A 72089-nucleotide genomic window follows, 5' to 3' on the forward strand; every position below is an offset into this window, starting at 1 on the left:
CAGTAGTGAAGTCGTGTTTGTTAATGGAGGTTGATTATTGAACTTTAGTTTATTTGGTGGTATATTCTTTCTTTTGTCCAATTCATGGGGAAGTTATATACCAGTACGAATTTTGAATTTTGAATCGCGAGGCTACACAAGGTAGCTCGCAAACCAATGAGAGGATGAAACTTTACATTGCCAAGCTCTGTTGACTTAATTTATCGAGATTTGTTTTTTGGTTGAGATCCAATCCAATGATCTGGTACTTAAATTTGTTGCTTGATATTCGCATTTCCTCATTCCATATTGCAGCAATAATTTTAGTAGGTTCACAACTAAACATATCAGTAAGGTGGTATAATACTGATGACATAAGTACGTTTGCCTGTAGCTTCCACTACGGGAAAAACAGGCGCTGCCGTGCGGCCTATCATTGCCGTGAGGCACCGCACGGCAAAGACATCTTTGCCGTGCGCCGAAAGAGGCACTCACGGCAAACAATATACGCACGGTAAAGTTAGAGCGGGGCGCACGGCAAAGTTCATGTGCACGGCAAACTCACCAGTGCCACACGGCAAAGTTAATGTGCACGGCAAAGTCCATCAAATGCGCACGGCAAAGAATCCAGGACGGCAAAGCCAATAAACGACGCACGGCAAAGAAAATATGGTCGGCAAAGGGCCGGGACGTTGCCGTGGGCCACCCTTTGTCGTGCGGCCAGAGAAAGTGCACGGCAAAGCCGCCTTTGCCGTGCGACTTCTTCTTTGTGGTGCGCCATACTTCATTTTATTTGTTTTTCTTTCTATTTTATTTCATCTAATACTTGTTTTTTTTTAGTTCTACTTTTTGATGAATATTTATTAGTGTTAATTAAGACAATGTGCAATACAAAATTACTCTCCATGTTCATCCCCCACATATATCAGGGTTTCAGAGCAATTAATACGTACGCGCTTCGGAAAATCTGCTAAGTGTTATCGCCCAAATGTGAGGAAGGTCACACACCGGGGAGCTACTTTTGCACCATTAGACCTTGCATCACACTTTGACACATAGCATAGGTCCACATGCAAGATTTGGTGGGGTTACGGTGCTCCGGCGGTCGTTCTCCCCCTCCTCCCCCCAAAACAGCGGAACGCGTGCCCCGGCGGGTCTACCCCCCTAGATTTCTCCGCGCAAGGGTGCACCAATGTAAATTTCATTCTTTTAGGTTTGTTTAGTACATATACAAATGGAGAACCAAGATTGGGACCCTTTGGCACATATACCCGCAGCTAGAGCCATTATCACACGATCGACGGTGTGCCTGATCTACTGGTTAGGGTTAGGTGTAGGGTTAGGGCTAGGGTTTAGGGGCTAGGGCTAGGGTTTAGGTTAAAGGTAAGTATTTATGGTTAGGTATAGGTTTAGGGTTTAGGGTTAGGGTTAGGGTTTATGATGCATGGTTCTGCAGCTCCGGCGTCGTGGTTTAGGGATTTAGAGGGGTTTAGGGCTCGAAGCCTCCCCAGTTTAGGGTTTAGGGTTTAGGGGAGCTACTTTTGCACCATTAGACCTTGCATCACACTTTGACACATAGCATAGGTCCACATGCAAGGTTTGGTGGGGTTCCGGTGCTCCGGCGGTCGTTATCCCCCTCCTCCCCCCAAAACAGAGGAACGTGTGCCCCGGTGGGTCTACCCCCCTAGATTTCTCCGCGCGAGGGTGCACCAATGTAACTTTTCATTCTTTTAGGTTTGTTTAGTACATATACACATGGAGAACCAAAGATTGGGACCCTTTGGCACATATACCCGCAGCTAGAGCCAATATCACACGATCGACGGTGTGCCTGATCTACTGGTTAGGGTTAGGTGTAGGGTTAGGGCTAGGGTTTAGGGGCTAGGGCTAGGGTTTAGGTTAAAGGGTAAGTATTTATGGTTAGGTATAGGTTTAGGGTTTAGGGTTAGGGTTAGGGTTTATGATGCATGGTTCTGCAGCTCCGGCGTCGTGGTTTAGGGATTTAGAGGGGTTTAGGGCTCGAAGCCTCCCCAGTTTAGGGTTTAGGGTTTAGGGGAGCTACTTTTGCACCATTAGACCTTGCATCACACTTTGACACATATCATAGGTCCACATGCAAGGTTTGGTGGGGTTTCGGTGCTCCGGCGGTCGTTATCCCCCTCCTCCCCCCAAAACAGCGGAACGTGTGCCCCGGCGGGTCTACCCCCCTAGATTTCTCCGCGCGAGGGTGCACCAATGTAACTTTTCATTCTTTTAGGTTTGTTTAGTACATATACACATGGAGAACCAAAGATTGGGACCCTTTGGCACATATACCCGCAGCTAGAGCCATTATCACACGATCGACGGTGTGCACGATCTACTCGGTTAGGGTTAGGTGTAGGGTTAGGGCTAGGGTTTAGGGGCTAGGGCTAGGGTTTAGGTTAAAGGGTAAGTATTTATGGTTAGGTATAGGTTTAGGGTTTAGGGTTAGGGTTAGGGTTTATGATGCATGGTTCTGCAGCTCCGGCGTCGTGGTTTAGGGATTTAGAGGGGTTTAGGGCTCGAAGCCTCCCCGCTTAGGGTTTAGGGTTTTGGGGAGCTACTTTTGCACCATTAGACCTTGCATCACACTTTGACACATATCATAGGTCCACATGCAAGGTTTGGTGGGGTTCCGGTGCTCGGCGGTCGTTATCCCCCTCCTCCCCCCAAAACAATGAACGTGTGCCCAGCGGGTCTACCCCCTAGATTTCTCCGCGCGAGGGTGCACCAATGTAACTTTTCATTCTTTTAGGTTTGTTTAGTACATATACACATGGAGAACCAAAGATTGGGACCCTTTGGCACATATACCCGCAGCTAGAGCCATTATCACACGATCGACGGTGTGCCTCGATCTCTCGGTTAGGGTTAGGTGTAGGGTTAGGGCTAGGGTTTAGGGGCTAGGGCTAGGGTTTAGGTTAAAGGGTAAGTATTTATGGTTAGGTATAGGTTTTGGTTTTAGGGTTTGGTGTATGGTTTATGGTGGAGTGGTCTTCAGCTCCGGCGTCGTGGTTTAGGGATTTAGAGGGGTTTAGGGCTCGAAGCCTCCCCAGTTTAGGGTTTAGGGTTTAGGGGAGCTACTTTTGCACCATTAGACCTTGCATCACACTTTGACACATATCATAGGTCCACATGCAAGGTTTGGTGGGGTTCCGGTGCTCCGGCGGTCGTTATCCCCCTCCTCCCCCCAAAACAGCGGAACGTGTGCCCCGGCGGGTCTACCCCCCTAGATTTCTCCGCGCGAGGGTGCACCAATGTAACTTTTCATTCTTTTAGGTTTGTTTAGTACATATACACATGGCGAACCAAAGATTGGGACCCTTTGGCACATATACCCGCAGCTAGAGCCATTATCACACGATCGACGGTGTGCCTGATCTACTGGTTAGGGTTAGGTGTAGGGTTAGGGCTAGGGTTTAGGGGCTATGGCTAGGGTTTAGGTTAAAGGGTAAATATTTATGGTTAGGTATAGGTTTAGGGTTTAGGGTTAGGGTTAGGGTTTATGATGCATGGTTCTGCAGCTCCGGCGTCGTGGTTTAGGGATTTAGAGGGGTTTAGGGCTCGAAGCCTCCCCAGTTTAGGGTTTAGGGTTTAGGGGAGCTACTTTTGCACCATTAGACCTTGCACCACACTTTGACACATATAGTAGGTCCACATGCAAGGTTTGGTGGGGTTCCGGTGCTCCGGCGGTCGTTATCCCCCTCCTCCCCCCAAAACAGCGGAACGTGTGCCCCGGCGGGTCTACCCCCCTAGATTTCTCCGCGCGAGGGTGCACCAATGTACCTTTTCATTCTTTTAGGTTTTTTTAGTACATATACACATGGAGAACCAAAGATTGGGACCCTTTATCACATATACCCGCAGCTAGAGCCATTATCACACGATCGACGGTGTGCCTGGTCTACTGGTTAGGGTTAGGTGTAGGGTTAGGGCTAGGGTTTAGGGGCTAGGGCTAGGGTTTAGGTTAAAGGGTAAGTATTTATGGTTAGGTATAGGTTTAGGGTTTAGGGTTAGGGTTAGGGTTTATGATGCCTGGTTATGCAGCTCAGGCGTCGTGGTTTAGGGATTTAGAGGGGTTTAGGGCTCGAAGCCTCCCTGGGCTTAGGGTTTAGGGTTTAGGGGAGCTACTTTTGCACCATTCCACCTTGCATCACACTTTGACACATATCATAGGTCCACATGCAAGGTTTGGTGGGGTTCCGGTGCTCCGGCGGTCGTTATCCCCCTCCTCCCCCAAAACAGCGGAACGTGAGCCCCGGCGGGTCTACCCCCCTAGATTTCTCCGCGCGAGGGTGCACCAATGTAACTTTTCATTCTTTTAGGTTTGTTTAGTACATATACACATGGAGAACCAAAGATTGGGACCCTTTGGCACATATACCCGCCGCTAGAGCCATTATCACACGATCGACGGTGTGCCTGGTCTACTGGTTAGGGTTAGGTGTAGGGTTAGGGCTAGGGTTTAGGGGCTAGGGCTAGGGTTTAGGTTAAAGGGTAAGTATTTATGGTTAGGTATAGGTTTAGGGTTTAGGGTTAGGGTTAGGGTTTATGATGCATGGTTCTGCAGCTCCGGCGTCGTGGTTTAGGGATTTAGAGGGGTTTAGGGCTCGAAGCCTCCCCAGTTTAGGGTTTAGGGTTTAGGGGAGCTACTTTTGCACCATTACACCTTGCATCACACTTTGACACATATCATAGGTCCACATGCAAGGTTTGGTGGGGTTCCGGTGCTCCGGCGGTCGTTATCCCCTCCTCCCCCCAAAACAATGGAACGTGTGCCCGGCGGGTCTACCCCCTAGATTTCTCCGCGCGAGGGTGCACCAATGTAACTTTTCATTCTTTTAGGTTTGTTTAGTACATATACACATGGAGAACCAAATATTGGGACCCTTTGGCACATATACCCGCAGCTAGAGCCATTATCACACGATCGACGGTGTGCCTGGTCTACTGGTTAGGGTTAGGTGTAGGGTTAGGGCTAGGGTTTAGGGGCTAGGGCTAGGGTTTAGGTTAAAGGGTAAGTATTTATGGTTAGGTATAGGTTTAGGGTTTAGGGTTAGGGTTTATGATGCATGGTTCTGCAGCTCCGGCGTCGTGGTTTAGGGATTTAGAGGGGTTTAGGGCTCGAAGCCTCCCCAGTTTAGGGTTTAGGGTTTAGGGGAGCTACTTTTGCACCATTACACCTTGCATCACACTTTGACACATATCATAGGTCCACATGCAAGGTTTGGTGGGGTTCCGGTGCTCCGGCGGTCGTTATCCCCCTCCTCCCCCCAAAACATCGGAACATGTGCCCCGGCGGGTCTACCCCCCTAGATTTCTCCGCGCGAGGGTGCACCAATGTAACTTTTCATTCTTTTAGGTTTGTTTAGTACATATACACATGGAGAACCAATATTGGGACCCTTTGGCACATATACCCGCAGCTAGAGCCATTATCACACGATCGACGGTGTGCCTGATCTACTGGTTAGGGTTAGGTGTAGGGTTAGGGCTAGGGTTTAGGGGCTAGGGCTAGGGTTTAGGTTAAAGGGTAAGTATTTATGGTTAGGTATAGGTTTAGGGTTTAGGGTTAGGGTTAGGGTTTATGATGCATGGTTCTGCAGCTCCGGCGTCGTGGTTTAGGGATTTAGAGGGTTTAGGGCTCGAAGCCTCCCGGTTTAGGGTTTAGGGTTTAGGGGAGCTACTTTTGCACCATTACACCTTGCATCACACTTTGACACATATCATAGGTCCACATGCAAGGTTTGGTGGGGTTCCGGTGCTCCGGCGGTCGTTATCCCCCTCCTCCCCCCAAAACAGCGGAACGCGTGCCCCGGCGGGTCTACCCCCCTAGATTTCTCCGCGCGAGGGTGCACCAATGTAACTTTTCATTCTTTTAGGTTTGTTTAGTACATATACACATGGAGAACCAAGATTGGGACCCTTTGGCACATATACCCGCAGCTAGAGCCATTATCACACGATCGACGGTGTGCCTGATCTACTGGTTAGGGTTAGGTGTAGGGTTAGGGCTAGGGTTTAGGGGCTAGGGCTAGGGTTTAGGTTAAAGGGTAAGTATTTATGGTTAGGTATAGGTTTAGGGTTTAGGGTTAGGGTTAGGGTTTATGATGCATGGTTCTGCAGCTCCGGCGTCGTGGTTTAGGGATTTAGAGGGGTTTAGGGCTCGAAGCCTCCCCAGTTTAGGGTTTAGGGTTTAGGGGAGCTACTTTTGCACCATTAGACCTTGCACCACACTTTGACACATATAGTAGGTCCACATGCAAGGTTTGGTGGGGTTTCGGTGCTCCGGCGGTCGTTCTCCCCCTCCTCCCCCCAAAACAGCGGAACGCGTGCCCCGGCGGGTCTAGCCCCCTAGATTTCTCCGCGCGAGGGTGTGCCTGATCTACTGGTTAGGGTTAGCTGTAGGGTTAGGGCTATGGTTTAGTTTAAAGGTAAGTATTTATGGTTAGGTATAGGTTTAGGGTTTAGGGTTAGAGTTAGGGTTTATGATGCATGGTTAAGTATTAATGTGTTAGGGTTTCTGGTTAAGTATTAATGTGTTAGGATTTAGGGTTAGGGTTTAGGGTTAGGGTTATGATTTAGGGTTATATGATTTAGGGTTAGGGTTATGATTAATGTGGCTAGATCAATGGGTTAGGATTTAGGGTTAGGGTTAGGGTTATGGTTAATCACACATTTCTTGAAAAACATGAAACATATAGTATTAAATAATACACATTTTGAAAAACAAGTTTAATATAATTTACAAATAAAACTTAATGTTATTGATAATTTACAAATAAAACTCTTAGTGTTATAGAAGTGGTAAAAATAAAATAAAAATTCTGCGCACGGCAAAGAAGCCTGCCGCACGGCAAAGGCAGTCCTGCGCACGGCAAAGATGCCCCGCACGGCAAAGGTGCTTTGCCGCACGGCAAAGAAGGCCGCACGGCAAAGAGTGTGGATAAGGCCATGGTCGGGACGGCCTGAGCCAGAAAACGCTGTCCTCCCCATCCTCCACGCACGAATTCCTCCCCATCGACCTCCCCACACACGACGCCGCCGCCGCCACCTCGACCACGCCGCCGCTGCCCGGCCCCACGACCACGCCACCGCCACCTCCTGCTCCTCCCAGGCGCTGCCGTTGGCCCCCACGACCACGCCGCCGCCACCTCCTGCTCCTCCCAGCCACCGCTGCCCGGCCCCACGACCACGCCGCCGCAGCCCCTTCCCCCGGCCACCTCCTGCAGTCCTCCCCACGCCGTCGCCGCCTTGCGCGCACGCAGTGCAGTCCTCCACCACGCCATCGCCGTCCCGCGCGCCGTGCAGTCCCCCCCCCACACGCTGTCGCCGCCCTTGCTCCTCCCCTGCCGACCCCCGGCCAGCAGCGCTGGTCAGCTCCGGTAGCCACCACGCCCAGCCTCCCGCGCCCAGCCTCCACCGCTGCTGCGCCCTGTGCCTCCCGAGCCCCTGCATATGTAAGGTAATTTTAGCTAGTGTTAGATATAAATGATTTTAGTGTGTAGGATTTTAGTAGCTAGTGTTAGATTTTAGGCGTTGTTTGGATACCGAGTTTATAGAGAACCAAATTTTAGGCATCGACAGGTTCGCTGGGCCATGAATCCACATGCTCTTGGCCTCTTGCTCAACAACCACGGCGGGCGACAAGAAGCTCTCCGGCTCGCCGGACGTGCTCACCGGATTTTAGTGTAGATGATTTTATTGTATAGATGATTTTATTTAGGGGATTTCATGTTCACTTGCATGACAATTTTATTTTCTCGCTATGCAGGTGAAGCTTTGAAGTGGACACGGGGGGCGGCATCGTGGGGGTGTTTGACGGGGGGCGGCGTCCCGAATCTTCTTCGACGATTCTCTCACGCGTCTAGGGTATAAATCTCCGGCCCTCCCAGCTTTACATGTACCTAGGTTTTTTTTTGTGTCTAGATCACCAAGTCTGTCGCGATACCTAGGCGTCTCTTCCCGACCGTAAGGGTTACGCGGATAAATATGCATTAGTGGTCTCGCATATTATGAACCGTAACTCTTACGGCATTTATCGGGACAGCCGGCGGATGCGTAGTTGGGTACGTTCTCCGTGCTCTACCCCGATCCGAGACAGGATTTCGGTAGCGCCTCCCCGTTGTTCTCCGGATGCACACCCCTCTCGGCTTTTTGCCGAGACGTGTATCGGGAGAGCAGCGGGGAGGTGCTGCCAAAATTCTGTCTCGGATTGGGGTAGAGCTGGGAGAACGTACTCAATCTACGGATCCGGCGGCTGCTAAGAGCCCACCTAGTAGAGTTTTAGGTTGATGCACGCGTAAAATAAATAAATATATGATGCATTTATTTCGTATTTGATATATAAATGCTATGTTTGTCTGTTTTGTTGCTGATTAGAGGATGGATAATCGTGGCTGGATGTACGATGGCAGAATCAGTCAGTGGGACTATACTGATGAATGGGGAGAAAAGACCGAGCAGTTTGTGGATAGGGCGTTTGCCATCCCTAGCAGACCTATAAGTGTTTGGTGCCCTTGTAGTAAGTGCGCTAACCGAAAGGCACAGGACAAGGAAACTATGAGTATGCACCTGATCAAGTTTGGGTTCACACCGTCCTACAGGATTTGGACTTACCATGGAGAAAAGGCAAAGAAACGTGCTAGGAAGGAGGTGCGGCAGATTCAACCTAGGGGGGAATATGACACTGGTTTTGATAGGTGCTTAGAAAACTTGGCTAATGGTAATGTGCCTGAAAGCTCTCATGTAGAGGTGGAGACACCTCAGGATGCGGAGACAAGTGAGGACCCGGAGGAAAACACAAAGGAGTATTATGAGGCTCTGTTTGCTTCGTAAACCCCTACATGAAAATACAGAGGTTACCCAACTAGATGCCATCGCTCGCCTTATGGCCTTGAAGTGCCATAGGAACTTGTGCAGAGATGGGTTCGATGAACTTCTGGTCATCGTAGGCAGCCTTCTGCCGAAAGGGCACCTCTTGCCGCAAAACTTCTACTATTCGACCAAATTGCTCAGTGACCTTAAGATGTCATCTCAGCAGATACACGCTTGTCCAAAGGGATGCATGCTATTCAGAGAGGAGCACGTACACAAATTATTGCATCAAATGCAATTCCTCTAGGTACTTTGAGGTAGACCGCAATGGTGATGGTCAGAAGAGGCAGACCACGGTTGCCAAGAATATCCTCCGCTATCTTCCAGTTCTACCGAGGATCCAGCGGCTCTTCATGACCGAGGATAATGCCCAGCAGATGAGGTGGGCCGTGGAAGGAAACAGATACACCGACAAGATGATACATCCGTCGGATGGTACTGCATGGAAGAACTTTGTGAAGAAATTTCCACTGAAAGCAGGTGACCCGAGGAGCGTAGCAGTTGCGATATCAACCGATGGGTTCAATCCATATGGTATGTCGGCTGCAGTATACAGTTGTTGGCCAGTGTTTGTTATTCCCATGAACCTCCCCCCTGGCGTCTGCATGAGATCAGAGAACATGTTTGTGTCGATGATAATCCCAGGGCCCAAATACCCGGGCAAGAACATGAATGTGTACCTGGAACCGCTGGTGGATGACTTGGTTCGTGGCTGGGAAGGTCGCGGGATCCGAACATATGACGCATCAAAGAAGGAGTACTTCGATATGTATGTGTGGTACCACACGTCCCTGCATGACCTGCCAGCACGTGCTTTGTTCTGCGGGTGGTGTACACATGGGAAGTGGCCTTGCCCACAGTGCAGTGACATGTGCCGTGACTTTCTTCTGGCTAAACAAGGGAGGCAAGTATTCATGCTTTGATGAAGCTCGACAGTTCCTTGAGCGGAGGCATGCATACAGGAGTGATGTAAAGAGTTTCAAGAAAGGCCGTGTTGTCCGTGGCCCGAAGCCAATTCCGAAGACCGGAATGGAAATCAAGGCCGAGTTAGATGTTCTTCAGCCTAGCCCTGATGGGAATGGTTTCTTAGGATATGGGGAGACACACCAATGGACTCACAAGCCGTGCTTATGGAAGCTCCCTTACTTTGAGTTTCTCGAGCTCCCGCATAACATTGATGTAATGCACACCGAGAAGAATATCAGTGAAGCCATTTGGAGCACGATTGTGGACACTGAGAAGACGAAGGATAACATAAAGGCTCGAATTGATCAAGAAATGTGGTGTGATAGGCCGGAGTTGAACATGCAGCCACCTAATGGTGCCAAAAAAACTTGGACTAAGCCACACGCTCCGTTCTGCCTCACAAAGGCCCAAAAAAGGGAGGTCTTCCAATGGATGAAGGACTCGTTGTTTTTCCCCGCTGGGTTCGCAGCGAACGGGATGTGGGGCCTGAACATTGAAAGCTTATTTGCAAGTACAAGGACTGAAGAGTCATGACTACCACATATGGCTTGAGCGGATAATGCCGGTGATGATTCGAGGCTATGTCCCTGAGAAGACTTGGCGAGTGCTAGCGAGGTTGAGTTTTTTCTTCCGCCAGATTTGTGCTAGGGAGTTAGACACTAAAGTGATTGAGAAGCTGGATGAAGAGGCACCCGTGTTGCTTTGCGATCTGGAGAAGATCTTTCCTCCAGGGTTTTTTAATCCGATGCAACACATGATCCTGCACCTCGCGGAGGAGTGCTTAAAGGGGGGCCCGAATTGGGGCCGTTGGCAGTTTGGTCCCGAGAGAGAAACACAAAAGCTTCGTCAAATGACTGGCAATAAATGCAAGATCGAAGCATCCATAGCCGAGGCAGTCCTGAACGTGGAGGTGGCAAACTTCACCACTAAGCACTATGATCCCAACATTCCCACAAAGCACAACCCGGTCCTCCGTTACAATGCCGCCAACAATGAAGAAGTACCCAAGCTTAGCATCTTCGTGGGGCTTGGTGGCAAGTCAAGTGGCTCGAAGCCGTACAGAACGGACCTACATGAGCGGACCTTAATCCACTCGTATGTCTTAAACACCATGGTCGAAGTGAAGCCGTACATCGAGTAAGTGCGAACCATTTAATTATTCGCAAACATTCACTCGTATGTTCGTGGCTAACTCTTCCTCTTTTCATCGGTATAGGAAATTCAAGGCTATACATTGGAAGAATACCCACAGGGAGCCTACCCCGGAAGAATCCAAGCAAATTTTCGATAAGGGAGGCGGTTTCGGTTTCAGTAGCTGGTTTTGTAATTTGGTACTATTCTATCCAAATTAGCTAGTTCCGACATTTATCGGTCATTTCTCGTTCTAAACTTCTTGTGCTAAACTTGTAGGCAAGAACTGACAAAGAGATGAAGTCAGAGCTAAGAAAAATTGCTAGGGGCTTTGACCATTCCGTAGAAGCGTTCAACTCCTATGACGTGAACGGGTATCGCTTCCAGACCCATCAATACACAACAAGCCGGCCCAACGCGAAGACAATAAATAGTGGGGTGGTATGTCAAGGTGATGATGGGCTCCATTACTATGGAAGAGTCGAGGGTATTGATACGTCCAAAACGTATCTACTTTCCCAAACACTTTTGCTATTGTTTTGCCTCTAATTTGTGTATTTTGGATACAACTAACACGGACTAACGCTGTTTTCAGCAGAACTGCTCTGGTGCCTCGTTTTTGTGCAGAAATCCAACTTTCGGGAAAAACCTCGGAATTTATGCAGAAGGCCCTATTTTCCCAGGAAACTAACGGAGCCAGAAGGGCAATTGAAGTGGAGGCCCGAGGGCCCCACACCATAGGGCGGCGCGGCCCAGGGGGGGCCCGCGCGGCCCTGTGGTGTGGCCCCCTCGGCCGGCCTCCGACGCCCTCCTTCGGACTACTTATTCGCCTCGACCTAAAAACACCAGGAGAGAAGTCGAAGTCGCCAGAAACCCTCCAGAACGCCGCCACATCGCGAAACTCCGTCGCGGGAGCCAGAAGTCTCCGTTCTGGCACTCCGCCGGGACGGGGAATTGGAGGAGATCATCACCGCCATCACCGCCAACGCCTCTACATCAACCAGCCATGTTTCCCCCATCCATGTGTGAGTAATTCCCCCGCTGTAGACTGAAGGGGATGGTAGGGATTGGATGAGATTGGTCATGTAATAGCATAAGATTGTTAGGGCATAGTGCCTAGTGTCCGTAATTGGTACTTTGATGATATTGTTGCAACTTGTTATGCTTAATGCTTGTCACTAGGGCCCGAGTGCCATGATCTCAGATCTGAACATGTTATTGTTTCATGAAGATAATCATTGTTTATGGTCTTACCTATAAGTTGTATACACATGTCGTTGTCCGGAACCAATGGCCCCGAAGTGACAAGAATTGGGACAACCGGAGGGGATGGTAGCGATGTGAGGATCACATGTGTTCACGGAGTGTTAATGCTTTGCTCCGGTACTTTATTAAAAGGAGTACCTTAATATCCAGTAGTTTCCCTTGAGGCCCGGCTGCCACCGGCTGGTAGGACAAAAGATGTTGTGCAAGTTTCTCATTGCGAGCACGCACGACTATATATGGAACACATGCCTATTGATTGCTTTGTACTAGGACACCGTTTTATTATTATCTGCAAATGCCCTGCTATGATTGTTACATGAGTTTCTCTCATCCATGCAACGCCCGTCATCCGTCCCCGTGCCTACAGTATTTTAATCTTGCTGTTTACTATAATCACTACTGCTGTCTACGTTACTCGTCTGCTGTTATTTCACTACTGCCATCTTGCTATAAAGCTGTTACCTCTTGATAAACTCTTGCGAGCAAGTCTGTTTCCAGTGCAACTGAATTGACAACTCCGTTGTTAAGGCTTCCAAGTGTTCTTTGTCTCCCCTTGTGTCGAATCAATAAATTGGGTTTTACTTCCCTCGAAAGATTGCGATCCCCTATACTTGTGGGTCATCAAGACTATTTTACGGCGCCGTTGCCGGGGAGCATAGCTTTATTTGGAAGTTCACTTGGATTAATATTGTTCGCTGCAAATTCTCCATCATGGGTAAACCTCGCGATACTAAGATCGCCATATTACCATCCACTACAAGAAAAGGTACAATTCTGAATACCTCCGCTGCACTTGATTCACCATCTGTGATTGATAAACTTGTTTCACCGCCACATGCTTCGCATGTGGGTACATCTGCTGAATCTGAACACTCTCATAATATTGATAATGCTTCTGCTGTGCTTGATGATAGTGGTTCATTGGGATCTTTTCTAGATGCTACAATTGCTAGGTCTAGACAAATTGAAAATACTGAAACTCCTAATGCTACTACACCTGTTAGTTCACCTGAACTTGGTTATTTTAGTGATGATCCTGGGGAAGATTATGTGGAGCTTAATGATGATTTTATTGAAAAATGCAATGCTACTACTGATGCAAGAAAAATTAAAAAGTTGCTTGCAGAACATGCTGTTAGATATAAACTGTCTCCTGATCCTAAGTTTGCCACATCTCCTATAAACATTAGGGATAAAGATTATGATTTTTCTCTTGATCTATCTCATATAGCTATTGTTGAGAAAACACCCTTTTGTGGTACTGAAAAAGAAAGTCTTGTTGAACACATGACTGAGTTATCTACTCTTAGTAGCTTGTTTTCTGATGATGTCAAGATGCGTACTTACTTTGTTGCTAAAATATTTCCATTCTCATTAAAGGATGACGCTAAAACTTGGTATAATAATTTGCCACCTAATTCTATTAAAAGTCCGAAAGAATTGCTTGATGTTTTCTTCCGCAAATACTTTCCTGCTAGTGCTCAACATATTGCTTTGCAGAGAATTTATAATTTTAATCAGGGAGATGAAGAGAAATTGCCTGAGGCTTGGTCGAGATTCTGCTCTCTTATTAGAGCTCGACCTGAGCATGATCTGGAAAAGCATGATTTACTTGATATATTTTATAGTGGACTAACCATTGAGTCTAGGGCATACCTGGATAGTTGTGCTGGTTGTATTTTCAGGAAAAGAACTCCAGACGACGCTGAACAATTATTGGCTAAAATAAGCCGGAATCATGATTATTGGACTACGCCTCAACCGACTCCAACTCCAAAATTGACGCAGAGGGGTTTATTTAAATTGAATGATGAAGAAATGAGGGAAGCCAAGAAGTCTCTTAAGGAGAAAGGTATTAAATCTGAAGATGTGAAGAATCTACCTCCTATTGAAGATATATGTGAGATAATTCCCCCTTCGTCTATGATTGAGGTAAACTCCCTTCAACGCTTTACTAGGGAAGATATTCCGTATTCAAAGCCTCCTGCACAATGCTTAGATGAGTTTGATAATTATATTGTTAAGCAAGAAAATTTTAATATGAGAGTAGAGAATCATTTAATGGAAAATTCTCAAGCTATTAGTGAATTGCATGATATTGTGGAGAGAACCTCCAATGATGTTAAGATGCTTGTTAAACATTTTCAAATGATTCAAACTCAAATTGATCAACTCACTAAAGTGCAAAATGACTTGTTAGGGAATAATTCTAAAGAGAAACATGCTTATGAAGTAACAACTAGAGGTGGTGTCTCTACCAGGATCCTCTATATCCTGAAGGGCATCCCAAAAGAATTGAACAAGATTCTCAACGCATTGAACCTAGTGCTCATTCTAGGAAGAAAAAGAAGAAGAAGCATAAAAATGTTGTAGAATCCTCTGAACCTGTTAATGATCCTAATAGTATTTCTATTTCTGATGCTGAAACTGAAAGTGGTAATGAACATGATAATGATAATGATAATGTTAAGAATGATACTCCTGATAAAGAAGAGGTTGAAGAAGAACCTGAAAAGCATGCTAAAAATAAAAAGTACACTAAAGAAGACTTTATTGCTGAGAAACATGGTAATGAAAGAGAACCTTGGGTGCAAAAGCAAATGCCTTTTCCTGCTAAGAAACTAAAATCAAAGGAAGAAGAACACTATAATAAATTTTGCGATTGGATGAAACCTTTATTCTTGCAAATCCCTTTGATTGATGCGATTAAATTGCCTCCTTATTCAAAGTATATGAAAGATATTGTTACTAACAAAAGGAAAATCCCCAATGAGGAAATTTCCACTATGCTTGCTAATTACTCTTTCAATGGCAAAATTCCAAAGAAGTTGGGCGACCCAGGTATACCTACTATTCCTTGTTCTATCAAGAATAATTATGTTAAAACTACTCTATGTGACTTGGGAGCCGGTGTTAGTGTTATGCCTTTTTCTCTTTACAAGAGACTTTACTTAGATAAGTTGATACCTACTGATATATCTTTGCAAATGGCTGATAAATCTACTGCTATTCCTGTTGGTATATGTGAGAATGTTCCTGTTCAAGTTACTACTAACTGCTTGATATTAACTGATTTTGTTGTGTTGGAAATGCCTGAAGATGATAATATGTCTATTATTCTTGGGAGACCTTTTCTTAACACCGCAGGGGCTGTTATTGATTGCAATAAAGGAAAGGTTACTTTCAATGTTGATGATAGGGAGCATACCGTTTATTTTCCCAAGAGGATCGAGAAAGCGTGTGGAGTTAATACTATTTCTAATGTGAGAACTATCAAAGTGGGAACTATTGATTGTCCTATATATGAGCCTAAGGAAGAATATCAAACTCTCGTGATTGGATCCATATCAATACAATTCAAGGTAACATGATTGATTTGAGGTTTATTTCTTCTTATGCTATGTAAAATTTATTTGGTGACAAGACTTGATCAACCTTGTTAACGGATACTTTTTATATGCATAGAAAGGTAAACAACATATCTTTCTTCCTCCACTTGCTCTAGTTGCTGTAGCATTTTTAATTTGCAAAGTTCTTGAGTTATTCGAAGATTTCAAAAAAAAATTCCTGGCCAGTAATAATAAACTAAATACCCAGAAATGTGCGTTTTTCAAAGTTTTCAAAAATTCACAAAAATTATACCGTTGGTCCTATTTTTCCACGAGGCACCTGGGAGCACCAGAGGATGACCTGTGGGGCACCAGAGGGCGCCAGACCACAGGCCGGCGCGGCCAAGGAGGTGGCCGCGCCACCATGTGGTGTGGGTCCCCTCTGCCCCACTTTGCCATCTCTTCCTCCCAGACTCTTCTCTCTCCCGAAAAAATCGACACCAAGTTCCTCTCACTCGCGTTTTTGCTCCAGAGCTCCAGATTTTTCGATCTCTTTGCTCAGCCCAGATTTCTGTCTGAAATTTGGCACATTTGCTCTTCGAGAAGCTATGAAGAAGTTTAGCTTTGGGGAGTTGTTCAAGAAGGGGACAACCAGCACCGGGAGGCCTTCTAGGGCCGCCACCCGGATTAGGCAATCATACAATGAAGACATCCTCGCGCCTAGTTTCGCGCCTGAAGAGGACAACGGTCCCCCTAATGCTTCTACTTTTCCATGTTATGATTTTCTAAGGAATGCAGGGATACTGGAGGATTTCTTAACCCTTGTCAACAGGGCAGGGTTAACCACTTATATGGGTGATGAAAGGGAGCAATACTACTTGCTCACCAAAATCTTCGTCGAGAGTTTCCAGTTCAACAACAAACACTATGAGCCAACAGTTGCGTTCAGGATTTATGGTAATACTGTGACTATGCCATTGAAGGATTTTTGTTGTGCCCTGGATATTGCCCCTGTAGGTACAGCAAGTAGGATTGATGACAACCCCCGGGACTTGCTGGAGCTCTACCGTGGAATCACCGATGATGATTGTCGCACCATTCAGCGGGGCAAGATAAGGAACATTCAACTCCCCGCCATTAAATATTTTGCATACTACATTGCTACTAGCATTCTTGGTAGGGAGAACACTAGTAATATCTCTAGCTACCATCTTGCTTTCCTGAATATTGCACTTACTGGTCATACATCTTATCACCTCGGCGCTCTTATTGCTCGCCGCCTGACTACCAGGGGGCCTATTTTTGGAGGAACTATTGCGCTGCGTGTTTTAACTTTTCTTAATCTTCCTATTGATCCTAATGATGTGCCATTGGCCCCTAGGAGACTCGATATTACTGCTATGAAGAGTCATCATTTTGTTACTACTGACTCTACTTTAGATAGTATGGTGTATAGAATGTTGTTTTCTGACGGGGAGGAGAAGGAAATCCCTCTTCCCCAACCTGGTTTGTTGAGTATTGACAGGCAGTCATGGTCGTGCACTAAGGAGGAGGTGGATGAACATTTGAAGATAAAAGACTTCCACCAGCAACATGACTCCGAGGACGTCGGGACCTCCTACGACCACACCGTCACATATCCGGGTGCTTCTTCTAGCACATACCCGGAATACGACCCATCTTCATATTACGGAGACACTACCTCATGGGATCGATGGGATTAAACTCCACTTAGGCCAAAAGCCTAAGCTTGGGGGGAGGTATACCGGCATCACTCATTCTTTGCATATTATGGTTGCTGGATACTTGTACATACTTGTTTTGTTCGTTTGAGTGGTTTTCTAATGAGAGGAGGATGATATTTGGGGAAATGCTGCCTGAAAACAGATTCTGGAACGTTACTGTAAAAATCCTCAAAAATAGCCAGAGCGTCATTTTGAGCTGCAAATTTTTGTGCAGGTTCCCCAGGTTGTTATCTAACTTTCATTAGTTGAACACTTTTCGATCTGAGCAACGTAAGATTTTTGTAAAAATCGATTTCTGTACTGCTGTCAGGTTTTGGCAGATTTCTGCTATCTCGCTTTTATGTGTTTCTTTCAGTTTGTTATTTCTTGTTTTGCTTTGTTTCCTTCCCAAAACACAAAAAGACCAAAAATATTTCTGTTGTTTCTCTTCACCATTTGTTTGCTTTGGTTTCTTGCATTTGTTTCACTTTATTTGCTATTGCTAGTTTGCTATAAGAAAACCCAAAAAGATTTTGCTTTGTTTGTTTGTTTCTTTTTGTTCTTGTTTCTAAATTCGAAAACACCAAAAATATTTGCTGTTCTTCTCTGTTTTGTAAAGTTCTTTATGAGTTCAATGGTCTTCGGTGGCTGGAGCGTGGTTTTCATTTCATATTATCCAAGCTACACAAGTGAAAAGGCAATAATGATGATCTACGACAACCTGATTGTGGTGAGAGGCTGGTATGAACTCTATTTGTTTTCATTTTTGTACATATACTCATCCATGTGAGCATGCTTAGTTGGTTCATGTGAGGTATATGTTATTTGAGAAAGTCTAGTAGTTTATGATCTCTCATGTTTAGCTCCAATCTATTAATATGAGTAGCATGTCATGTATGTTTGTTTGCATTGTTTTATTCATAAGTAAGTATGGCATTGTGGTATCCTCCTCTGAATAATTCATTTATATCGACTTGGCACATGCTCACGCATGCATATGACTGAACAAAAGTCAATTAAGCCTCGATGATCTATATTGCTTCAGAGTTCTTGTATCACTTTTATGCCTCCGTTAATTTATTTTGCCGCAAGCATGATTATGACGATTCTTGCTCTCTTGATTTGTCGCTCCCTAGTCTATTGCTAGCCTTCACTTGTACTGAGCGGGAACGCTGCTCGTGCTTCCAAACACATGAAAACCAAGTTATTCCAGAGTGTCCACCATAAATACCTATGCATGGCATTTCAAACCATTCCAAGTAAATTCTCGTGCGCTACCTTTAAAACCTTCAAAATGCTTCTCAATTTGTGTTTATGTTTCATAGCTCATGAGGAAGTATGTGGTGTTTAGCTTTCAACCTTGTCATTTACTTTTGACGGACTCTCATATGGACTAGTGGCACATCCGCTTATCCAATAATTTTGCAAAAAGAGCTGGCAACGGGATTCCCAGTCCCAAATTAATTAACTTAAATAGACACTCCTCCATGGTTTGTGATTGTTGGACGGCACCCGAAGGATTCGGTTAGCCATGGCTTGTGTAAGCAAAGGTTGGGGGAGTGTCATCATCATAATAAAACTAAAATAAAAGGGCACTCCTTCATGGTATGAGATTGTTGGCAGGCACCCGAGGATTCGGTTAGCCATGGTTTGTGAAAGAAAGGTTGGAAGGAGTGCCAAATAAATATGCAATAATTCATGGGAGCCGCTCTTGAAAGTCCGGTTGGCAAGGTAGTTAGTGTACCCATTACCATTCGTTGACAACAACAAACACCTCTCAAAATAATTTTACTCCTGTCTTTATAAAAATGAAAAGCTCTAGCGCATGTTAATCCCTGCTTCCCTCTGCGAAGGGTCAATCTTTTACTTTTATGTTGTGTCTCCATTATTTCTTTGAGCACTATCTTGAGAGCACAACTGTCATTCTTAGTACAATATGCTTGTCTCAAAATATGATTGATTGTGGTATAACTTTGATGCATTTATCTTTTGACAATCACTACTTCTAGTCTTTCTATGAACTCCAGAGGTGCCCGGGCATTTATGTTTTGCCAATCAAATACAGGCAAGCGAGATACCACTTTATCATACTCTCTTATGAACATTGCAATCCTGCTTATATACATGATTCATGATGCTTATTATTAATTGTTGGTACCTCTCCATGATTGACATAGCTGTTAGATGATCTTATTTGCATGTATCTCATTATGAACTGCTTAAGTATTAGCTATTGCATGAGAATATATACATCATATGAGCAAATGTGTTCGTGAAAGTTCTTTTATCGCTCAGTTGTTAACTGAATTGCTTGAGGACAAGCAATAAGCTAAGCTTGGGGGGAGTTGATACGTCCAAAACGTATCTACTTTCCCGAACATTTTGCTATTGTTTTGCATCTAATTTGTGTATTTTGGATACAACTAACACGGACTAACGCTGTTTTCAGCAGAACTGCTCTGGTGCCTCGTTTTTGTGCAGAAATCCAACTTTCGGGAAAAACCTCGGAATTTATGCAGAAGGCCCTATTTTCCCAGGAAACTAACGGAGCCAGAAAGGGCAATTGAAGTGGAGGCCCGAGGGCCCCACACCATAGGGCGGCGCGGCCCAGGGGGGGCCCGCGCGGCCCTGTGGTGTGGCCCCCTCGGCCGGCCTCCGACGCCCTCCTTCGGACTACTTATTCGCCTCGACCTAAAAACACCAGGAGAGAAGTCGAAGTCGCCAGAAACCCTCCAGAACGCCGCCACATCGCGAAACTCCGTCGCGGGAGCCAGAAGTCTCCGTTCTGGCACTCCGCCGGGACGGGGAATTGGAGGAGATCATCACCGCCATCACCGCCAACGCCTCTACATCAACCAGCCATGTTTCCCCCATCCATGTGTGAGTAATTCCCCCGCTGTAGGCTGAAGGGGATGGTAGGGATTGGATGAGATTGGTCATGTAATAGCATAAGATTGTTAGGGCATAGTGCCTAGTGTCCGTAATTGGTACTTTGATGATATTGTTGCAACTTGTTATGCTTAATGCTTGTCACTAGGGCCCGAGTGCCATGATCTCAGATCTGAACATGTTATTGTTTCATGAAGATAATCATTGTTTATGGTCTTACCTATAAGTTGTATACACATGTCGTTGTCCGGAACCAATGGCCCCGAAGTGACAAGAATTGGGACAACCGGAGGGGATGGTAGCGATGTGAGGATCACATGTGTTCACGGAGTGTTAATGCTTTGCTCCGGTACTTTATTAAAAGGAGTACCTTAATATCCAGTAGTTTCCCTTGAGGCCCGGCTGCCACCGGCTGGTAGGACAAAAGATGTTGTGCAAGTTTCTCATTGCGAGCACGCACGACTATATATGGAACACATGCCTATTGATTGCTTTGTACTTGGACACCGTTTTATTATTATCTGCAAATGCCCTGCTATGATTGTTACATGAGTTTCTCTCATCCATGCAACGCCCGTCATCCGTCCCCGTGCCTACAGTATTTTAATCTTGCTATTTACTATAATCACTACTGCTGTCTCTGTTACTCTGCTGCTGTTATTTCACTACTGCTACTGCTATAAAACTGTTACTACTGATAAACTCTTGCGAGCAAGTCTGTTTCCAGGTGCAACTGAATTGACAACTCCGTTGTTAAGGCTTCCAAGTGTTTTTTGTCTCCCCTTGTGTCGAATCAATAAATTGGGTTTTACTTCCCTCGAAGACTGTTGCGATCCCCTATACTTGTGGGTCATCAGGTATATACGAGCTGAATTACGGGTTTCACAAAGGGCTAAATCCCGTCGTCTTCAAATGCCATTGGTTTGACCCACGTCGGGTGAGACGGGATCCTGAAATTGGGTTGGTCGAAGTTGAAAGGAACTCCGTTTATAAGGGAGAGGATGTGTACATCTTGGCAACCCAGGCCTTTCAAGTATTCTATCTCCCGTACGCGTGCAGAAACCCGACAAAACGTCTACATGGATGGGATGTTGTGATGACGGTGCCTTCACGCAATAGGCCGCCCCCTCCAAACAAGGACGATTACCGCCGCGTAGACCCCTCAGCAAGGAGTGTCGAGTTTTATCAGGAAGAAGGGCTCCCCGGCCATTTCACAATCGGCTTGCCGACTATCGATGACATGGTCGTAGACGATGAACAAGAAGACGCGGGCATGGATGGAGACAATGCAGAAGATGAAGCTGAGGATGTCTGTGCCCCGGAAGACCTGAGTTTGCTCGAGGCGTTCAAAGCAGGGATTGACCTCGATGCAGATGGACCACCTCCAGGTTTCATTGATGATTATTGGTTCGCCGAGCCTGATGACGATGAGGAGACACGCGGTCCAATCACGGATGGCGACACAGGCTACTGATCTATGTAGTAGTAATTGTGAGGCTAGCCTATTTGTAATAACTCCGTGTAATAGAGATTGTCTAGCTAGGTTATTTGTAAGAACTCCGTGCTATGTTTGAGAGAACTCTATGGTAGCTATTTGTTGCTTCCACTAATTAATTAATGTTCATCCTTTTGCATTATTTGTTGCTTTCATTAATGTTCATCTACTTATATTTCTGTTGCTTTCACTAATATTTATCTCTTTACAATATTGCGTACTAATAAACCACTCTCTTCATTTGTGTTTGCAGGTGATTGAAGCATGCCGCCAAAAAAAAGGGGTGGCGGTCTTAAAAAGAAGCTCAAGGACTTGGTAGGTGTAGGGACTTCGAGGCGGGGCCGAGCTACTACCCCCCCTCCTAGCCCCCCTCCTGTCGCTCCCACAGGGCGGCCGCGTAGGAAGAATGCGACGCGGGTACTCACTCCTAGTCATAGCCCCCCTCCCGCAGCCGATGATGATGACGAGGAGGAGGACCAGGAGCACCACGGGGGTGGGGAGGACCAGGGCGGAGGCGGTGGGGGGGGTGGCCCGGGAGGAGGTGGGGGGGGGGGAGGACCAGGAGGAGGAGGGGGACGAGGAGGACCTCTCGGAGGATGAGGGGTTGGGGAACTTAGTGTTCGATCCTGATCCAAGCCTAGAGTGGTGTGAGCCGGAGGATTACCGATGCGTTCAGCTGTGGAGAGGCTGAGGCCACGTGATAGGAAGCCATATCGACGTGGGATAACACAGCTCCCCTCGCTGAAGCACTGGCGCTACAGGCACGTTGTTCTACAGCCCTATGGAAGGAGGTACATGTTAATTTTTGGCATTTCGTTATCGCAATTTTGTCATTATCAAAATTATTATCACATACATATTGATGTTGTCGTTTCATGGTGCAGCTCGTTCCAGTTTGAAGACCCGACGCAGAGACCGCCACGTGGGTACTCGAACATCCTTGGGGGCCTACTTAGATGGTATTTCCCTGGGATAGTCAATTTCCCTACTGGTGGCTGCGACGTAGCTTGGAGGTGGGCGCACTACAGCCTCGCGGAAGATCCTCTTGGCCGCGGCACCGCGGCGGATATGGTTGTTGCCAAATTCTGGGTACGTGACTTTTGACTTCTTACCATTCATACACTCTCCTTGGTTCACAATAATTGCACTAATGCCCCTTGTTTTACCTATGTGCATGGTTGCAGAAATACTTCAAGAGGGCCGAGGGCAAGGAGAATGCGTGCGATGATGTCCTACACCAGCTTGCAAGGAAGAGGGTGACTGGCATGCACTACGAGGCACGTATTCAATGCGTCCGCGACTGGCACGCCGACCGCTTCGTCCACATGAGTAAGGAGGACGCTCGCGACACGCTCATGCAGCCGTGGCAGTACTTGCAGGTATTTGCATTTATGTGTTATTGATTTCTTTATCGCCATGTAGTTTATTTTACCATAATGGGTTTATCTTGTGCATGTAGAACCCTCCTCAGTACATCGGCAACGACGATAGGTGCTTTCGTGCGATGGTCATGTGGTGGACATGCCTCCAGTACCTCAAGAAGCACGAGGAGGGCAAGAAGAAGCGGGCAGAGATACGAGGTGGATCGCATATCCAAGGCAGCATCCCCATCTCTCTTCACCTGCAGAAGGAGGTGAGCAAATTAATGGTTCCTTCATTCTTTGAATTCATGTTATATATTTGTTAACTCCGCAAGGGTGTGTCACTTCACTCAATTCCATGTTCTCTTTTGCAGGAAGTCAGGACAGGAGCGAAGCCTAACGTCTTTGCCGTGCTAAAGAAGATGAAGCAAAGGAAGACGCCTGATCCTGAGACGGGGTCCGTGTGGGTTAACCCGCAATCCGAGACCCAGTGCACGTCGTATGTCTCCAAGTTCAAGCAGAAGTACGGCGAGGACGCCAACCCAGAGGCTGAGGACTTTGACCCTGAGGTCGCGGTGCTTGCGGGAGAAGGCTTGAAGCATGGCCGCCTATGGTTTGGTGATGGGTGCGTCGACCCAGCGAGGGTTCCCTCTCTCCGCCAGATCCGTCGTGGTCGTAAGAGCGGCCAGCCTGAGGTAGAGCCCCGGCCACGGGCTTCGGATCTAGCTGTCGAGCGGTTACGGGTATGTTCTTCCTCGGGTCTCTACATTTCCTTTACATGCTTTCCATTGAAATGTTAATGACATCGCGGCAACACAACGTAGGAGGAGATGGCAGCGAAGGAGCAGGCGGCCCAGGAGCAAAGGGCGCAGAGATGGAGCGGCAGATCTGCGGTACCAGGCAGCAGACACAGATGATGCAGCAGCAGCACAGATGAGCTGGCTGATGAGCCAGACGGCTCTGTCTTCTCCACCGGGGAGTCTTCCTCCTCCACCTTACTCCATGCCGTGGATGCCGCCACCGCCCACTCATACCCCGGGGACACCTATCACCGTCAACAACATGAACATCATCCGGAGCATGAACCTCGGTGAGTCCTCTTGTGCCCAACCCGCTACTTGTACTTGTTCAAGTGTTCAATATGCAAATGCAAATGCAAATGTTCATTCCATCAACCTTATAGATTATATGTCACAAGGAAATGGCGATGAGGCCGGCGGAAGCGGAGGAGGACAATAAGGTTGATGGCATGGTCTTGATGGATTTGTGGACATTGCACTTGTTATGGATTGTACTTGTACTTGATGTGTGTTGATGTATTTGTGGACATTGCACTTGTTATGCATAAACTATGTGTGTTGATGTATTTGTGGTGTTGTTCATGTGTTTGGTGATGCTATGGTGAATATATATGTTGTATATGTTATATATATGTGAAATGCTATTTTGAAATGCAGGGATTAGTGGAAAACAGAAAAAAATAAAAAACCCAGGGGCCTTTGCCGTGTGTATGCACACGGCAAAGGACTTTTGGTCACTTTGCCGTGTGCATACACACGGCAAAGGCGCCACGTGGCGCAAGCCTGTGCTCCTGGGAAGCCAGTGGGTGTGCCTGGAGATTCCTTTGCCGTGCATGCTGGGGCTTGGACGCACGGCAAAGAGGAGCAGCACGGCAACGACTGGGCGCACGACAATGTCGGGGCGCACGGCAGCCTCCATGACGCACGGCAGAGATCGCGCGCACGGCAAAGGTGCGAGTGCACGGCAAAGAGCGCGCGCACGGCAAAGGTGCGGCCGCACGGCAAAGGGGCGAGCGCACGGCAAAGGCCTTTGCCGTGCGGTTTGGTCAGGCGCACGGCAATGTCTTCGTTGCCGTCGAGGGCGTTGCCGTGCAGACGTTGCCGTGCGTCGACGCACGGCAAAGCCTTTGCCGGGCAAATAAGGGCCTTTGCCGTGCGAATTGTCGCACGGCAATGAGTTGTTTTCCCGTAGTGTTCGCTTGATTGGCCAGGCAAAGTACAACCATTATCGAATTCCTCCATTGCTATAGCTAGGGAAAGCATCATTGATTTTTGAACAATTTGTTGTTTTGTTATGTTTTTGCTAACTATTGAATTCCCTGCCAATCTGTTTTGCAGTGGATGAGAAATGAAGAACTGCACTTGAAACATTTATCAGGTTGTACAAGGAGGGTTTAAACATTTATAAGGTTGATTATTGAACTTTTTAAATTTGGTGGTATATTCTTTCTTCTGTCCAATTCATGGGGAAGTTCTGCATATACCATTATGAATTTCGAATTTTGAATCGCGAGGCTACACAAGGTAGCTCGCAAACCAATAAGAGGATGAAACTTTACATTGCAAAGCTTTGTTGACTTAATTTATCGAGATTTTTTTTTGGTTGAGATCCAATCCAATGATCTGGTACTTAAATTTGTTGCTTGATATGCACATTTCCTCATTCCATATTTCAGCAATAATTTTAGTAGGTTCACAACTAAAAATATCAGTAAGGTGGTACAATACTGATGACATAAGTACGTTTGCCTGTAGCTTCGTTTGATTGGCCAGGCAAAGTACAACCATTATCAAATTCCTCCATTGCTATAGCTTGGAAAAGTATAGTTGATTTTTGAACAATTTGTTGGTTTGTTATGTTTTTGCTAACTATTGAATTCCCTACCAATCTGTTCTGCAGTGGATGAGAAATGAAGAACTGCACTTGAAACATTTATCAGGTTGTACAAGGAGGGTTTAAATATAGGTTACTTTTCCATAACTGAGATGTAATTTTCTCTTTGTATGTTTGGAATCCTTTCATACTGATATGCTATATGCCGTCCTAAAAGACTTGTATGGTACTAAATTGCGCACCATGTGCAATAATTTCTAATATTGAGGTTCAAGAGGGATGCAGTTTTTTAATATGTTGTTGTCTGGTTTGTTTCTTTACATGTGTGTATGAACATAATATTGTATTTTACACTCTAATAACCATCTTGAAGGTTCACCATTTGGACCTTAATGAGACGGTTTCTTAGAGAAACGTATCACATACCACATACTCTATAACTTAGTATCTAGCGTTTATTTAAAATCATTTGATCTTTTAACTAAGAAATTGCATTGCTATTTAAACAGTGAAGTTTCTTTTAAAAAAGTATAGCTCATATAAATTTCTCTTATATGTTTCCCGTCGTCATGTATTTAATAAAGAAAACCTATCATTTGACCATGACAAAGGGCGGGCGCAGCAACGTGCGCTATCATGGTCTAGTGTAAACCTAAAGTCGACTCTATCGCCGCCGTGGCGATAATCTCTGTCACGACGGCGGACTGCTCGTCATCCAGATTCATGGGAGAGGAGGGCTCTCTCTGGCGCACCCTCATACACCAGGCAGCTGCCGCAGAATGCATAATGACCTTGATTACATGTTGAACCAGTGCTGAAGATTAACTTACCTAGAAATTGGATCTAGCAAGAAATCCACCTGGTTGGCTTCCTGGACGGAGAGCTTGAACTATCCTCTTCTCCCGCTGCCGTCTTCACGAACGGTCTCCCCTCTGGGAGATTCTCCATCCCATCATGGCCCACCGCTGAATTAATCTTCTCCGCCGCCGGCATACACACATAGACAACAAAATCAAAACCCAAAATCAGAAACCAAAAACCCATCCAAGATTCCGATCTCGCCGCCGTGATCGACAAACACCACAAAACCCCACGTCTGTCTTCCTCGATCGGTGACAGCTCGAGATCGACATCCTGCTGTTGCTGCTGAGCTCGTCTCCGTCGCCGCTGTTTGCTTTCGTCGCCACGCCCCGTCACATGTCGCCAAAAACGCTGCAGATCCCCACATACGATCATGAGTTCTTCATCGTCTGCTTCCACCTTGGCCGCTGCCCTGGGCAGCCCGCCGTCTCAGCTCCTCACACGGAACAACTTCTTACTGTGGCTGATCGTCCCTGCATTTCGCGGTGCCAATGGTATGGGCCTGCTTGATGGCTCAGACGGTGCACCTGCCAAGACCATCGAAGTAGATGACACTAATGGGAAGAAGGTACAAGTTGACAATCCCGCATACCTGGCTTGGATAGCTCGTGATCAGCAGGTGCTACGTTTTCTACTCAATTCGCTGTCACCGGAGATTCTCTCTCATGTTCTTGGTATGGACACTACAGCCATGGCCTGGTCTGCCATCAATGCTATGTTCAAAACAGCCTCTCGTACCAAGGCGCAACATCTGAGGGAGAAGCTCAATGATACCAAGAAACTCACCATGACAGCTGATCAATACTACACCAAGATGAAAGGCTTTGCGTCAGAACTCTCTGCCCTTGGAAAACCGGTTGGAGATGATGAACTGCTCGGTTACCTTCTGCATGGTCTAGACAAAGTTGAATACAACTCTCTTATTACATCAGTCCATGGAAATTCGAGTACTACTATTGATGATTTCTATGAGCAACTCTGTGGATATGACATGCACAATGGTGTTGAGGAGAACGACATGTTTGTCTCCTCTGCCAACCTTGCTCGCCGTGGATATGTACCACCACGTGGCCGCACTCCGCCCCCTCCCACTCGTGGTTACTCTCCTCCTCCTCGTGGTGGTGGTGATCGCTATCGTGGAGGTGGTGGTGGTGGTGACCGCTACCGTGAGCGTGATGATGATCGCTCCTGGAGACGTGATGATCGTCGTGATGATGATCGCCCCTGGAAACGTGATGACCGCCGTGATGATGATCGCCGTGGTGACCGCCGTGATGAGCGTCGTGACAGGCGAAATGATGGTGGTGGTGGGCGCCGTGATCGTGTACCCACTAGATATGTTGACACTGAATGTCAAATCTGCAAGAAACATGGCCACCTTGTGTCACATCCCGAAATTTTCTAAATTTTGGAATGTAAAATAAAAATAAGTTTAATGCTTGATTGTTTGAACTTGATTGAAAATTCACAAAGAATTAAAAGATTTTAAAGTTATTTACAAATTAATTTCAAAATAGTGTTTTCAAAGACTTTTGGTTTTAAAGTATTTTCAAAATCAAACATATAGGCCAAATGTATATAATGAATATTTGTTTTCACAAAGGGATATTAAAAAGGTTTTTGCAAAATATAGAGTTTTCATAAAATTTGGTTTTCAAAAGATTTTCCAACAATTCTCTATTTTGTTCGGAGGTTTTGAAACTTATAAAAATATTTTATTTGAGAAAAACATTAAACCCTAAAAAGGCACTATAGCCACATAGACATGTATGTCAAATTTTGGTTTTATAAAATTTATATTTTCGTTCCAAATTTGATCTCATATTAAATGATTTTTCATAATGAATCCAACGGTACCTTATTTGCATTTTTCTGATTTTTTTTTTGAAGCCTCAAAATGTATTTTCAATTTCTGGAAAACAAAACAAAAAAACGCAGCCAGGCCGAGGGGCCCAGCAGCTGCCCCGGCCCAGCTCCCCGCCCGCCGCCCGCGCGCGGCAGGCAGCGCAGCTCGCCCCCGGCCCACCCGGCCACGACCCAGCGCAGCCCGCCCCAACCTCCCACGCTGCCTGGCCCAGCGCCGCGGCCAGCTCTCGCGCTCGCCCGCGCCAACGCTCGCGAGACCGCCCCTTTTTCCTTTTCGTTTTAGTACCACCTCGTCTTGCCAAGCAAATTTCCTATAGCCTGGAGCCTATATAAAGACACCCCAGGGCAGCCCAAAAGCACATCAGCGCCCCGACGCATATTCCTTCCTCTCTCCCGGCGCTGCTGCTGCTCTCCCTTCGCGGTTCGCGACGCAACATTCGCAACTCTATTTGGAAAACGCCGCGACTCGACGCCATCTCTCTTGCATGGTAATAACTCTATTTTTGTAGATTGTCATACCTAACTTCGCAATTTTAATATTTCATTAGATCTATACCTCCATTTAGAATAGTGAATAGTGATTCTTACGTTAAGTTTGTAATTAGATCCTCTACAACTTTCATGTAGAAAGTTTTTCCATCGGAGCAACTTGTTCGGACAACTTTTCGTATACCATTAGAACTGGAACCACTTAGGACTAGTTTTGTAAAATTCATATCTTGAGTTTTACAAGTCGGATTTCGGCAAACTTTATACCGTTGCAATCAGCAAATCACGTAGATCATGTTAGACATTTTGCGTGGCAGATTCGCCCACTTTATTTTCGCGGTATCCCTTTGATCCGCAACATCGTCTATAAAATAAATCCTACAAACTTTTTCCGAGAGATTATTTTGGCGATACGCTTGTAATGCAATTCTCTACAACTTCCGTATAGAAAGTTCTTCCATCCGGAAAACTTCTTCTAATAACTTTCGGCGAAAAGTGTAGTCCTATAACTGGTTTCGATATAGTTCCTTTAGCCAAAATGATCTTTAACATCATACCCATCTTCCAGAACCAGTTATAATTCTTTATCATGTTCACAGATAATGCATAGCTTACTTCTGGTTGTCTTGTTCATGTTATTCAAATAACAATTGAGTTATTTGAGTAAAGTGTGACATGTCCTTGTTTAGATTTTTACCTTACTCTAGTAGGTTGGAGATACTCTACCCCATATCACATGTGTTGAACTCTTGTTATACATGAGGCTCCGCGAACCAAATCCCAATATCATTCCTATCCAATCTCATGCCATTCAACCCTTTCACTTAGTTCGAACTATTCAACTTTCAAATGAGTTACTTGAGTAGTTCGATATATCATTAGTTCATGTCCAATGTTATGTGTGACCTTGTGCTACTCTGATAAGTGTTGTCACACTATGTCAATTGCATAAGCCTTGCTTTACAGTACTTCATCCAATAGCACCACCGTCCAAAATATTTGAATCTCTTTGCAAATATTCAAATACAAATATGAGAATTTGAGTATATATCCATTATTGTTTTCTATATTTCTTTCTCAACATGATTCTTTTGTGAAGGTGAAACTCATGATCACATCCCACACCAATACCACTAGACACTTTACCTTAAACTAATATCGTGTCTATCCAAATTCATTTCCATTCACTCCTTTGACTTAGTTTAAAACTATTCAACCTACAAATAAGTAAATTGAGTAATTCTATATATCATTTGTTTATACCCAAGCCTATGTGCAACTCATACTTTCTTAGTAAGTGTTTTCACACTTTACTAAATAATATTTTGAGTTGCGTCATTTGAGACTCATGTGATTTTATCACATGGATCATTTCAATTTCCCATTCTTGAGTAGCAAACAACAATTGACCATATGTTCTTATCAATCATTTTTCTTCTAAGCACTTGACTTAGATAATCATTTTCTTTTTCAAGTATTTGATCCATCCATTCAATATCTCCAATTCATATCTTGCAAGCCAAACCTCATGCCACACCTTAGTACCATAGAGCGATTTACGATTGTTGTCTTGTTTGATTTTGATGTTGTTGTTGAATGGTATGTTTATGTTGTGCTATATTCTATGTTGTAGTTTGTATGGAGAGGGACGTATTTTGATTAAGAGAAGTGAACGCGCTTCGACTACCAAAAAGGCAAGTGACATTCAATTCCTACCTATCTTATTATGCATTAGTGTTTTTCAACTAGTATGCATGGTAGGATTTTTGTTTTCGAAAATTATGCTATGCTTATAAATCCTAGTAGTGTGTAGCCATCCATGAACCCTTGCTAGGATTCTTAGTGTGCCTAGCAATAACAAAATGCCACCGCTGTTTTGATTATTTTGGATTGTGAGTATTGGGAATTAAAATTAACAACTTTATTGAATCACCTGGGTGGATTGGTTTGTGTGGTGGGCGGCTGCTCAGGGCTCCGACCCTGGAGTAACCAGTGGCAGGTGGGTACCTGAGAGTACGCATTTGAATAGTGGTTGTCCTAGACTGCACCTCTGGTTTTCACCAGGGGATCGTGCGGGGGTTTATTATCTTTAATGGTTTTAAGCCTGTGAGTTTTACTTGTGGATGGCCACCCAGGATTAAAGAGATTAATATGTCGTCCATATTTTAGATAGCTTCCAGTGCAGCCTTATGGTATTATGGGCTCTGCCGGGATTAAGTAGGTTGTCAGGTTCAACTTGTTTGATAGACAGGAAGATGTGGCTGCAGCCAAATGGGTACGAGTCTATGCTAGTATGGTTGAAACCTCCTTCTGAAAGATCTTGTCTCATTCTTCTCTTGGGAAGGGTGGGTCGTAAGGTGAAAGTGCACAACCTCTTGAGAGTTAAACCTAAGATCTTAGGCGTGTCCCCGGTTACGGACAATTTGAGCTTCTAGGCAGGGAATGTACGGAAGAATCTCATCACCTTTTCTGAATGAGTTAAAAATTTGAGTAGCAACTGTCGGATAGTACATGGGAGATGTAACCATGATACTGTTTATGACAACATTACAGGTTTTACAAAAGTTTTGGTTTTAAATAAAATGTAGGATAAAATTGGCTTTATGCAAATTTGCCTAAACTCCACTTGCCAAATATCATGTAGATAGTTGTGCCCAAAACAGCCACCATATAAGTGTCATTTGCCAGTACATCATTGTACTGACCTCCATTCGTGGGGCAGCATATTCAAACGTGCAGGATTTTCTAAGGAGAAGTACGTGGTAGGATCTCGAGTCTACATTCCAATATGACTGCCTGTGGCACATGAAGATGATGAAGGCTCATTGATGATATACATTTCCGCTGTGTTTGTTCTGAACATTGTACAGAGCTAGTCCATGTGACTATGCAATTTGTAAGATTTTACTTTACCCTCTGGATCAACGATGTAGTAATTTGATACTATTGCAATGATTACTATATTTTGTAATGTGTGTGCTATCAGTGATCCCGGGAATAGCATTATACACAGGTATCTTGCCTTTATTAAAAGGTAGGGTGCGACACCCTGCAAATGAGTGTTGGTGGCGCTACTCTGGTGACAAGAAGAAAAGAGATGACGCTGAAAAGGGAGCACACCTTGCATCCTATGGGGTTGACACAAATTGGTATGCTGACTCCGGTGCTACTGATCACATTACCAGTGAGTTGAACAAGCTTCTCATCACCAACAAGTACAATGGGCAAGACAATGTTCGCACTGCTGAAGGTACAGGTATGCACATTAGTCACATTGGTAATTCAATTTTGCGTACCCCTCATGGTTCTTTCGATCTCAACAATATCCTTCATGTTCCAAATGCATCCAAGAATCTTTTATCTATTCACCGTTTTACTCTTGACAACCATGTGTTTATTGAGTTTCATCCTTTCTTCTTTTTAATCAAGGACCAAGCAACACGAAGAGTTCTGTTTAGAGGCCCCTGTTGACAAGGTATTAACTTGTCAATGCCTACGGGTTGTAGACTAGGGTTTTAGTCGGAAGTAGAGGGCAAGTAGATCTCGAAGGTTTCAGCCGAAAAGTGCTCGACGATATGAAAACTAGGGTTTGTAAGACAATGAATCGATGCTTTCTTTGTCCCTCGACTCCCCCTTATATAGGAGGCGGAGCCGAGGGATTCGTGATACACAAGTTACAGAGTCCGAGAGGGTTTCCAACTCATCCCGCAAGATTACAAGTATTGTCTCTAGCTTTCCTTAATAGTAAACTGGGCTTCCAATTCTTCTTATCTTTCGGGTCGTGGGCCTTCAGTAAACCCCGGGTACCATCTTCGGCAGGCCAATTGGGGATTCCTATGTCAGTAGCCCCCGAGATTTTGCTTGAATCGCAGAGTCAGGGAAAATCTCCAACTTTATATTCGTTCAATAGTTCTGAACTTTACCACATATCTTTGGATACGAATTTATATATTGTACAGGGATAATGGTAATTGGGGCTAGTTCATCTGAAGGATCAGGTACTAGTTAACTGCTCTAGTGGCAATCCGCAAAAACCTACTTCAAGATCACGTCCCTGGACATGATCTCGGGATACTGGTGTAAACTTCGACAGGTGCCGCTTAAGGTCTTACCATTTTGTCGAGTCCCAGTCATATTTTATCGGGTACCTAACGCGTCCGTTAGGATTTTTCTTCGTATCTGTTGATACGGAAAAAAGTAGCAAACCGACGTCAGAGACGGTGCCACGTCACACAGAACGGATCTGGGGTCTTACCTTCGCAAAGTTTTGCGGCATTCAGAGATTGTTCGCAACTTTGGCGCTCTAAGAATATATTGTCGAGTGCTTTTTCGGCTGTTGGAATAGCACATTTTATTGAGTCAACGGATGACTTATATTTCTCTCCCGATGGGAGTATATGTAGAGTTATTTATATAACTCAAAATATGCTCACTCTTTCTTTTTTTTCTCTTTATTTTTTATAATTTCATCGGGCACGCGAACAGCGTTCCCGATGGGAGTAGCCCCCGAGGCTACAGCCAAGGACTTGTGCTTGGGTGTAGGCTCAACGCCTTACGTTGCTATATTTTCCTTCCTTCTCGCAATTTTCATATCTGTCGGGTGCGCGAACAGCGCTCCCGATGGGAGTAGCCCCGAGGCTATGAACAAATGCTTGTATTTGATCATAGGCTCTCGCCATTTCTATTTTGTCATTCTCGAATTTTTCATTGTTCCAAAGTAGCCCCCGAGCATTTGATCAAAAACTTGTATTTGACCAAAGGCTCCCGAAATAATCAATCAATCTTCTACTGTCGCCATTCTTATGAAGCTGCTTTAGTCGAATTTTTCTCTTGCCAAGGTGACATCATTGCTGACGATAGCCACGACCGCTGTATCGGGAAAACGCGAGAACTTCTCTCTCTCTGCCGTGCGGGCCCAAACTGCCCACCAAGTTGACACGTCGTGCAAGTGGGGGACACACGTCCTCCACTTTTCCTGGCGCACACACTGTAGTTCCTGTTTTTTCTCGTCTGTATGAAATTACTTTTTACCCCTTGTCCACGTGTACACCATCTATCCCGCAATCTCTTCATCCAACGGTGCGTTGATTCACCGCACCTCTATTTAAGGTCATCGTCTTCCTCCGTCAATACTTCCGCTCGCTCCGCACATCTTCTTCTCCTCTGCAAAATCCTCCACTGCTCCCATAACTTCAAGCGCTCAACCATGCTCGCACCTTTCTCCTCCAAGATCATTGATGCCACCTCGCGCGCGTCTGACCAGGCACAGCACTCCCGAGTCCAAGATGGCCGCCGAAGATCTGGAGTGGGAGAGATCTAAGATCTCCAACCAGGACATGAACCTGCTGAATAAGCTGGGGTTCACCAAGAAGGAGAACGCGCTCCGCTTCCCCAAGGAGGAGAGCTATCCTTCGCCTCCAATCGAGTACCGGGTTAATTTCGTTGACCACCTTATCCGCGGTCTTTCTCCCCCTATCCATGAGTTTCTTCGAGGTCTTCTTTTTGTCTATGGGCTTCAGCTGCATCAGCTGACGCCCAATTCCATCCTCCACGTGTCGATTTTTATCACACTGTGTGAGTGCTTCCTCGGAGTCCAACCTAATTGGGCTCTGTGGAAGCGTATCTTCTGCCTCCGCCGTAATGGCTCCCACAACGTCGCCTACAACATTGGCGGCGTTGTTATCTGTGTTCGTTCTGACGTCGAATACTTCAACGTCAAATTCCCCGACTCCGTCCAAGGTTGGCGGAAGAGATGGCTGTATGTGCACGAAGAGAGCTCCGATTCAATGGAGAACAACATCGCTCCTTTCGACGGAGGAGCCAGAATCCTTCGCCACCGTTCCTGGGATGCTGAAGCTACCGAAGATGAGAAATTGGCGACAGAGGCGCTGATGACTCGCATCCACGAGCTCCAGAACACCCGCGGCAAGGAACTGTCGGGTATTGAGATCACAGCCTATTTCCTTAGGATTAGAGTGCAGCCTCTCCAGGCTCGCAAAAATCCCCTTTGGAGGTACGCTGGTGAAGAAGACGTCGACAAGCTCTCCAAAGACCTTCCTTTGAAGGATTTGGAAAAGCTTATCCGAAGAATCTCATCGCTCAGCAAGAAGGATACTATTCCATCCTCTTGCCGCATTACGCCATATAGTGGCACCAATCCCCTTTCCGAGGTAATTTTCCTCTTGTCTACTATATTGTCTTCTCGGGTTTTTAGTATTTGTCGACTACTATCTTGCTAGCGTCTTTTGCATAACTTTTTTGTCGACACTTTTTGTTTTTCGCAGAACCATCCTGTTCTGGCTTCTCTTCCTCCTCTTCCTGAAGGTGGAGAAGTCGAAGAACGTACCATTGTCGATGATGACAACCAGGGCACTTCTCGCCCTGAGAGTGAAGTTGCGGGTTCTCAAAAATCCGCGGCTTCCTCTGAAAAAGAAGCCGAGTCTGAGGCCACTGCCTCGACATGCTGTTGACGTCCGAAACTCACCGGCGAGCTACGGCTGGCAACACGAAGAGCCGGGAACAACCTTAGGGCTGCGGCTGGCCCTGGTCCCTCCGAGCGACGGCCCGCAAAGCTTCTGGTACACACGTCCCGATGCTGGTGCAAGGGCATGCTACCTGATCTATACCTGATCAGGAAGGTAATGGATTTGCTTCGCTTAGTTTCCTGCATGGCATACACGTAAACATTAAATACGAGCCTCGATCGGCTCTCAGGTTGTCCTGTGAATCGGCTCAAGGAGCCGATCCACCCATGGTTCGTATGAGGTCTACGATCACATGGTGGTCCTGCTTGATCAATATGTAGCTAAAACGACCTACGACGATTTAGGGTTTTCACCACATAATCGGAACATCCTACTCGTGATTGAGCCTGGCAGCTACGCACGGTGATAATAAACCGACCCTAGACAAGGCCTAAAAACCAACATTAAGTTGATCCCCGGAACATCTTGTCTAGGGTTAGCAAACTACACCCTACGTACCACTGGATCCTTCAACCCGTTTGTAAGGCCTAACTATGCAGATATTAAACTAATCCCTGAAGAATCAAGGAGCAATCATAACGGATCGGATCTACTAAACAATGATCAAGCAAGGTGCCGCCCTTACACCTAAGAAAGGTGTAAGGACGGCTAGACGTCTAAGGGTTGCATGGACGGAAGCATGTAGCACGGTAGAACAATGCTAACCCTAACACATCTATGATAACTACGTTGCTCGCCATCAAAAAGGCTTCGATCTGAGCAACGCATGAACGACGAATAAACGTATGCTGCCTAGATCGCAAGATGCGATCTAGGCAGCATGATGCTTACCCGGAAGAAACCCTCGAAACAAGGGGTCGGCGATGCGCCAAGATTGGTTTGTGATGAACGTGATTGTTGTCTTTCTTGATAACCCTAGATACATAATTATAGTCCGTAGACTTTCTAACGTGGGAATAATCCCAACCGTGCACGAGCCAAACTCCAACTAACCGACACGTATCCTACTATATTTACAGATACAAGGGCAAACTAGCCCAAACTTCGTGTACAAGGCCGGTTCACGTATTCTTCCATGTGTATTTCTTCAAGCCCAATCTTGATCGCGGCCCACCTCTGACTTGGTCAAATTCTGGTGATAACACATGCCCCCCTGGTTTTGGAATTGATAATTCCAAAATCACTCTGCTTTTTCTTCGTCGGGTCATGTCGTGGCAGGGCAAAAACCGTCGCAGTATCCTTCATCATGATGCCTTGCCTTCTCAACTTCTCCGCGTGATTTGACCATTGTTGTTTTTTTTTCTTTGGGCACAACCTGTTTTTTTTTCTTTGGGCCACGATCAAGTTGTGCCACAGGTGCTTCGTCTAATCCTGGAGCACAAAACTCCGCTGGAAGGATGAACACCATGTTTGTACTAGCCGATGTCTCATCATCGGCCTTCCTTTGCTTGGGGCGCCACTCCATCTTTTGTGGTCGACCCTCTTCGTCTAGGGTTCGTTGAATTTTCGCGGCCAGATCGGGCCGCGCCTTCCTTAGCGTGTGCAGGTATAACCTTTCGGCTTCCTCCAAGCCACGCAGTCGCTGAACCCTACGCTTTTGGGAACGGCTGAGTCCATCAGGGCACCACCTTGGCCGGTGGTACTTGCCCTCTTCTTCTTCATAGTCATCTTCCAACTCCTCGAGGTCTTCTTCCCGAGAGGACTCAGTTCGCTTGTTCCTAGATGGGAGAGGCCCAAGATGTTTGAACACTGACACGTCTGTTGCACCCTTCTTCTTCTGTCTACATTCTGGGCAATTGCCGATTGTAGGCAATCGGCTCATTCCTGAATCCCAGCAGTGTTTGAAGAAAGGACAGTCCCAGTGCTTATCCACGTCGTCTTGTTCTCTTGACCTTTCCTTGGCACGGCGCTCGTATCTCTCCTCATCGCGATCATGCCGACGATGTCTCCTGGCGTCCCTGCTAGCTAGACGATCCCTTTCATCGTCGCTGTTGTACCGCCGGCGTTGGTCGTACTGACTCACGTATTTGTTGAGGAGATGATCAGAGAGAGGTCGTTGATATCGCACATTCTTCACTTCTCCCTCTGTGATGTAGCGTTTGCCATCGTGCCGGAGCCGATCGCGTGGAGCGGCTTCCTCTTTGTCCTTGCTACGAGAGCGGCTGCCCTCGCCTTTGTCCTTACCAGAGTGGTGCCCAGGCTCGACCATGTTGATGCTCAACGAGAAACCTGGCTGGCATCCTTCGGGGTAAGCGTACTCCACCGTGTTAACGGCGGGGAAGGGGTGTGTGTCGACTTTCATGGCGTGCTGGTTGAAAATTAGACGTCCTTGTTCTATCGCCATTTGGATCTGCTGACGCCACACCCTGCAGTCGTTGGTGGTATGGGAGAACGAGTTATGCCATTTGCAGTATGGCTTTCCGTTCAGCTCCTGTCCCGTGGGGATCATGAGGCCTTCGAGTAACTTCAGTTGCTTCTCCTTAAGTAAGAGGTCAAAAATTTGCTCAGTTTTAGTTACGTCAAAATCAAACCCTCTGGGCGGACCTGGTGGCTTAACCCATTTGCAGGATACGGGGGTTGCCCCCCGAGTCCATTCAGCCACTGCTACCTCTTGATCTCCAGCAGACCCTTCATCTTCCTCTGTCTCAACCAGGACTACTGCACGTTTGAATTTGTCCTGGTACAACTCTGGGTGGCGCTGCTCATATAATGACAGTTTCTGAACCATGTGCGCCAGTGAAGGGTAGTCTGCTTGGGAAGCCATATCCTTGATCGGTGAGGCGAGACCCACCACCGCCAACTCGACTGCTTCTTTTTCAGTCAAACGAGCCGAATAACATCGGTTCCTCACGGTCCTGAAGCGCTGGATGTACTCTGACACTGTTTCTCCGCGCTTCTGACGTACTTGGGCTAGATCGGCAATGCCAGCCTCGGAAGCCTCTGAGTGATACTGCATGTGGAATTGCTCTTCCAACTGCTTCCAAGTCCGGATCGAATCTGGTGGCAGTGATGTGTACCACCCAAAAGCCGATCCTGTGAGGGACTGTGCAAAGTACCTCACGCGTAGTGCATCTGCAGCTGAGATCGTGCCCAGCTGCGCCAAATATTGGCTTATATGCTCGATAGAGCTGGAGCCATCCGACCCACTAAACTTGGAGAATTCAGGGAGCCGATACTTGGGTGGTAGTGGGATCAAATCGTAGTCGTTGGGATACGGCTTGGAATAGCCGATTGCCCTCCTTTTCGGCACCATGCCGAATTGGTCTCTCAAGATCGTGCTGATCTGATCCGCGGTGCTAGGCTGCAGAGTGGAGCTACGAAGATTATTTGGCGTGGCATATTTAGCTAGCCACGCTTGCTTCTCAAGATCTGAGCTAGCTACAGGAGTTGGGCTCTGGACGTTCGTCGGAGTGGCATACTTAGCTAGCCACGTCTGCTTCTCAAGATCTGATCCAGAAGCTCCTCCTGTTGTTCCGGAAGTCCCTGCTGTTGCAGCCTGGTTCGTGAGCGCCCAATTACTGCTGTCTGGCACGTATGTGCACGTGTATCCGTGAGGGATCTCCTTATGCACCTCATACAAGAACTGGTAGTCGCTAGGATCGCCACCGATCTTGTAGACGACGAATGCCGGTGTACTCGGCACCTCTGGTGCTGCCAGCGCGAACGGCAGCGGTGGTCGGCTCTGGAGTGGTAGCTCTCCTTGGTGAGTCCCTAGAGCAGGTCCTGACGGATAGTACTGATGCCTCAAGATTTCATGGAGCACCCGAAGGGCGACACGCTCCAAAGTGTTCACCAGGATCTCAGAATGGCGGTGTAGCGAATGAGCTACCATGAAATTGATCTCCTGACGCAAGGACCTGGTGCGTTCTTCTGAAGGGGTGGACAGGTCAATTCCGTCGAGCGCGCCTTCAGGTGTGAACCCTCTCCACCTGATGCCATGCGAGCGAGTCCTGTGGAAAGAGCCGATGAGGTCGGCCTCGAGGATAGCTTTGACGTCGTCATACTTCTTCTTGAGCTCCTCAGGCAGATCCTCGTATGTGACTGGAGTACCTTCCGCCATCTCAGATGTAGATGGCGATGCAGTTGATGTCGAAGACTGTCCCACCGGGCGTGCCAGAATGTGTTGACGTCCGAAACTCACCGGCGAGCTACGGCTGGCAACACGAAGAGCCGGGAACAACCTTAGGGCTGCGGCTGGCCCTGGTCCCTCCGAGCGACGGCCCGCAAAGCTTCTGGTACACACGTCCCGATGCTGGTGCAAGGGTGTGCCACCTGATCTATACCTGATCAGGAAGGTAATGGATTTGCTTCGCTTAGTTTCCTGCATGGCATACACGTAAACATTAAATACGAGCCTCGATCGGCTCTCAGGTTGTCCTGTGAATCGGCTCAAGGAGCCGATCCACCCATGGTTCGTATGAGGTCTACGATCACATGGTGGTCCTGCTTGATCAATATGTAGCTAAAACGACCTACGACGATTTAGGGTTTCCACCACATAATCGGAACATCCTACTCGTGATTGAGCCTGGCAGCTACACACGGTGATAATAAACCGACCCTAGACAAGGCCTAAAAACCAACATTAAGTTGATCCCCGGAACATCTTGTCTAGGGTTAGCAAACTACACCCTACGTACCACTGGATCCTTCAACCCGTTTGTAAGGCCTAACTATGCAGATATTAAACTAATCCCTAAAGAATCAAGGAGCAATCATAACGGATCGGATCTACTAAACAATGATCAAGCAAGGTGCCGCCCTTACACCTAAGAAAGGTGTAAGGACGGCTAGACGTCTAAGGGTTGCATGGACGGAAGCATGTAGCACGGTAGAACAATGCTAACCCTAACACATCTATGATAACTACGTTGCTCGCCATCAAAAAGGCTTCAGTACGAGCAACGCATGAACGACGAATAAACGTATGCTGCCTAGATCGCAAGATGCGATCTAGGCAGCATGATGCTTACCCGGAAGAAACCCTCGAAACAAGGGGTCGGCGATGCGCCAAGATTGGTTTGTGATGAACATGATTGTTGTCTTTCTTGATAACCCTAGATACATATTTATAGTCCGTAGACTTTCTAACGTGGGAATAATCCCAACCGTGCACGAGCCAAACTCCAACTAACCGACACGTATCCTACTATATTTACAGATACAAGGGCAAACTAGCCCAAACTTCGTGTACAAGGCCGGTTCACGTATTCTTCCATGTGTATTTCTTCAAGCCCAATCTTGATCGCGGCTCACCTCTGACTTGGTCAAATTCTGGTGATAACACATGCTCCCTTCTTTCCGCTGTTTCTCCAAGGAACAAAAGGAAAAGGGATGAAGTCGCCGATTCCGGCGCCTCCAAAGCCGAAGAAGCTGGTCCTTCCGTAAGGAAAGCAGCTTTCAACCCTTACGAGGATGCTCTTGTCAGCTCGTAAGTTCTCTATTGCTCTTTATTGTTTTGCTCTCGATGTTTTTGTCTATCTTGATTCTTATATTGTCGCCATTTTTATTGCAGTGGTGACGAGGAAGAAGAGCAACCTATTGACGCGACTGCTCGAACGAGTACGTCGCGTACTTTACTTGTATCTGAAGCTCAACTTGACGGAGATGAAACTTCGCCTCCTCAGCAAAACATTGAGCATCCAACTCCACCTGCAAGCCCCCGTGCCCCTTCACCGAAGAGGGCAAGGGTCGAGCCAACCAAGGAGCTTGCCTTACTACCTGGTAGCTCCACGACTCCTTCCTTGGATGATGTAAGTTTTTCACTTCTTCTCTTCTATTCTGAATATTCCAATGTTGTCGACTCTTTTTTTTTGTTTTTCGCTTCCTTTTTCTTTTTGCTGTCGAACTTTTTTACTGTATTGATGCTTTCTTTCTCTATCTTTTTTGTCAGCCTTTGATGAAGGAATTTATCCGTCTCGGTACCCAATTCATCGGGTACCGTGATTATGCCAACAAAGCTGAAGGTACTATTTTACTTTTTCTTTTGGTAAATGACCTCTCCATCATTTCTTACCATAATCTTGATTGTTGTTGTCTATTTTGTCAGAAAATCTGGTAGAAGCCAACAAGCGTGCTGATTCTCTTGCTCGTAAACTGGAGCAAAAAGAAAAGGCTCTCAAGAAGGCTGAATCTGATGCTGCTGTCATCGAAGATCTGCGAAAAAGACTTCATGAAGCAGAAACTGCTTTGAGCGACAAGATGACCGAGCAAGCTGCTCGTGAAAAAGAAATCCTCAGTCGCTTGCAATCGCAGAGTCAACGTTTTGTTAGTAAGTACTCAAATCCTTGTGCATTTCTTCGGGTTGCTTCACTTTCTCTAACGTACTTATTGACGAGCTTCCTTTTGCTTATTTTCAGGGAGAACGCATCAAGAGTATGAACTGGAATGTACTGAAGGCGATGAGCTTATCGACGCGCTTTCTCTCCTTGAAATCCATGGAGATGAAGCACGTGATGGCCTTGCTGACGCCGAAGTAGGTCTGTCGAAGCTTTTCCCCTATTTCTTCCCGAAGAAAGAAGAGCCCAACACTTTTACTGCTCTCGCCAAATGCTTCAACCTGACGGAAGATCTTGGGCTCAAACTTCGCCAAGAAGGCCTGAAGATTGGCGTTGAAGGCACAATCGCTATGATTGCTGACAGCTAGCAAAACGTCGACTGGGCTCAAGTTGGCGACATAAAGGAGATGGAGACGAAGAAATGGCAATCTTTAATTAAAGCTGCCAAGCCACCCTCAAAGCCGATCCTTGCCTTCCTCGGTTGCAAACCAACTCCTGCTCCAAGCTCATCCAAGCCGGAGGTCAAGTAGACCACCCTGTCTTTCTTATTTTTTCTTTTTCCTTCTGATGCTGTCGCCAAAGTAGCTTTGGCGACACTTACCCCACTAGTTTGTTAGGGCGTCCTCCATTGTAATGCCTTGTAAATATTCTGAAAATCAATGGAATTCTATTTTGCTTGATGATTGATGTCGAACCTTTTGTTTCAGTTGATATTTGATAACTACACTCCAACTCCTCGTCCCTCCGATGTTTTTCCTACTTCCTCTCGCTCGAAGAAAACGCCTATTGTTAGTGAATTTGGTAAAGATTCCTCAAGTAAGGGTTCAGCGCAGGACTTGGAGGAACTTCGTCAGCAGCTTCAGTATGCGAAGAAGCAAACACTTGTGATGATGGAGCAATCTCGAAAATCATCGGAAAAAGAAAAGGTTGCACTACAGCAGGCTCAAGAAGCCATAGCTGCCAAGGAAGCCGCCGTTTCTGAAGCTGCAAAGGCTACCACCCGAGAGAATTTTATGCTCGAGTTGATGAATGAAGCCAGTTTGGATATGTCAGGTATGCTTGTGCAAACAAAAACTTCTTCTGTTTTTTCGCTGTTTCCTCCTTTGAAATTCTTGTGTTGTCGCCAAATAGGTTCCTTTCTAGACACTACTGCTGAAGACCAAAGGGTAGATGCAAGGACAAATCTCCTGGTTAACCTTTCACTTGACCATGGTTCTCTGTTCTAGGCCACTCCAGAACGCACCCGACAGATTGTCAGATTTCAAGATCGCGCCTGTCAGGTTCGTGAGTTCCTTGACTTCTGTACCAGAACCTTGTCCTTGGTTTATAGTACAATGTTTCCTCGGAACGAGATACCGGACACTCTTCTTGGTCTGATGGAAAAATTTCGGGATGCCCCTCGTATCCATAACTTTGTGCGAGCTCAACTGTCTGCTGGAGCAAGATTCGCCATGATTATGATACAGATCTGCTACCAAAAATTAGACCTGACGAAGATTGTCGCCAAGTGTCTGGCCAAGCAGTCGAAGCGGAAAAGGAACATCGACAAAATCAATGATGTTGTAACTCCTGTAGCCGAAGAAATGATGGACGAACTTCTTCGGATGGACTCTGAATTCTTTGTCAAAGGGAGCTATGCTGAACATACGACAACCGCTGCAAATAACAAAGGTCTATCCATAGATAGTATATTAGGCATTTAACTGAGTTGTACTATATTGCGGGAAATCATATATATTTTTTGTGTCGAATTCTTCGTGATGATGAAGTTGTCAATATTGTAAAGTATAATCTATATTGCGAAGCCCCCGAGCCTTTGGCCGGAGCTCAAGCTATTTTTGCGTGTCGATGAATTTACTATTTTGCAAGAGTATATATATTTTGTTGTCGTGGGTTATGAGCCCCCGAGCCTGTCGACGAAGAAAGATGTATATCACCAATATCTTTTACTACATTGCAGCACCGCGAGCCCGCCTCATTAAAAACCTTTTCAGCCCCACTAGGTGCCCTGAAAAGGAAAAGAGTGCGGCTGAAAACTCGCGGGCGTTTCAGTACATTGTATTTTTACAAGGAGGACTATATTTCGACACTAAGCGTAGAAACGCCTTAGCTGCGCCACGTTCCAGGGGTTTTTCTCGGGAACCCCCGTCTTCTTGTCCTTTATCCTGTATGCTCCTCCTTCGATGACTTCCGTGACGATGTAAGGGCCAAGCCACGGTGACTCGAGTTTTTCAGTGCTCTGTTGATTGAGTCGTAGAACTAGATCTCCAACCTGAAAGGATCTTGGTCGCAGACGTCGACTATGGTAATTTTTCAGATCTTGCTTGTACTTGGTGACCCGTGATAGTAATTCATCTCGAGCTTCGTCGAGTGCATCGACATCGTCCTCTAATGCTCTTCTGGAAGTTTCTTCATCATACTCCGTGACTCGTGGAGAATCATGCTCTATCTCTATCGGCAGTACTGCCTCGGCTCCATGGACCAGAAAAAACGGAGTCTCTTGTGTCGCTGTATTTGGCGTTGTTCGAATACTCCACAGTACACTTGGCAACTCTTCTGGCCACGTATGCCGAGCTTTTTCCAGTGGTCCCAACAAACGCTTCTTGATACCATTGCAGATGATACCGTTAGCTTTCTCGACTTGACCATTGGTTTGCGGGTGCCCAACTGACGCAAAGTGCAATTTGATGCCTACTTCTGCGCAGTATGCCTTGAATTCCTTGGATGTGAAGTTACAGCCATTGTCCGTGACGATGCTATGAGGTACTCCAAACTGAAAAACAATGCTTTTCACGAACTTTATTGCTGACGCTGCGTCTGGTGAATTTATCGGCTTTGCTTCTATCCACTTGGTGAATTTGTCGACAGCGACGAGCATATACTCGTATCCTCCTGGCGAGGCCTTGTGTAACTCTCCCACCATATCGAGGCCCCATTGAGCAAAGGGCCAAGATAATGGTATTGGCATCAGCTCTGCTGCCGGAGAGTGAGGTTTCGCGGCAAATCTCTGTCACGCGTCACAAGTTCGTACTATCTCCTTCGCGTCCTCGATTGCTGTCAACCAGTAGAATCCAGCTCGGAAAACCTTGGCCGCAATAGCTCGACTACTCGCGTGATGACCACATATTCCCTCGTGTACGTCCTTCAGGATTATCCTTCCTTCTTCAGCTGTGACGCACCTTTGTAACACACCCGAAATACTGCGCTTGTACAACTCCCCTTTAACCACTGTAAAGGCTTTGGATCGTCGAATAACTCGCCTTGCTTCAACTGGGTCGTCGGGTATTTCTTTCCTTAAGATGTACGATATGTACGCTTGCATCCATGGGACCTGCACCATCATTACTAACTCCTGGTCCTCTTCTTCTTCTGGAGCTTCTTTGGGAGCCGTCGAGGTTTTCTCCTCCTTCTGCTTCTTCTGCGCCTTCTTCGGCTTTGTAGACCTCTCGGTTATCTCTTCCCAAAACACACCTGGTGGAATTACGAGGCACTGCGACCCGATGTTTGCAAGAACATCAGCCTCATCATTGCTCAACCTGCTGATGTGGTTTACTTCGCATCCATCAAATAATTTCTCGAGCTCATTATATACTTTTTTGTACGCCACCATGCTATCATTGACTGCATCACATTGGTTCATGACTTGCTGAGCCACCAATTGTGAGTCGCCAAAGATTTTTAGTCGAGTTGCACCACAAGCCTTTGCCATCTTCATCCCGTGTATAAGAGCTTCGTATTCTGCCTCATTGTTAGACGCGTTTGGGAACGTCATCCGTAAGACATACTTCAATTTGTCGCCTTCAGGTGATATAAGTATCACGCCTGCTCTAGCTCCTTCTACCCTCTTGGACCCGTCAAAGTTCATAGTCCAAGTTCTCGATAAATCCGGGGGTCCTGTGTTTTGCAGCTCCATCCACTCTGCGATGAAATCTGGCAGAATTTGCGACTTTATTGCTTTTCTTTTTTCATACGTAATGTCCCGAGGAGAAAGTTCTATTCCCCAAAGGGAGACACGACCTGTAGCTTCTGGATTATTTAGTATATTGGATAGAGGTGCTTCATTGACCACTATTATCGGGTGTGCCGAAAAATAGTGCCGCAATTTTCTTGCGGTTGTGAACACTCCATATGCTAGCTTCTGGTACTGCGGGTACCGCTGTTTTGAAGGCGATAAAACTTCACTGATGAAATATACCGGCCTCTGCACTCCATGGAGTTTTCCTTCTTCTTCTCTTTCGACAACTAGCGCCGTGCTGACCACCTGGGGTGTAGCCGCAATGTATAACAGGAGGGGTTCCTTCTCTTTTGGCGCCACCAATATTGGTGGTGTCGAAATTGTGCGTTTAAGATCCTCGAAGGCTCTATCTGCCTCTTCGTTCCACTGGAACTTCTCCCCTTGTTTGATTAAATCATAGAACGGTAACGCCTTTTCTCCCAGCCTGGCGACGAATCTGCTTAAAGCTGCGACTCGCCCAGTTAACTGCTGTATTTCTTTCAACTTTGTTGGCTTCCTCATTGTTACGATAGCTTGGATTTTTTCGGGATTAGCTTCAATCCCTCTTGCTGAGACTAGGAACCCGAGAAGTTCTCCTGCGGGGACGCCGAAAGAACACTTCGTCGGATTCAGCTTGAGACAAAACTTGTCGAGGTTGTCAAAGGTTTCCTTCAAGTCCTCGATTAGCGTGGCCCCCTTTTTTGACGTTATGACAACATCATCAATGTACACTTGTACGTTTTTCCCGATCTGTGTTGCTAAGCACTTCTGCATCATCCGCTGATATGTTGCTCCCGCGTTTTTCAAACCAAAGGGCATTGTTCTATAGCAAAACACGCCGTAAGGTGTAATGAACGCTGTTTTGACCTCGTCCTCTTCTTTCAATCTGATCTGGTTATAACCAGAGTATGCATCCAGGAAGGAAAGAAGTTCACATCCTGCCGTGGAGTCAATAATTTGATCGATCCTTGGGAGGGGAAAGTGATCCTTTGGACAGTGTTTGTTGAGACACGTAAAGTCAACACACATGCGAAGGACTTTAGTATTTTTCTTCGGAACCAACACTGGGTTTGCTACCCACGTGGCCTCTGTATGCAGCTCCTTAATGAAGCCAGCTTCTCTTAGTCGATCAATCTCTGACAGCAGAGCTTTGCGGTTTGGCTCCGAAAAACGCCGCAAAGGTTGTTTGATTGGTCTCGCGATTGGATCCAAGTTTAGGTGGTGCTCGGCAAGTTCCCTGGGTACTCCTGGCATGTCAGCTGGACACCATGCGAAGATTTTCCAGTGCTCACGGAGGCGACGAGCGCGCTTTCCTATACGAGGTCCATGTCTGTCGCGATAGACGTTGTCTTCTTCGGATCTATTGGGTGAATCTGCACCTCCTTGGAATCTTTCGCAGTGTTAAAGGTTGGTTCTTTGTTAGGCCTCTCTACATCTGGCAGCACATCATAATCAGTCATGAGCCTTGACGCCATGTATTCTGCTTGCATCCTGAAAGTTTCTGACAGTCGATGAAAATCCTTGTCACATTTATCGGCTAACGCGAAGCTTCCTTTGACTGTGATTGGTCCCCTAGGTCCAGGAATCCTCCATATCAAGTATGTGTAATATGGTACCGCCATAAACCTGGCATATGCAGGTCGTCCCAACAAGGCGTGATACTGCGACGGGAAATCCACGACTTCAAACTCCAGCCTTTCTATTCTGTAATTCTCTCGGGTCCCAAACTGAACGTCGAGATTAATCTTCCCCAACGGATAACACGGCTTCTCTGGCGTGATTCCATGGAAACGTGTGTCGGTTGGTTTTAGATTTGCTAGAGATATGTTCATCTTTCTTAGTGTATCTGCGTACATAAGGTTTAGACTGTTGCCTCCATCTATGAATACTCGAGATACGTCGAAACCTGCGATTACTGCTGGTAAGATAAGTGCTGACTGCCCTGGTCGAGGAACTTGATGCGGATGATCCGCTATTGTGAAGCCAATGTCTTGCCCTGACCAATTGAGGTACTCAATCGTTGGTGGAGGCATATTCTCTGCCATGAACACTTGTCGCGAGATTACTTTCTGAGCTCTATTGGACGGCCTGCCCTTCTGAATCATCGAGACCGCTACATTGGAATTGGGATCAACGTAAGGAGGTGGTTGAGGTGCTGCCGCTATTCTGAGCTGGTGTCGATTTTCGTCCGTAATTGCGGGAGAAGGTGGCAAGTGGATCTCACTCCTGGGCCCTTGAGGGTTTCTATTTGTTGCCTGTGCATTGGCTTTCCCTGCAAACCTTAGCATTGCTTGAAAATCTCGACAGTCTTTCTGCAAGTGTCCTGACTGTCTCTTCCCATTGCTGTCGAGATAGAAGTGCATCTGACACGTCCCGTTCATCATATCCTCGGGAGATACGAAAGGTCTCTGGAACCTTGGCCCACTATTTTGCCTGTTGTTTCGGGAGTCATCTCTATTGTCGCCTCGTTGCTCCTCTGATAGTCATCTCTATTGCTTCCTCCAGCGCTTGCTCGAAATCCGGCCGAGATTTGGCCAGGAATATCGTAATTCGAGAATTGCCGAGAAAACCGACGTCTATTTTGATAATTTCGACCATGGTCCTCCTCTGGTGACCTGTGCCGCTTGTTATGAACAACATCTTCTCCATCTGCCCACCCGTTTGCTATCTCCATCAACGCTGATACTGTCTTTGGGTTGGTTCTCCCCAAGTCTTCGACAAAATCTCCTCATCGGATTCATGCGACAAACGCATCTATCGCTCTCTCGTCAGATATGTTCTCTGCCGAGTTTTTAATGATATTCCACCTTTGGATATACTTCCTCATTGATTCATCCTGCTTTTGTCGACACGCTCTCAGCTCTTCTAACGATGCAGGTTTTTTGCAGGTAGATCGAAAGTTCTTGACAAACACGTCCTCGAAACTGTCCCAGCTGTCGATGGAACCCGGAGGAAGCTTCTTTATCCACGATCTCGTGGCTCCACTCAGATGTACTTGGATGCTCTGCATAGCTGTTGCTCTGGTTCCTCCTATCAGCTTCACCGTCTCGAGATAGTCAACTAGCCAATCCTCTGGATCTTGCAGGCCGTCGAACTTTTTGAAGTTATCGGGTAACTTAAACCCTGAAGGAACTCGAGTTTTCCGGACCCTCCTTGTGAAGCACGACAGCCCACACATATCCTCGTCATCTATCTCTGGAGAGTGCCAATGTTCTCTTCTGCTTTGTCGTGCTCTATCCACCCGTGCTTGGGCTGCTGTATCTCTTGCTCCACTTGTTCTCTCGGGACCTGGTGCTGCTGCAGCAGGTCGTGGACTATTTTGCCTTGCTGCTCCTTCGGGAGGCGAAGTTACGAACGCCGTTCCCATGGCTCCAACTCCTGCCATGGCCATATTGTACAATGTTCCCCTTGGATCTCCGAGCGGTGGCCTGGATGCGAGGATGAATGCTTGCGTCGCCATATATCCAGCTTCTGGTGTCTTAGGGATAATGTTTTCTCTTGTGTCTATCGACATAAAGGACATGTCGAGGTTTTGAACCAAGTTCTCCCTATCAGCCTCAGGTATGTTTTGCAGCCTAGATCTTGCTCTGTTCCGAGCTTCTCTGTGGCTATCTCCCGAAGTTCCTTAATGTCGACTTAACTCCGCCCTTCGCCTGCCTGATGCAGAAGCTGCCTCCTTTCTTCTGTTCAGAGCGGTTGTCTGTTTTTCCAATTCCCTTCCAGCTCGAGCGAGCCTATATTGGTATGCTTGCAATTCTTCCGTCGTAGCGGTTGTGGCCATTGGTTCTGAACCATCCATAGCTCTTGTGGCTCTATCCCATGCTACTTGTGGAAGTTGAACCCTAACACGTGGTGTAGGCCCGACATATTTATTGCCTAAACCTCGCCTTAGGTCAGAGGGATCGACGTATGGATTTCCCAAATCGTCGAAAGCCTCCGATGTCTCCTCCTGATCGCGATTTGTTTCTCAAATGGCATAGATCTGATGATATTTTGAGTTCTGAACCTTGCTGGGTTTGGTGACACCATCATAGAGATTGGTGAAGACCGTGCCAACGGTAGTGGATCTGTCGATGAAGTTGAAGCTGTCGAAGCTGCTTGAGTCATCGCTTATATCGGAGTCCGCAGATGACTCGAAGGACATGTCGCTGAAGATCTTGGCGAGCTTTTCGCTTGCCCTGGTGCTGATGAAGCGTGGCGAAGAAGTCTCCTCGTCGCCTGACTCGATTGACGATGTTGAACTCGAATAGTCGGAATCGACCGCCGATAATCCCGACGAGATCGGAATTTCGAGACGATACGCTCCTTCTTTCTCGACCCGAAAGTGGAACCTTCCGAACGTCATCTCCATAGGCTCCTCCAGATACGCATATGCATCCAAACGGGAGGGCGGGTGAGGAACAAAATCGACTAGACCAGTTTCGATCTGTTTACCTCGATCCATCGCGTTGCTTGCTGCTGATGAAGTCGACGATCTTGAACGTGCCATCGAGATCAGATCCTTGACGCCTCTAATCCCCACGGTCGGCACCAATTGACAAGGGATTAACTTGTCAATGCCTACGGGTTGTAGACTAGGGTTTTTGTCGGAAGTAGAGGGCAAGTAGATCTCGAAGGTTTCAGCCGAAAAGTGCTCGACGATATGAAAACTAGGGTTTGTAAGACAATGAATCGATGCTTTCTTTGTCCCTCGACTCCCCCTTATATAGGAGGAGGAGCCGGGGGATTCGTGATACACAAGTTACAGAGTCCGGGAGGGTTTCCAACTCATCCCGCAAGATTACAAGTATTGTCTCTAGCTTTCCTTAATAATAAACTAGGCTTCCGATTCTTCTTATCTTTTGGGTCGTGGGCCTTCAGTAAACCCCGGGTACCATCTTCGGCAGGCCCATTGGGAATGCCTATGTCACCTGTTAGGGCGGTCTCTATCTGACAAGGTATCAACTTGTCAATGCCTACGGATTGTAGACTAGGGTTTAGTTGGAAGTAGAGGGCAAGTAGATCTCGAAGGTTTCAGCCGAAAAGTACTCGACGATTATGAAAACTAGGGTTTGTAAACAATGATTCGATGATTTCTGCGTCCCTCGACTCCCCCTTATATAGGAGGCGGAGCCGAGGGATTCGTGTTGTACAAGTTACAGAGTCCGGGAAGGTTTCTAACTCATCCCGCAAGATTACAAATAAAACTTTCTATTACAACTCTAGCTTTCCTTAATAATATCTTGGGCTTCCGAATCTTCTTATTCTTCGGGTAGTGGGCCTTCAGTAAACCCCGGGTACTATCTTCGGCAGGCCCATTTGGGATGCCTATGTCAGTAGCCCCCGAGATTTTGCTTGAATCGCAGAGTTAAGGAAAATCTCCACTGTTTATTTTTATTCGACAACTTCAACTTCTCTATATTTCTTCTCATAAACTTCTATATTGTACCGGGATAATGGTAGTTGGGGCTAGTTCATCTGACGGATCAGGTACTAGTTAACTGCTCTCGTGGCAATCCGTAAAAACCTACTTCAAGATCACGTCCCTGGACATGACCTCGGGATACTGGTGTAAACTTCAACAGGTGTCGCTTAAGGTCTTACCATTCTATCGAGTCCCAGTAAAATTTATCGGGTACCTAACGCGTCCGTTAGGATTTTTCTTCGTATCTGTTGATACGGATAAAAGTAGCAGAGCGTAGTCTTCGGCGATGCCACGCCCAGCAGAACGGATCTGGGGTCTTACCTTCGCAAATTTGCGGCATTCAGAAAGTGATCGCAACTTTGGCGTTCTGAGAATATATTGTCGAGTGCTTTTTCGGCTGTTGGAATGGCACATTTTATCGAGCCAAAGATGACTTATATTGCTCTCCCGATGGGAGTATATGCAGAGTTATTTATAACTCGAAATATACTCTTTTGCTCTGCTATCTTTCTTTTTGCTCTTTCATTCTTTTCTCGTCTTCTTTCTTCTCTCTTTTTTTTTATGATTTCATCGGGCACGCGAGCAGCGTTCCCGATGGGAGTAGCCCCCGAGGCTACAGCCAAGGACTTGTACTTGGTTGTAGGCTCCATGCCTTATGCCGCTATATTTTCTTTTTATCTCCCGAAGTTTTATAATTCCTCGGGTGCGCGAACAGCGCTCCCGATGGGAGTAGCCCCCGAGGCTATGAGCAAATATTTTGTATTTGATCATAGGCTCACGCCATTTCTATATTGTCTTTCTGGATCTTTTTTCTTTTTCCCAAAGTAGCCCCCGAGCATTTGATCAAAAACTTGTATTTGATCAAAGGCTCAGCATTATTTTTCCATGTCGCCTTTTACGAAATTGTAGAGTCGAATTTCTTCCTCTGCCAAGGTAACGTTATTGCTGACGATAGCCACGATTGCGATCCGAAAATTGCGAGAAGCCTTCTCCCACTGCCTTGCGGGCCCAATTGATCCACTATCTTGACACGTCGTGCAAGTGGGGGACACACGTCCTCCGCTTTTTCTGGCGCACGTACCGTAACTTCCCCAACGTTGAATTACTTTTTTACCCTTGTTGCCACGTGGCTATCATCTGCCACACACTTTCCTTATCCAACGGTCCGCCGGTTCACCGCACCCCTATATAAGATCGTCTTCTTCCTCCTCGAGCACTTCCGCTCGCGCCGTCCTCCTGCTCTCCTCTGCAAACCTCCTCCTGCGACCCACAGCCACCTAAGCTCCTCGTCTTCAAGCTGCGAACCTTGCGCCATTGTTGATGCCACCGCGTCGATTGACGAGGCACAGCACGCCGGAGTCCTCCATGGCCGCCGTGGATCTGGGGGCGGCGGAGTGGGAAAGATCGAAGATTTCCACCCAGGACATCAACATGCTGAAGAAGCTGGGGATCAGCAAGAAACCCAAGGCACTGTGCTTCCCCATTGAAGAGAGCTACCCAACCCCTCCAATGGGGTACTGGGTAAGTTTTGTCGACCACCTCATCCGCGGCCTTTCCGCCCCCATTCATCCTTTTCTCCGCGGACTGCTTTTTATCTACGGTCTGCAACTCCACCACCTCACGCCAAACTCGATTCTTCATATCTCCATTTTCATCACCCTTTGCGAGGCCTTCCTTGGCGTCCAGCCTAACTGGGCGCTATGGAAGCGCATTTTCTTCTGTCGCCGTAATGGCTCTCCCAATGTCGCCTATAATATAGGCGGCGTTGTAATTTCTGTTCGGTCCACTGTCGACTACTTCGACGTTAAACTCCCTGACTCAGCTCAAGGATGGCGCAAGAAGTGGTTGTACATTCAGGAGGAGAACCACGGATGTGCTGAGGACAACATCCCTCCTTTTGATGGCGCCGAGAAAATCTTTCGCCGCCACTCCTGGGACGCAGAGGCTACCGAAGAAGAAAAAGCGTCGACAGAAACCTTGATGGCTCGCATCCACGAGTTGCAAAATACTCGCGGCAAAGAGCTATCGGGTATCCAAATCACTGCATACTTTCTTAGGACTAGAGTGCAGCCACTTCAGGCTCGCAAATATCCTCTCTGGAAATATGCTGGCGAGAAGGACGCAGATCGGCTGTCGGTAGATTTGGAGGTCAAAGACTTGGAAAAACTTGTCCGAAAAATCTCGTCTCTCAGCAAAAAAGATTTTGTCCCTTCTTCTTGTCGTGTAAAACCATTTAGCGCCGCCAATCCACTTCCCAAGGTAATCTTTGTCGATTGTCTTGTTATTGCTTTGCTATCTTTATTGTAACTCCTTTTCTGACATCTTCCCCTGTTTTATTTTTATTTTGTACAGAACCATCCAGACCTTGTCTCGCTTCCTCCTCTTCCTGAAGGTGGAGAAGTCGAAGAAAGGGCCATTGTCCCTGATGACAACCAAGAGGCTCCCTCTTTTGTGAATGAACCCGTGGATTCTCTAAAATCTGCGGGTTCTTCTGAAAAAGACAGTGCTTCCGAAGGTACTGCATCAGCGCAATCTCCTCCTCCTGCTGTTTCTCCAAGGAACAAAAGGAAGAGGAATGATGTCGAAGATTCCGGCACCTCCAAAGCCAAAGAAGTTGATCCTTCACGTCAGAAGGCAACTTATGATCCCTATCTTGAATCCCTCGTCAGCTCGTAAGTCACTTTCATTCCCCCTCATTTTTGTACTCGAAGATTTTTGTCTCATCTTGCTTTTTATGCTGTCGATCTTTAATCACAGTGATGATGAGGAAGAAGTACCAACTCTTGACGTGGCTCCTCGAACGAGCACGTCACATACTTTAATTGTTTCAGAGACACCAGTTGAGGGAGAAGAATCCTCGCCTCCTCAACAAAACGTCGTCACCACCACTCCTCCTTCAAGCCCTCTTGCTCCTTCACCAAAAAGGACAAGGGTTGAAACGATCGTGGAGCCTGCCCCTCAGTTGGGTAGCTCTTCTAATCTGCTCTTAGATGATGTAAGTTTTTTGACTTTCTTGCCAGTATCTATATTTCCTCTGTTTGCTTCTTTATGCCTTCATATTTTTCTTGTACCGATGTTTTCTTTCTTTGTTCTTCTTTGACAGCCCATGATCAAAGAGCTTGTTCGCATTGGATCCCAATTCATTGGGTATCGTGAATATGCCAGCAGGACTGAAGGTAACAACTTTTTTGCTACCATTGTTTCTAATCTTCTTGCTCCTATTTTTGTCGCAATTTTGACGGTTCTTTTTTATTTTGACAGAGAAACTTGCAGAGGCCAACAAGCTTGCCGACACTCTTGCTCAGAAACTGGAGCAAAGTGAAACGGCTCGCAAGAAAGCCGAACTTGATGCTAGCCAAGCCAAAGCAGAGGCTGATGAGGCCAAGGCAAAAGCTGCTAGTGTCGAAGAACTGCAGAAGAAACTTGAGGATGCTGAAGCTGCTTTAAACGAGCACAAAGCCGCACAGGCTACTCGTGAAAAGGGAATCCTCAAGCTCTTGAACACGCAAAATCGTCGCTTCCTCGGTAACTTTGTCAATCCCTTCTATTTTCCTTAGGACTTGCCTTCTTTTGTTTTTGCTTGCTGTCGACTAACATATATTTTCTATGGCAGGTCAAACAAGCCAAGAGTTTGATCTTGAGAATCCCACCAATGATCCTCTGCTTGACGCACTTTCTTATCTGGAGTTTCATGGCCAAGAAATTCGCGAAGGCGTAGTGAATGCTGACGCAGGATTGTCGAAGTTGTTCCCCTACTTCTTCCCCAAGAAAGAGGAGCCCAAGACTTTCCTTGCCCTTGCCAAGGACTTCAACCACCGGAGGATCTTGGACTGAAGATGCGCCAGGAGAACATGAAGATCGTTGTTGAGAGCACTGTCGCCTTGGTCGCTGACAGCCAGCAAACTGTTGACTGGATGAAGGTTAGCGACACTGAGCAGATAGAGCAAACAAAATGGCGATCGTTGATCAAGGCAGCCAAGCCCAACACGAAGAAAATCCTGGCCTATCTCGGGATCAAGCCATCTGCAACTCCTAGCTCATCAAGGCCGGAGGTCTAGTTGAATGCCTTTTCTTTTTCTTTCCTTTGCTTTCTCTATTTCTTTTGCTGTTGTCGCCATTTTAGCTTTGGCGACAATTATCCTGTTAGTCCCTTTGGAGAACTTCTTTTGTAATGTCCATGTAAACTTTCCAGAAATCAATGAAATTCTTCTTGGCACTATCATTGATCCTGGGACTTTCTTTTCCAGTTAATATTTGATAACTATTCGACCAACCCTTGCTCTGCCGATGCTTCACCTGCTTCTTCCTTCTCGAAGAAAATGCTAGTCGATGATAATCCCCTCGAAGGTTCTTCAAGCAAACATTTGTCGGAAGATTTGCAAGAACTTCGACAACAACTTCAATCCATGAAGAAACAAACTCTGGCAATGATGGAACAATCTCGAAAAGCATCTAAAAAAGAGAAACTTGCTCTCCAACAAGCCAAAGAAGCTATGGCTGCCAAGGATGCTGCTGTGTTGGAGGCTAAGGCAGCCACTACTCGAGAAAATAGCATGCTCGAGCTGATGTCTGAAGCTAGCACAGATATGTTAGGTACGTTTTTCCAACCTCGTACTGCCTCTTTTTCGCTTCTTGTGCCTCCCCTTAAATTTCTTGCCTTGTCGCTTAATAGGCTCGGTTCTTGATCTTGCCGCCGAAGACCAAAGAGTCAACGAGAGAACGAATCTTCTCGTCAATCTTTCCCTTAACCATGGGTGTACATTGCAGGCCACCCACACGAACCCAGCAAATTGTCAGGTTCCAAGATCGTGCTTGTCAGGTGCGCGAATTTCTCAATTTTTGCACGACAACGTTAACCCTTGTTTACAAGACTTTATTTGCTCGAAATGAAGTTCCCAAAACTCTTCCTGATTTGCTGGAGACATTTAGAGATGCTCCCCGCATCCATAATTTTGTGCGAGCTCAATTGACTGCTGGAGCAAGGTTCGCCATGATTATGATAAACATTTGCCATCCAAAGTTAGACCTGACGAAGATTGTTGCTGATTGCCTGGCCAAGAAATCGCGGCGAAAAAATGATATTGGCACAATCAATGAGATGGTAACTCCTGTGGCCGAGTCGATGATAGATGAGCTTCTTCGGATGGACTCAGAATTCTTCGTCAAGGGGTCCTATGCTGAACATAAGACAACCAGAGTCTTGTCCATAGATAGTATTTTAGGCTTTGACTGAGTTGTACTATATTGCAAGACATTGTGTCTGTATCTTTTTTGATTTCTTTTTTATTTCCAAAGAGATTTGTTGTATATTGTAAAGTGATCTATATTGTTGGAGCCCCCGAGCCTCTGGCTAGAGTTTGTACTATTTTGCTATCTCAAAGATTTTTCCTCTTGTCGTAAGAAGATGTCTTTATTTTTCCATTGATAAGTTGCGAGGTTTTCAGACCAAAGCAATGAGTATACTATATTTATAACTTGTTAACTTCCGATGTTATATTTGGCGAGGTATTATTGTACCAAGGTGAAATATTTCGGTAAGCCTAATTTATCTATATTGTACTTATTTTGAGATTTGAAGGCCTTAAGCCCCCGAGCGTGTCGAAGAATAAGAAGTATATATCCACTATCTTTATTATATTGCAGCACCGCGAGCCCGCCTCATTAAAAACCTTTCCGGCCCCACTCGGTGCCCCGAAAAGGAAAAGAGTGCGTCTGAAAACTCGCGGGCGTTTCAGTACATTGAATTTTTACAGAGGAGGACTATATTTCAACTCTAGGCGTAGAATCGCCTGAGCTGCGGCACGTTCCAGGGGTTTTTCTCGGGAGCCCCTGTCTTCTTGTCCTTGATCCTGTATGCTCCTCCGTCGATGACTTCCGTGACAACGTAAGGCCCCAACCATGGTGATTCGAGCTTCTCAGTACTTTTTTGATTTAACCGTAGGACCAAATCCCCGACCTGGAAAGATCTGGGCCTTAACCGTCGACTGTGGTAGTTTTTGAGGTCCTGCTGGTATTTGGTGACTCGCGAAAGTACTTCGTCTCGAGCTTCGTCGAGTGCGTCCATATCATCCTCCCGAGCTTTTCGTGATGTTTCTTCATCATACTCTGCTACTCTTGGAGAATCATGCTCTATTTCAATTGGTAATACTGCTTCGGCTCCGTGGACGAGAAAAAACGGAGTTTTTTGTGTCGCCGTATTTGGTGTTGTTCGGATACTCCACAAAACACTTGGCAATTCCTCTGGCCAGGTATGTCTAGCTTTTTCAAGTGGTCCTAGCAGGCGCTTCTTGAGGCCGTTGCAGATGATACCATTGGCTTTCTCGACTTGGCCGTTGGTTTGCGGGTGCCCAACTGACGCAAAGTGCAATTTAATGCCTACTTCTGCGCAGTACTCCTTGAATTCCTTGGACGTAAAGTTTGACCCGTTATCTGTAACAATGCTATGAAGCACTCCAAACCGAAAAACGAGGCCTTTCACAAACTTTATTGCTGACGCTGCATCTGGTGAATTTATTGGCTTCGCTTCTACCCACTTGGTGAATTTGTCGACAGCGACCAGCAGGTACTCATATCCTCCTGGCGAAGCTTTGTGCAACTTGCCCACCATATCAAGTCCCCATTGGGCAAAGGGCCACGACAATGGTATTGGTGTTAATTCTGCCGCTGGAGAGTGAGGTTTTGCGGCAAATCTTTGGCACGCGTCGCAGGTTCGTACTATTTCCTTGGCATCCTCGATTGCTGTCAACCAATAGAATCCTGCCCGAAAAACCTTGGCTGCAATAGCTCGACTACTTGCGTGGTGGCCACATATTCCTTCGTGTACATCCTTCAGAATTATTCTTCCTTCTTCGGGTGTGACACACCATTGCAGGACGCCTGAAATGCTTCGCTTGTATAACTCCCCTTTGATCACTGTGAAAGCTTTGGATCGTCGAATAACTCGCCTTGCCTCAACTGGATCGTCGGGTATTTCTTTCCTGGGGATATATGATATATATTCTTGCATCCAAGGAACTTCTACCATCATCACAAGCTCTTGGTCCTCTCCGTCCTCCGTGGTTTCTTTGAGGGGCGCCGAAGTTTTTCCTTCCTTTGCTTTTTTCTGCACCTTTTTCGGCTTCGTGGATCTCTCTGCTATTTCTTCCCAAAATACTCCTGGCGGGATTGGGAGGCACTGCGACCCGATGTTTGCGAGAACGTCGGCTTCATCATTGCTCAATCTACTGATGTGATTTACCTCGCACCCATCAAACAGCTTCTCGAGCTCATTGTACACCTCCTTGTATGCCATCATGCTATCATTGACTGCGTCACATTGGTTCATAACTTGCTGAGCCACCAATTGTGAGTCGCCAAAGATTTTTAATCGAGTTGCACCGCAAGCTTTCGCCATCTTCATCCCGTGTATGAGGGCTTCATATTCTGCTTCATTGTTGGATGCGTTAGGGAACGTCATCCGAAGGACGTATTTTAACTTGTCGCCTTCAGGTGATATAAGTACCACTCCTGCGCCAGCTCCTTCTACTCTCTTGGACCCATCGAAGTTCATGGTCCAAGTTCTCGACAAATCTGGGGGTCCCGTGTTTTGCAGCTCCATCCACTCTGCAATGAAATCTGGCAGAACTTGCGACTTGATTGCTTTTCTTTTTTCATACGTGATGTCCCGAGGGGAAAGTTCTATGCCCCAAAGGGAGACACGCCCTGTAGCTTCTGGATTGTTCAGTATATTTGAAAGTGGTGCTTCGTTGACTACTATTATCGGGTGTGCCGAAAAATAGTGGCGCAACTTCCTTGCCGTTGCAATCACTCCATATGCTAGTTTAAGTGCTGCGGGTACCGCTGTTTGGAAGGCGATAAAACTTCACTGATGAAATATACCAGCCTTTGCACTCCATGGAGTTTTCCTTCTTCTTCTCTTTCAACAACTAGCACCGTGCTAACCACTTGGGGCGTGGCTGCGATGTACAGCATGAGAGGTTCCTTTTCCTTCGGCGCCACCAAGATTGGTGGTGTCGAGATTGTGCGCTTCAGATCCTCGAAAGCTCTGTCAGCCTCTTCGTTCCACTGGAATTTCTCTCCTTGCTTTATCAGAGCGTAAAATGGTAACGCTTTTTCTCCCAGCCTGGCGACGAATCTACTCAAAGCTGCGACTCGCCCAGTTAGCTGCTGTATTTCTTTCAATTTCGTTGGTTTCCTCATTGTGACGATAGCTTGTATTTTGTCGGGATTTGCTTCAATCCCTCTTGCTGAAACTAGAAACCCCAGAAGTTCTCCTGCTGAGACACCGAAAGAACACTTCGTCGGGTTCAGCTTGAGGCAGAATTTGTCGAGGTTGTCAAAGGTTTCCTTGAGATCCTCGATCAGCGTCGCCCCCTTTTTGACGTTATGACGACATCGTCGATGTATACTTGCATATTTTTCCCAATCTGTGTCGCCAAACACTTCTGCATCATCCTCTGATATGTTGCTCCCGCGTTTTTCAGACCAAAGGGCATTGTTCTATAGCAAAACACGCCATAAGGTGCCAAGAATGGACGAAGGTATGATTCTAGGAAATCTAGATTTGAAAGAAGGAAGCACCCGAGGAGCAATCAAACGGACATTTCTACGAGTGAACTCGCTAACCCGACTCCGGCAGTTTGAAGTATAGGGCGTTTTTCAAGGCAGTATTCTGCCACACGAGCCAAACTATGTGTTTTCCAGGAAGGAATTTCCTGAAATCATTGTTACACAAGTATTCACCCTTGCTTGCTCTCGTAAGCGGTGCTACAGGTGGAATAAGAGCTACTCGAGAAGAAGTTGTAGCCGTGCTTGAGCTAGTGCTTCATACCTTACTGGACAAGGAAGGAAAGGCAAGGAGGATCAGTACGGGAGAGAAAGTGATTTAAGAATGTGCATTTTATTTTGGAAGTAATAAAGGCAATTGCTTAGTGAAAAACTCAACAAAACAGATTCAAGTTAGCCCAACCCAAGGGCTAATCCAGCTACAAATGAAAGAGTAAAGTGTTTAAGCTTGTCTTCTCGGGCTTACAACATAAGCTGTTTTACCAGCAGAACTTGATGAGTGGGCTTAAATGCGCCGCTTGTCGGCTGTTAAAAGGCTAGGTATTTACTACCCCAAACCCCTAGCAAGGGGCTTTTCTAAGACAGACTAGAACTAGATAAGCAGACGGATAAATACCAATTCCTATTACTGGTAAAAAGATACAGATTAAAATAAAGAGTTCTCGTGGTCCAGAATCCACAAAATTTGCGTTTGGAACATTAAATAGCTTGTATCCATAGAACATCTGGCGTAACATAGATAATAAATAAATAGGAGTTAATATCATTCCTATTGCCATTACAAAAGTATTAGCATTTTTGGCATTAACAGAAATTTTGGACTAGTAATTAGGCCAAAAACGCTGTCTTTACTTCATCTTCTTCTTTCAATCTGATCTGGTTGTAACCAGAATATGCGTCCAGGAAGGAAAGACGTTCACATCCAGCCGTGGAGTCGATAATTTGATCGATCCTCGGGAGGGGAAAGTGATCCTTTGGACAATGTTTATTGAGACACGTAAAGTCGACGCACATGCGAAGGACCTTAGTGTTTTTCTTCGGCACCAACACAGGATTTGCTACCCATGTGGCTTCTGTGTGCAGCTCCTTGATAAAACCAGCTTCTCGTAGTCGATCGATTTCTGACAGCATAGCCTTGCGGTTTGGTTCCGAAAAACGCCGCAAAGGTTGTTTGATTGGTCTCGCTAGTGGATCCAAGTTTAAGTGGTGCTCGGCAAGTTCCCTGGGTACTCCTGGCATGTCAGCTGGACACCATGCGAAGATTTTCCAGTTCTCACGGAGGAACTCGACGAGCGCGTTTTCCTATGCGAGGTCCATGTCGTTTGCGATGGACGTCGTCTTTTTCGGGTCTGTCGGGTGAATCTGAACCTCCTTAGAATTTTTCTCAGTATTGAAAGTTGATTCTTTATTTGGCCTTCCAACGTCGGGCAGCACGTCGTAGTCAGTCATACTCCTTGACGCCAAATACTCAGCTTGCATCCCGAAAATTTCTGATATCCGATGAAAATCCTTGTCGCACTTATCGGCTAAGGCGAAGCTTCCTTTAACTGTGATTGGTCCCTTAGGTCCAGGCATCCTATAATGTGGTACCGCCATAAATCTATCATATGCTGGTCGTCCCAACAAAGCGTGATACTGCGACGGAAAATCCACGACTTCAAACTCCAGCTTCTCGATTCTATAATTCTCTCGGGTTCCAAACTGAACGTCGAGATTAATCTTCCCCAGTGGATAACTTGGTTTCTCCGGTGTGATACCATGGAACCTTGTGTCTGTTGGCTTCAAGTTTGCTAAGGATATATTCATCTTCCTCAATGTATCTGCATACATAAGGTTTAAGCTGCTGCCACCATCTATGAACACTCGAGAGACATCAAATCCCGCAATGACCGCTGGTAAAATAAGTGCTGACTGCCCTGGTCGAGGAACTTGCTGCGGATGATCTGCTATGGTGAAGCCAATATCTTGCCCTGACCAATTAAGATACTCGACTGTTGGTGGAGGCATTTTTTCTGCCATGAACACCTGTCGCGAGATTACTTTCTGAGCCCTATTGGATGGCCTTCCCTTCTGAATCATCGACACCGCTCCGTTGGAGTTAGGATCAACGTAAGGTGGTGGTGGAGGTGCTGCCGCTATTCTGAGCTGATGTCGATTGTCTTCTGTAATTGCGGGAGGAGGTGGCAAGTGAATCTCGCTCCTGGGTTCTCGAGGATTTCTCTGTGCTGCTCGAGCGTTAGCATGCTCTACCCACCTTAACATTGCCTGGAAATTGCGGCAATCTTTCTGCAGATGTCCTGACTGTCTTTTCCCGTTGCTATCGAGAAAAAAGTGCATCTGACACGGCCCATTCATCATCTCTTCAGGAGAGACGAAAGGCCTCGGGAACCTAGGCCCGCTATTTTGCCTGTTGTTTCGAGAGTCATATCTGTTGTCGCCTTGCTGCTCATTGCTTCTCTGATAACCATCTCTGTTGTTTCCTCCGGTGTTTGCTCGAAAGCCTGCCGAAATTTGTCCTGGGGCATCATAGCTTGGGTACTGCCGAGGAAATCGTCGCCTCGGTTGATAATTTCGGCCACGGTCCTCTTCTGGCGACCTGTGCCGTTTGTTGTGAACAGCATCTTCTCCATCTGCCCATCTGTTTGCTATTTCCATTAACGCGGATACTGTCTTTGGGTTGGTCCTCCCCAAGTCTTCGACAAAATCTCCACGCCTGATTCCTGCGACAAACGCATCTATCGCTCTCTCGTCAGATATATTTTCTACCGAGTTTTTGATGATGTTCCACCTTTGGATATATTTTCTCATTGGCTCATCTGGCTTTTGTCGGCATGCTCTCAACTCCTCTAATGACGCAGGTTTCTTGCACGTGGACCGGAAGTTCTTAACGAACACATCCTCGAAGCTTTCCCAGCTGTCGATAGATCCTGGGGGGAGTTTCTTTATCCAAGATCGCGCGGCTCCACTCAAATGCACTTGGATGCTTTGCATAGCTGTTGCTCTGGTTCCTCCTGTGAGCTTCTTGTCTCGAGATAATCAACTAGCCAATCCTCTGGATCTTGAAGGTCGTCGAATTTTTTGAAATTATCAGGCAACTTGAATCCCGAAGGTACTCGAGTTTTCCGCACTCTCCTCGTGAAGCACGGCAAACCACACATATCCTCGTCGTTTAACTCTGGGGACTGCCGATGTTCCCTTCTGCTTTGTCGCGCTCTGTCGACCCTTGCTTGTGCCGCCGTATCTCTTGCTCCACTTGGTCCTTCAGGAGCTGCTGCTGCTGCTGCCGCAGGTCGTGGACTATTTTGCCTTGCTGTTCCTTCGGGAGGTGTTGATACAAACGCCGTCCCCATGGCTCCAACTCCTGCTATCGCCATGTTGTACAGTGTTTCCCTTGGATCTCCTGGAGGTGGTTTAGATGCGAGGATAAAAGCATGTGTCGCCATATACCCAGCCTCTGGTGTCTTAGGGATGATGTTTCCTCTTGTGTCTATTGACATAAAAGACATGTCGAGGTTTTGAACCAGGTGCTCTCTTTCTGCTTCGGGTATGTGTTGTAACCTTGATCTTGCTCTGTTCCGAGCCTCCCTGTGGCTATCACCCGAAGTTCTAGATTGTCGACTCAGCTCTGCCCTTCTCCTACTGGATGCAGAAGCTGCCTCCTTTCTTCTGTTTAACTCAGCTGTCTGTTTTTCCAATTCCCTTGCAGCTCGTGCGAGCCTATATTGATATGCTTGTAGTTCCTCTGGCGTGGCTGTGGTGGCCATTGGTTCTGAGCCGTCCATAGATCTCACGGCTCTATCCCATGCTGCTTGCGGGAGTCGAACTCTGTGTCGTGGCTGTGGCCCGACGTATTTATTGCCCAGGCCTCGTCGCAGATCGGAGGGATCGACGTATGGATTTCCCAGATCGTCGAAAGCCTCAGATGTTTCCTCTTGGTCATGGCTTGGCTCTCCAATGACATAAATCTGATGATATTTTGTATTCAGATCTATGTTGGGTTTGGTGACACCATTGTTAAGATTGGTGAGGACCTTGCCCACTGTAGTAGATTTGTCGATGAAGTCGTAACTGTCGACACTGCTTGAGCCATCGCTTATATATGAGTCTGCAGATGACTCAAACGACATGTCGCTGAAGATCTTGGCGAGTTTCTCTCTTGCCCTGGCGCTTATGTAGCGTGACGACGAAGTTTCTTCTTCTCCTGATTCGGTTGACGATGTATAGCTTGAAAAATCGGAATCGACCGCCGACGATCCCGACGAAATCGGAATTTCGACACGATACGATCCTTCTTTCTCGACGCGAAAGTGAAACCCTCCGAACGTCATCTCCATAGGCTCCGCCAGATACGCATATGCATCCAAACGGGAGGGTGGGTGAGGAACAAAATCAACAGAACCAGTAGCGATCTGTTTTACCTCGATCCATTGCGTTGCTTGCGATTGATGAAGTCGATGATTTTGCGGTTGATGAAGTCGATGATCTTGACCGTGCCATCGAGACCAGATCCTTGACTCCTCTAGTTCCCACAGACGGCGCCAATTGACAAGGTATCAACTTGTCAATGCCTACGGATTGTAGACTAGGGTTTAGTTGGAAGTAGAGGGCAAGTAGATCTCGAAGGTTTCAGCCGAAAAGTACTCGACGATTATGAAAACTAGGGTTTGTAAACAATGATTCGATGATTTCTGCGTCCATCGACTCCCCCTTATATAGGAGGCGGAGCCGAGGGATTCGTGCCGTACAAGTTACAGAGTCCGGGAAGGTTTCTAACTCATCCCGCAAGATTACAAATAAAACTTTCTATTACAACTCTAGCTTTCCTTAATAATATCTTGGGCTTCTGAATCTTCTTATTCTTCGGGTAGTGGGCCTTCAGTAAACCCCGGGTACTATCTTCGGCAGGCCCATTTGGGATGCCTATGTCACTATCCCCTGGTGCCCATGTTTCATGAGACTGCCAAACACGCCTTCTTCACAATAAAGCCATCATCATCCACATGGCATCGCCGCTTAGGACATCCTTTTCATTTGTGGTTCAGCAAGTTCTTAGGAGAAATAAAATATCTTACACCCCAGAGAGTACTCCATATGTTTGTGACTCTTTTTAGTTAGCCAAGAGTCACCAGTTGCCATACCCTGTATCATCTAGTGTCTCTACTGCTCCTTTGGAGCAAGTATTCTCTGATGTATGGGGTCCTGCCCCCCTCTCTGTGGGAAAACATGCATACTGTGTAAGCTTTATCGATGATTTTAGTAAATTTACTTGGATATATTTGCTTAAGAAGCGGTCTAATGTTTATCAAGCCTTTCTCAATTATCAGCAATATGTTGAACGCAAGTTTGATAGAAAAATCATTACCATGCAAACTGATTGGGGAGGTGAGTATGAGAAATTAAATGGGTTCTTTCAGAAAGTTGGCATTACCCATCATGTCTCATGTCCACATGCTCATCAACAAAATGGTTCCGCTGAGAGAAAACACCGTCATATTGTTGAAGTTGGTCTTGCCCTTCTTGCAAATGCTTCTTTGCCCTTAAAGTTCTGGGATGAGGCCTTTATCACTGCCACCTCTCTGATCAACTTACTTCCTAGCAAAGTCTTGAATTTTGAAACACCCACTGAACGCCTTCTTCATATTACACCAAACTATGATGCCCTTCGAACTTTTGGTTGTGCTTGCTGGTCTAATCTTCGCCCTTACAATAAGCGCAAACTTGCTTTTCGTTCCAAGCGATGTGCTTTCCTTGGGTACAGTCCTCTTCACAAGGGTGTTAAGTGTCTTGATATCTCGACTGGAAGAATTTATGTCTCTCGTGATGTTGTGTTTGATGAAAACGTCTTCCCTTTTGCCTCCCTTCATCCAAATGTCGGTGCTCTTCTCAAACAACAAATTTTACTTCTACCAGAGGGTACACAAAATATTGATAACCATGTGCCTATTATTGTGCCTATTACTGATGTGCAACAGGGTCTCGAAGCAGCAGAAACAAATGCCGGTGAAAATGCTCCTTCCAACAGCCCAGAATTTTCTTTTGAATTTTCTGCAGAAGAGGACGAAATAGGCGCTGATTCCCATGATGATTCTGTCCGACATTCCCCTGGACGTCAGGATCCCCAGGCTGATCCGCTTGTGTGCGCCGATCCCGAGGTGGGCGCGCGTGGTCGCCACACGCCCTCATCCAGTCCCGAGGCGGAGTCTCGCGGGCCATCCCCACCCACGCGGTCGTCGTCTCCTTCTCCCGAGGCGAGCGCGCATGGTGAAAACGCACCTCCACCGCCGTTCTCTGGCCCCGCCAGTGGGCGGACACAGGGACACTGATAGCGGCAGCAGCAGCTCTCTGTCCTCTGCCCCTGGATCGTCTGTGGCCAGGAGTGGTGGGGGTGAGAATGTTGCTGAAGAAGAAGAATTGATTGAAGAAAATAACAACAATGATGGTGATGATGTTACTAGTGACTCAAGTTCATACCTGATCCACCGATACAAAATGTTGCGGTGCAGAATGTTGGTGTTCGCACACGTCTACAGAAAGGTATACGTGATACGTCTCCGACGTATCGATAATTTCTTATGTTCCATGCCACATTATTGATGTTATCTACATGTTTTATGCACACTTTATGTCATATTCGTGCATTTTCTGGAACTAACCTATTAACAAGATGCCGAAGTGCCGATTCTTTGTTTCTGCTATTTTTGGTTTCAGAAATCCTAGTAACGAAATATTCTCGGAATTGGACGAAATCAATGCCCAGGGTCCTATTTTGCCACGAAGCTTCCAGAAGACCGAAGAGGAGACGAAGTGGGGCCACGAGGTGGCCACACCCTAGGGCGGCACGGCCCCCCCTTGGCCGCGCGGCCCTGTGGTGTGGGCCCCTCGTGCCGCCTCCTGACCTGCCCTTCCGCCTACTTAAAGCCTCCGTCGCGAAACCCCCAGTACCGAGAGCCACGATACGGAAAACCTTACTGAGACGCCGCCGCCGCCAATCCCATCTCGGGGGATTCAGGAGATCGCCTGCGGCACCCTGCCAGAGAGGGGATTCATCTCCCGGAGGACTCTACGCCGCCATGGTCGCCTCCGGAGTGATGTGTGAGTAGTCTACCCCTGGACTATGGGTCCATAGCAGTAGCTAGATGGTTGTCTTCTCCCCATTGTGCTTCATTGTCGGATCTTGTGAGCTGCATAACATGATCAAGATCATCTATCTGTAATTCTATATGTTGCGTTTGTTGGGATCCGATGAATAGAGAATACTTGTTATGTTGATTATCAAAGTTATGTCTATGTGTTGTTTATGATCTTGCATGCTCTCCGTTACTAGTAGATGCTCTGGCCAAGTAGATGCTTGTAACTCCAAGAGGGAGTATTTATGCTCGATAGTGGGTTCATGTCTCCGTGAATGCAGGGAGTGTGAGAAACCTCTAAGATTATGGATGTGCTGTTGCCACTAGGGATAAAACATTGGTGCTATGTTCAAGGATGTAGTTACTGATTACATTACGCGCAATACTTAATGCAATTGTCTGTTGTTAGCAACTTAATGCGGAGGGGTTCGGATGATAACTTTGAAGGTGGACTTTTTAGGCATAGATGCATGCTTTGGATAGCGGTCTATGTACTTTGTCGTAATGCCCAATTAAATCTCACTATACTCATCATAATATGTATGTGCATGGTCATGCCCTCTTTATTTGTCAATTGCCCAACTGTAATTTGTTCACCCAACATGCTATTTATCTTATGGGAGAGACACCCCTAGTGAACTGTGGACCCGGTCCAATTCTCTATCTTGAAATACAATCTCTTGCAATACTTGTTCTCTTGTTTTCTGCAAACAATCATTTTCCACACAATACGATTAATCCTTTGTTACAGCAAGCCGGTGAGATTGACAACCTCACTTTGTTTTGTTGGGGCAAAGTACTTTGGTTGTGTTGTGCAGGTTCCACGTTGGCGCCGGAATCTCTGGTGTTGCGCCGCACTACATCCGCCGCCATCAACCTTCAACGTGCTTCTTGACTCCTACTGGTTCGATTAAACCTTGGTTTCTTACTGAGGGAAACTTGCCGATGTGCGCATCACACCTTCCTCTTGGGGTTCCCAACGGACGTGTCAACCACACGCATCAAGCAAATTTCTGGCGCCGTTGCAGTGAGATCAAGACACGCTGCAAGGGGAGTCTCCACTTCCCAATCTCTTTACTTTGTTTTTGTCTTGCTTAGTTTTATTTACTACTTTGTTTGCTGCACTAAATCAAAATACAAAAAAATTAGTTGCTAGTTTTACTTTATTTGCTATCTTGTTTGCTATATCAAAAACACAAAAAAATTAGTTACTTGCATTTACTTTATCTAGTTTGCTTTATTTACTGTTGCTAAAATGGCTACCCCTGAAAATACTAAGTTGTGTGACTTCACAACCACAAATAATAATGATTTCTTATGCACACCTATTGCTCCACCTGCTACTACAGCAGAATTCTTTGAAATTAAACCTGCTTTCTTGAATCTTGTTATGCGAGAGCAATTTTGCAGTGTTAGTTCTGATGATGCTGCTGCCCATCTTAATAATTTTGTTGAATTGTGTGAGATGCAAAAATATAAAGATGTAGATGGTGACATTATAAAATTAAAATTGTTCCCTTTCTCATTAAGAGGAAGAGCTAAAGATTGGTTGCTATCTCTGCCTAAGAATAGTATTGATTCATGGACTAAATGCAAGGATGTTTTTATTGGTAGATATTATCCCCCTGCTAAAATTATATCTTTGAGGAGTAGCATAATGAATTTTAAACAATTAGATACTGAACATGTTGCACAAGCATGGGAAAGAATGAAATCTCTGGTTAAAAATTGCCCAACCCACGGACTGACTACTTGGATGATCATCCAAACCTTCTATGCAGGACTAAATTTTTCTTCGCGGAATTTATTGGATTCAGCTGCTGGAGGTACCTTTATGTCCATCACTCTTGGTGAAGCAACAAAGCTTCTTGATAATATGATGATCAACTACTCTGAATGGCACATGGAAAGAGCTCCACAAGGTAAGAAGGTAAATTCTGTCGAAGAAACCTCTTCCTTGAGTGATAAGATTGATGCTATTATGTCTATGCTTGTGAATGATAGGACTAATGTTGATCCTAATAATGTTCCGTTAGCTTCATTGGTTGCACAAGAAGAACATGTTGATGTAAACTTCATTAAAAATAATAATTTCAAATACAATGCTTACCGGAACAATTCTAGTAACAACTATAGGCCATATCCTTATAATAATGGCAACGGCTATGGTAATTCTTATGGGAATTCTTACAAAAATAATAGGAACACACCCCCTGGACTTGAAGCTATGCTTAAAGAATTTATTAGTACACATACTGCTTTTAACAAATCTGTTGAAGAAAAGCTTGGGAAAATTGATATACTTGCTTCTAAAGTCGATAGTCTTGCTGCTGATGTTGATCTTTTGAAATCGAAAGTTATACCTAATGAGAATCATCATAATAAAATTGTTACTACAGCAAATGCCATCCAAGTTAGAATTAATGAGAATATAAGATTAATGGCTGAACTGCTTGCTAGGTGGGATAGAGAAGAAAATGAAAAACTAGCTAAAGAGAAGAATATAGCTAAAGTTTGGACTATTACCACAACTAGTAATGCTAATGCTACACATGTTGCTGCACCTCCTACTATTAATAATAAAAGAATTGGTGTTAGCAATGTTTCCACTTCTAATGCAAAGCGCGAGAAACTGCCTGAAATTGCTAAAACTGCTGAAACTGTCTGTGATAAAACTGCTGAAATTTTTTCCAACATTGGGGATGATGATCCCATTGCTTTAGATTATAATGGTTTGAATTTTGATGATTGCCACATCTCTGAAGTTATAAAGTTCTTGCAAAAACTTGCTAAAAGTCCTAATGCTAGTGCTATAAATTTGGCTTTCACGCAACATATTATAAATGCTCTCATAAAAGCTAGAGAAGAGAAACTAGAGCGCGAAGCCTCTATTCCTAGAAAGCTAGAGGATGGTTGGGAGCCCATCATTAAGATGAAGGTTAAAGATTTTGATTGTAATGCTTTATGTGATCTTGGTGCAAGTATTTCTGTTATGCCTAAGAAAATTTATAATATGCTTGACTTGCCACCGCTGAAAAATTGTTATTTGGATGTTAATCTTGCTGATCATTCTACAAAGAAACCTTTGGGGAAAGTTGATAATGTTCGCATTACCGTTAACAATAACATTGTCCCCGTTGATTTTGTTGTCTTGGATATTGAATGCAATGCATCTTGTCCCATTATATTGGGAAGACCTTTTCTTAACTTGTTGGTGCTATCATTGATATGAAGGAAGGTAATATAAAATATCAATTTCCTCTCAAGAAAGGTATGGAACACTTCCCTAGAAAGAGAATGAAGTTACCTTTTGATTCTATTATTAGAACAAATTATGATGTTGACACACCATCTCTTGATAATACTTGATACACACTTTCTGCGCCTAGCTGAAAGGCGTTAAAGAAAAGCGCTTATGGGAGACAACCCATGGTTTTTACCTACAGTACCTTGTTTTTATTTTGTGTCTTGGAAGTTGTTTACTACTGTAGCAACCTCTCCTTATCTTAGTTTAGTGTTTTGTTGTGCCAACTAAAGTCGTTGATAGAAAAGTTCATACTAGATTTGGATTACTGCGCAGAAACAGATTTCTTTGCTGTCACGAATCTGGGCTGTTTTCTCTGTAGGTAAATCAGAAAATTATGCCAATTTACGTGAGTGATCCTCAGATATGTATGCAACTATCATTCAATTTGAGCATTTTCATTTGAGCAAGTCTGGTGCCTCGATAAAATTCGTCAATACGAACTGTTCTATTTTGACAGATTCTGCCTTTTATTTCGCATTGCCTCTTTTGCTATGTTGGATGAATTTCTTTGATCCATTAATGTCCAGTAGCTTTATGCAATGTCCAGAAGTGTTAAGAATGATTGTGTCACCTCTGAACATGTTAATTTTTATTGTCGCTAACCCTCTAATGAGTTGTTCTAAGTTTGGTGTGGAGGAAGTTTTCAAGGATCAAGAGAGGGAGATGATACAACATGATCAAGGAGAGTGAAAGCTCTAAGCTTGGGGATGCCCCGGTGGTTCACCCCTGCATATATCAAGAAGACTCAAGCGTCTAAGCTTGGGGATGCCCAAGGCATCCCCTTCTTCATCGACAACATTATCAGGTTCCTCCCCTGAAACTATATTTTTATTCCGTCACATCTTATGTGCTTTGCTTGGAGCGTCGGTTTGTTTTTGTTTTTGTTTTGTTTGAATAAAATGGATCCTAGCATTCACTTTGTGGGAGAGAGACACGCTCCGCTGTAGCATATGGACAAGTATGTCCTTAGTTTCTACTCATAGTATTCATGGCGAAGTTTCTTCTTCGTTAAATTGTTATATGGTTGGAATTGGAAAATGATACATGTAGTAAATTGCTATAATGTCTTGGGTAATGTGATACTTGGCAATTGTTGTGCTCATGTTTAAGCTCTTGCATCATATACTTTGCACCTATTAATGAAGAAATACATAGAGCATGCTAAAATTTGGTTTGCATATTTGGTTTCTCTAAGGTCTAGATAACTTCTAGTATTGAGTTTGAACAACAAGGAAGACGGTGTAGAGTCGTATAATGTTTTCAATATGTCTTTTATGTGAGTTTTGCTGCACCGGTTCATCCTTGTGTTTGTTTCAAATAAGCCTTGCTAGCCTAAACCTTGTATCGAGAGGGAATACCTCTCATGCATCCAAAATACTTGAGCCAACCACTATGCCATTTGTGTCCACTATACCAACCTACTACATGGTATTTTCCGCCATTCCAAAGTAAATTGCTTGAGTGCTACCTTTAAAATTCCATCATTCACCTTTGCAATATATAGCTCATGGGACAAATAGCTTAAAAACTATTGTGGTATTGAATATGTACTTATGCACTTTATCTCTTATTAAGTTGCTTGTTGTGCGATAACCATGTTCACTGGGGACGCCATCAACTATTCTTTGTTGAATTTCATGTGAGTTGCTATGCATGTTCGTCTTGTCTGAAGTAAGAGAGATCTACCACCTTATGGTTAAGCATGCATATTGTTAGAGAAGAACATTGGGCCGCTAACTAAAGCCATGATCCATGGTGGAAGTTTCAGTTTTGGACAATATCCTCAATCTCATATGAGAAAATTATTAATTGTTGTTACATGCTTATGCATAAAAGAGGAGTCCATTATCTGTTGTCTATGTTGTCCCGGTATGGATGTCTAAGTTGAGAATAATCAATAGTGAGAAATCCAATGCGAGCTTTCTCCTTAGACCTTTGTACAGGCGGCATAGAGGTACCCCTTTGTGACACTTGGTTAAAACATGTGCATTGCGATGATCCGGTAGTCCAAGCTAATTAGGACAAGGTGCGGGCACTATTA

This window comes from Lolium perenne, chromosome 5, assembly GCF_019359855.2.
Source record: "Lolium perenne isolate Kyuss_39 chromosome 5, Kyuss_2.0, whole genome shotgun sequence".
Taxonomy (NCBI): Eukaryota; Viridiplantae; Streptophyta; class Magnoliopsida; order Poales; family Poaceae; genus Lolium; species Lolium perenne.